Raw genomic sequence first — 72,089 nt, 5'->3', positions numbered from 1 at the left:
TGGCGCACAGATCTCAACACCACATGACCCCTGTGGGGGCAGGACCGGAAGAAGAGGAGGAGGTAGAGGAGGACATTGGTGCTCAGGAATTATTGAGTGAAATGGGTGGTTTTTCCACTCAGTGGACAGGAGTGGAGGAGCAGGAGCATCTGGTAAAGGAGGAGGAGGAGGAGACAGAGGACCCAGACGCACCGTGGCAGTATGCTGTGAAGATGGAGGCAGGGAGTCCCTCGCATTCCTTGGCGCAAATGGCCCATAGCATGCTCGGTTGCTTGCGTAGCGACAGCCGAATAATAACCATCAGACAGAGGGATGACTTTTGGCTGTCCACCTTGTTGGACCCTCGCTACCGTTCCAAAATGGTGACCTTTTTCACACCTGCTGAGAGGGAGGCCAAAATAACGTACTATAAAAACCACCTATGTAGCCAGTTGGTCTCTGCCTTTCTGCGCCAACGTCCATCCTCAGACACTGTGGGCCCTGTGCGCTTTCGTTCCGCTGCCATGGCAGCAGGGGAGGGGTGGGGTGATAGGAGAAGTGGCAGCTCCACCAGCAGCGGCTGCCTCAGTCTGCAGTCGATGATGAGTAGCTTTCTTCACCAGCGCAGTGAGGAAACTACTAACCAGCCGCAGCAGCAGCAGCAGCATCAGGTGGACCTGGAGCAGGAGCTCAAACAACAGGCTTGGGCCTACTTGGACAGCACCCTGCCAACCGAGGTAGACAATCCCCTTGACTACTGGGCAACGAAACTTGACCTTTGGCCCCAACTAGCTGAATTTGCCCTTGAAGGGCTGTCATGCCCGGCCAGTAGCGTGGCATCGGAGCGCGTGTTTAGTGCGGCAGGAGGTATTGTAACTCCGCAGAGGACACGACTGTCCACCCAAAGTGTGGAGAGACTCACGTTTGTGAAAATGAATCAGGCGTGGATTAGTCTGGATTTCAAACCACCAGTTCCTGACACAACTGACTAAATCCGCCATGAATCATGCCCCTGCCATGTGCCACTTTCAGGTCTCCTCACACTGCTTCTGGGTTCCATTTTGTCATAGGTTGCTGGCAGATTACGGGCGTCTCCCATTGCTGCTGCCAGGCCCCTAATCTGCCATGGGCCCCTGTACCGCCTCCTCATGCTGCTGCCAGGTCCACAGTGTCTCATGGGTCCCTGTACCGCCTCCCATTGCTGCTGTCTCCATCGCCACACTCTGCCATGTGCCACTTTCAGGTCTCCTCACACTGCTTCTGGGTTCCATTTTGTCATAGGTTGCTGGCAGATTACGGGCGTCTCCCAATGCTGCTTCCAGGCATGTAATCTGCCATGGGCCCCCGTACCGCCTCCTCATGCTGCTGCCAGGTCCACAGTGTCTCATGGGTCCCTGTACGGCCTCCCATTGCTGCTGTCTCCATCGCCACACTCTGCCATGTGCCACTTTCAGGTCTCCTCACACTCCTACTGGGTTCCATTTTGTCATAGGTTGCTGGCAGATTACGGGCGTCTCCCATAGCTGCTGCCAGGCCCCTAATCTGCCATGGGCCCCTGTACCGCCTCCTCATGCTGCTGCCAGGTCCACAGTGTCTCATGGGTCCCTGTACGGCCTCCCATTGCTGCTGTCTCCATCGCCACACTCTGCCATGTGTTACTTTCAGGTCTCCTCACACTCCTGCTGGGTTCCATTTTGTCATAGGTTGCTGGCAGATTACGGGCATCTCCCATAGCTGCTGCCAGGCCCCTAATCTGCCATGGGCCCCTGTACCGCCTCCTCATGCTGCTGCCAGGTCCACAGTGTCTCATGGGTCCCTGTAAGGCCTCCCATTGCTGCTGTCTCCATCGCCACACTCTGCCATGTGCCACTTTCAGGTCTCCTCACACTCCTGCTGGGTTCCATTTTGTCATAGGTTGCTGGCAGATTACGGGCATCTCCCATTGCTGCTGCCAGGCCTGTAATCTGCCATGGGCCCCCGTACCGCCTCCTCATGCTGCTGCCAGGTCCACAGTGTCTCATGGGTCCCTGTACGGCCTCCCATTGCTGCTGTCTCCATCGCCACACTCTGCCATGTGCCACTTTCAGGTCTCCTCACACTCATGCTGGGTTCCATTTTGTCATAGGATGCTGGCAGATTACGGGCCTCCCATAGCTGCTGCCAGGCCCCTAATCTGCCATGGGCCCCTGTACCGCTTCCTCATGCTGCTGCCAGGTCCACAGTGTCTCATGGGTCCCTGTACCGCCTCCCATTGCTGCTGTCTCCATCGCCACACTCTGCCATGTGCCACTTTCAGGTCTCCTCACACTCCTGCTGGGTTCCATTTTGTCATAGGTTGCTGGCAGATTACGGGCCTCCCATTGCTGCTGCCAGGCCCGTCATCTGCCATGGGCCCCTGTACCGCCTCCTCATGCTGCTGCCAGGTCCACAGTGTCTCATGGGTCCCTGTACCGCCTCCCATTGCTGCTGTCTCCATCGCCACACTCTGCCATGTGCCACTTTCAGGTCTCCTCACACTCCTGCTGGGTTCCATTTTGTCATAGGTTGCTGGCAGATTACGGGCGTCTCCCATTGCTGCTGCCAGGCCTGTAATCTGCCATGGGCCCTCGTACCGCCTCCTCATGCTGCTGCCAGGTCCACAGTGTCTCATGGGTCCCTTTACGGCTTCCCATTGCTGCTGTCTCCATTGCCACACTCTGCCATGTGCCACTTTCAGGTCTCCTCACACTCCTGCTGGGTTCCATTTTGTCATAGGTTGCTGGCAGATTACTGGCGTCTCCCATTGCTGCTGCCAGGCCTGTAATCTGCCATGGGCCCCCGTACCGCCTCCTCATGCTGCTGCCAGGTCCACAGTGTCTCATGGGTCCCTGTACGGCCTCCCATTGCTGCTGTCTCCATCGCCACACTCTGCCATGTGCCACTTTCAGGTCTCCTCACACTCCTGCTGGGTTCCATTTTGTCATAGGTTGCTGGCAGATTACGGGCGTCTCCCATAGCTGCTGCCAGGCCCCTAATCTGCCATGGGCCCCTGTACCGCCTCCTCATGCTGCTGCCAGGTCCACAGTGTCTCATGGGTCCCTGTACCGCCTCCCATTGCTGCTGTCTCCATCGCCACACTCTGCCATGTGCCACTTTCAGGTCTCCTCACACTCCTGCTGGGTTCCATTTTGTCATAGGTTGCTGGCAGATTACGGGCGTCTCCCATAGCTGCTGCCAGGCTCCTAATCTGCCATGGGCCCCTGTACCGCCTCCTCATGCTGCTGCCAGGTCCACAGTGTCTCATGGGTCCCTGTAAGGCCTCCCATTGCTGCTGTCTCCATCGCCACACTCTGCCATGTGCCACTTTCAGGTCTCCTCACACTCCTGCTGGGTTCCATTTTGTCATAGGTTGCTGGCAGAATACGGGCGTCTCCCATTGCTGCTGCCAGGCCTGTAATCTGCCATGGGCCCCCGTACCACCTCCTCATGCTGCTGCCAGGTCCACAGTGTCTCATGGGTCCCTGTACGGCCTCCCATTGCTGCTGTCTCCATCGCCACACTCTGCCATGTGTTACTTTCAGGTCTCCTCACACTGCTTCTGGGTTCCATTTTGTCATAGGTTGCTGGCAGATTACGGGCGTCCCCATTGCTGCTGCCAGGCCTGTAATCTGCCATGGGCCCCCGTACCTCCTCCTCATGCTGCTGCCAGGTCCACAGTGTGTCATGCTATTTGCCACTTTCAGGTCTCCTCACACTGCTGGTGTGTTCCATTTTGTCATAGGATGCTGGCAGATTACGGGCATCTCCCATTGCTGCTGCCAGGCCCCTAATCTGCCATGGGCCCCTGTACCGCCTCCTCATGCTGCTGCCAGGTCCACAGTGTCTCATGGGTCCCTGTACCTCCTCCCATTGCTGCTGTCTCCATCGCCACACTCTGCCATGTGCCACTTTCAGGTCTCCTCACACTGCTGGTGTGTTTCCATTTTGTCATAGGGTGCTGTATGGCCTCCCATTGTTGCTGCCAGGCCCGTAATCTGCCATGGGCCCCCGTACCGACTCCTCATGCTGCTGCCAGGCCCGTAATCTGTCATGGGCCCCTGTTGTCGCTTGTTGGCATATTCCACTCGTTCAGATGCTTCTTCTCCTGCTACTCCTCTTCACGGATTCCGTCAGCAGTCTTTCTTGGAATCCGTTTCCAAGAGACCAGTTTGCGAGCACGCACCCGACGGTGCAGAAGCTGAACGTCCTCCTGTCCAAGTTGCTGCTGCCAGGCCCGTAATCTGTCATGCGCCCCTGTACCGCCTCCTCATGCTGCTGCCAGGTCCAGAGTGTGTCATGGGCCCCCGTACCGACTCCTCATGCTGCTGCCAGGCCCGTAATCTGTCATGGGCCCCTGTACCACCTCCTCATGCTGCTGCCATGTCCAGAGTGTGTCATGGGTCCCTGTACGGCCTCCCATTGCTGCTGCCAGGCCCGTAATCTGCCATGGGCCCACGTACCGACTCCTCATGCTGCTGCCAGGCCCGTAATCTGTCATGGGCCCCTGTACCGCCTCCTCATGCTGCTGCCAGGTCCAGAGTGTGTCATGGGTCCCTGTACGGCCTCCCATTGCTGCTGTCTCCATCACCACACTCTGCCATGTGCCACTTTCAGGTCTCCTCACACTGCTGGTGGGTTCCATTTTGTCATAGGGTGCTGTATGGCCTCCCATTGCTGCTGCCTCCACCGCCACACTGTGGCTCCACACTCTGGTTTTGGACCCGTGACTGCCCAAATGAGTGAAGTGTGCGGTGATTCTAAGATCAACGGCACTCATCTGCATGTCATACTGACTGACAGTATTATTTCTCTTCCCCAGCAGACTCCAAGGGCATTTAAATTAAAGGTACAGTGTTCTGCACTAATATAAAGGCTCTCTGAAGCCTAGAAACACCCTTTTATAAGTTAAATTCGCAGCGAATATATTCGACTCGAATCAAAATTTTTTCACGAATTCGCCGAATCAGTCGAATCGAATTTTTGAATAATTCGCTCATCTCTAATTATAGCTGCCCAACTTCAACATCTTACCAGGTGGGACTTAGTAGACACATTAGATCCCATCCATCGGTTACTACTTCCATCAGATACAGATTTCACATCACTCTCACACTTGTTAATGAGCTTCAGATGACACCAGTGGGAAAGGCATGATCTCTCATCTATTTATTCCCGTCTTTTGACTCTTACCGAAGACTTATAGAAAGAAATGGGAAACAGAGAAAATAAGAGAGAGTGGTGGGAGGTGATTGTGACCTCCATACCTCTCATCTCTCTGTCCTCTTCACAGACACTCAGTCATTTCTTTTGCATAGAGTTTTCAGGCTCCAGCTCAATTGTTCAGCTAGGACAGGAGGGATTTCCCCTTATGACCCCAATTGTAGTGTTGATGTCGGGGATTTGATACACGCTTTGGAAATGTCCAAAATTATTCAAAAAGTGGAACAATATGACGAGTATTGTAATGTTGGTGTTCAATATTCCTCGGGGTCTTCATAGGCTTTTAAAATCTTAGCTCTTTTATCCCATAGAAGGAGAACGGCCAGTTGTATCCTACTGAATGGTAACTACATGGTTGACCCATACTTGGGGTATGATCCTGGAGACACGGGCCTCATTGATCGGTGTCAGCTATCTATGTATGTACTGGGGGGAGTTACTTGCCGTGTACAGCTGAATTGTTCTAGGTTCTTTCTTCTTTTCTCTGTTCATTTGTTTATAAAATGTAAAAGTGACACCATAGACAAAGCAAGTTATTGTTCTGTATGATCTGTAACAGTGCCACAACTGCCTATACGTGAGAATGTATGACTCCATTGTCTGGGCTGAATGTTGGGAATACTGTGCGCACTTAGAAACTTTCTTAATAAAATCTATTTGATGAAAAAAATACTGTAGATAATGCTGTACATATTCTTTCTATTCATAAGATATATTTAGTAATGAACATTAAAAATAGAAAGCAACTTTATGTAGCCCTTTATATAGAATTTTAAATTTAATGTTTTTTTTTGTTTTTTTTGTACAGGTGGATTGATGAGCCAAGTTTTCGGTCATGTTGGTCTTCATGAATACAGCTGAGTCACATGGAAAACAAGACATATGGATGTCTTAATTGACTGAAAGTCTTTACTGCAGCTCACTGGAGGATTCACACGGGACACAAGTCATATCTGTGTTCTAAAAGTCATGGTTTGGATCCTCTTCCACATTGATCCAGCCTCAGAGGACAACAGGAGAAAAGTAATTTCAGTGTTCTGGAAGTGACAATTACTTTACACTAAAGTCCAAACCACATATACATAAGAGGAGTCATTTCATACTACTTCTTGTTTGGAGATTTTACAATGGATAGAAAATATATCAAACACCAGAAGGTTCAAAATGGAGGGAAGTCATATCATTGTTCTGAATGTGACAAAACTTTTACAAGCGAGAGAGACCTTATAGTACACCAAAGAGTTCACACTGGAGAGAAGCCATATCAGTGTTCTGAATGTGATAAAGCTTTTACTCAGAATTCACATCTTATCACACACCAGATTGTTCACACTGGAGAGAAGTCATATCAGTGTTCTGAATGTGATAAAGCTTTTACAGTGAAGTCAAATCTTATCACACACCAGAGGATTCACACTGGAGAGAAGCCATATCAGTGTTCTGAATGTGATAAAGCTTTTACACAGAAGTCACATCTTATCACACACCAGAGGATTCACACTGGAGAGAAGCCATATCAGTGTTCTGAATGTGATAAAGCTTTTACAGAGAAGTCAAATCTTATCAGACACCAGAGGAGTCACACTGGAGAGAAGTCATATCAGTGTTCTGAATGTGATAAAGCTTTTACAGTGAAGTCACATCTTATCGCACACCAGAGGATTCACACTGGAGAGAAGCCATTTTAATGCTCTCAATGTGACAAACCTTTTTCAGTTAATGCCGGTCTAATCTATCACCGGAGGATTCACAAATCTCAGCATAGATTAAATTCTGGAAGAAAAGGAATATTAAAAAAGTTTCAGGTGTCACAAGTTAGTTTCACATCCCCAATGTCATCCCACAAGCTAGAGAAGAATGGAAAAGATAAAATGTTACCTTAAAAGAAACAAACTAAAATCTGAGCAAACTGGAATGTAATGATTGGATGAACTGAGTTTAGTGCTTATCTCCATCAATACACAACTAGAAGGGATTTGAATATTTTATCTTTTGACAATTTTTTAAGATAAGTATCAATAACTGAACAGCTTCCCTCATGATTCTCATCTTTATCTTTTTTCATGGAGCTTTGAATGAACATGTAATGTATTTTCATGATACACCAACTGAGTTGTGTTTCCAAGCATTTTCTTCTTTTCTGGATCCTGAGTTAATACATGACCAACACTGCCTCAGTACCAGAGACTAGGATGGGGTCTATTGTCATCTTACCAAGTCTCTGAAGCCTCAGTGGGAGAGTCCATTCCAGGTTATTCTGATTATTGATACATGATCAGCCAGGCTTGAGGTCTCCAGCTAAGCCCACCTTGTCCACTCCTCCCATTACCTGTTCCATCTCCTCTCCCATTATCAATGACTTCTTTCCACATTTCATCTCCTCTCATTATCATTTTTATACAGGATTTATGGCGCCAACAGTTTGCTCAGCGCTTTACAATATAATGGGAGACAATACAGCAACAATACAGTTCAATACAAGAGGGATAGGAGGGCCCTGCTCCTCAGAGCTTACAATCTAGGAGGGAGGGGCTAGTGGTACAAAAGGTAGTAACTGTGGGGGATGGATTGGTTGGAAGAGTAGAAGATTCCATTATTAGCTGAGGGCAGGATAGGCTTCCCTGAAGAGAGAGGTTTTCAGAGATCGCCTAAAAATGAGCAGAGTAGGCAATAGTCTGATAAATTGGGGTAGAGCATTCCAGAGGATGGGGGAAGCTCTGGAGAAGTCCTGGAGAATAGCATGGGAGGAGGAGACAAGGGAGCTAGAGAGCAGGAGGTTGTGCGAGGAGCCGAGAGTACGGTTTGGGTGATATTTGGAGACAATATTGATGATGTAATTTGGGGCAGAGTTATAAATGACTTTATATGTTATTGTTAATGTTTTGAATTTTATCTGTTGGGCAATGGGAAGCCAGTGGAGGGATTGGCAGAGAGGGGTGGAGGACACTGAGTGGAGGCCACTGGAGGGATTGGCAGAGGGGGGTGGAGGACACTGAATGGAGGCCACTGGAGGGATTGACAGAGGGGGGTGGAGGACACTGAATGGAGACCAGTGAAGGGATTGGCAGAGAGGGGTGGAGGACACTGAATGGAGGCCAGTGGAGGGATTGGCAGAGAGGGGTGGCTGATACAGAATGGTTATTAAGGTGGATGAGTCTGGCAGCAGCATTCATGATAGACTGAAGAGGGGATAGCCTGCAATGTGGTCGGCCAATGAGGAGGGAGTTACAATATGCGACATATAACAAGGGAGTGAATAAGTTGCTTAGTGGTTTCCGAGGTTAAGAACGGGCGTATCTTGGAACTGTTGCGGAGGTGAAGTCTACAAGATTTGGACAGCGATTGGATTTGGGACTGAAAGGACAGATGGGAGTCTAGGATTACACCTAGTACCCTGGCATGAGGGGAGGGACTGATGATTGTGTTATTGATCTTGATGGAGAAGTCAGGGAAGAGGGCACAGGCTGGAGGGAATACTAAGAGCTCAGTTTTGGAAATATTGAGTTTGAGGAAGTGGAGTGACATCCATGCCGATATGTTGCTTAGTAGGTTAGTAATGCGAGAGGAGACTGAAGGGGCGAGGTGAGGAGGAGATTGAAAGGGTGAGGTAAGGGGTAGAAAGATAGATTTGTGTGTCATTAGTATAGAGGTGGTACTTAAAGCCATGGGAGTTTATCAAGTGACAAAGGGAGGAGGTGTAGATGGAAAAGAGTAGGGGTCCAAGGACAGAACCTTGAGGGACCCCTACAGAAAGAGGGAGTGAAGAGGAGGAGGCAGAGTTATAGGTAATGCTGATGGAGCGCTGCAATAGATAGGAGGAGAACCAGGAGAGAGCAGAGTCTTGGAGGCCAAAAGAGTTGAGTTTTTTGAGGAGGAGGGGATGGTCAACTGTATCAAAAGCTGCAGAGAGGTCAAGTAGTAAGAGTACTGAGTAGTGGCCATTGGTTGGGATGAGTACGGAGTAGTGGCCGTTGGTTGGGATGAGTACGGAGTAGTGGCCGTTGGTTGGGATGAGTACGGAGTAGTGGCCATTGGTTGGGATGAGTACGGAGTAGTGGCCGTTGGTTGGGATGAGTACGGAGTAGTGGACGTTGGTTGGAATGAGTACGGAGTAGTGGACGTTGGTTGGAATGAGTACGGAGTAGTGGCCGTTGGTTGGAATGAGTACGGAGTAGTGGCCGTTGGTTGGGATGAGTACGGAGTAGTGGCCGTTGGTTGGGAGGAGTACGGAGTAGTGGCCGTTGGTTGGGAGGAGTACGGAGTAGTGGCCATTGGTTGGGAGGAGTACGGAGTAGTGGCCATTGGTTGGGAGGAGTACGGAATAGTGGCCATTGGTTGGGATGAGTACGGAGTAGTGGCCATTGGTTGGGATGAGTACGGAGTAGTGGCCATTGGTTGGGATGAGTACGGAGTAGTGGCCATTGGTTGGGATGAGTACGGAGTAGTGGCCATTGGTTGGGATGAGTACGGAGTAGTGGCCATTGGTTGGGATGAGTACGGAGTAGTGGCCATTGGTTGGGAGGAGTACGGAGTAGTGGCCATTGGTTGGGAGGAGTACGGAGTAGTGGCCGTTGGTTGGGAGGAGTACGGAGTAGTGGCCGTTGGTTGGGAGGAGTACGGAGTAGTGGCCGTTGGTTGGGAGGAGTACGGAGTAGTGGCCGTTGGTTGGGAGGAGTACGGAGTAGTGGCCGTTGGTTGGGATGAGTACGGAGTAGTGGCCGTTGGTTGGGATGAGTACGGAGTAGTGGCCGTTGGTTGGGATGAGTACGGAGTAGTGTCCATTGGTTGGGATGAGTACGGAGTAGTGTCCATTGGTTGGGATGAGTACGGAATAGTGGCCGTTGGTTGGGATGAGTACGGAGTAGTGGCCATTGGTTGGGATGAGTACGGAGTAGTGGCCATTGGTTTTAGCAGTTCGTAGATCATTAGTGAGTTTTAGTAGGGCAGTGTCAGTGGAGTGTAGTGAGCGAAAGCTAGACTATAAAGGGTCGAGAAGGTTGTTGTCGGTGAGGTGGGAGGAGCTCAGGCGATTGTAGACTAAGCGTTGTAATAGTTTAGAGGTAAATGGCAGCAGGGAGATGGGTCTTAAGTTGTTAAGGTTGGTGGGGTCCAGGGAGGGTTTTTTAAGTATGGGAGTGATGTGCGCATGCTTTAGAGGGGAGGGGAAGGCACCAGTAGAGAGGGAGAGATTGAAGATGTGAGTGAGGAAGCATAGGATGGAAGAAGAGGTGACCGTAGTAGTTGTGAGGGGACAGGATCCAGGGGGCAGGTAGTGAGACGGGCTTCTGAGAGAACCTTAGTGACCTCTTCGGTAGTAGCGAGGTCAGAAGAGGAAAGTGTTGAGGGAGGTTTAGTATAAGGTATGCTAAGTGGGATGGATGTCTGTGCAGTGGAGATGTCCCTACGAATTGCATCAATCTTGTTTTTGAAGTGATTTGCAAACTCGTGAGCAGTGAGTGAGGTACTGGGTGGAGGTGGAGAAAGCTGAGAGTTAGAAGTAGAGAAGAGACAACGAGGACTGGATGACAAGCTATTGATGAGAGTGACAAAGTAGGCTTGTCTGGCAGCATGGAGGGAGGAATTGTATGTGAAGAAAGCAGATTTATATCGGGTGAATGCTTGGTGAGATTTGGTTTTACGCCACATTCGCTCCAGCACACGACTATGTCGTTTAAGATCTCTGGTGTGGTCAGTCTGCCAAGGTTGTAATGGGCGGGGCCTGATGCTTCATGTTAGAGGAGCAAGTGAGTCTAATGTGGATGAAAGTGAACTGTTGTAGACAGCAGTGGCCAGGTCAGGGCAGGACAGGGGAGAGATTCTGTCATAGAGGTGGTCAGTTGCAGAGTGGAAAGGAGAAGGGTTCAAGTTGTGAAGGTTTCTGCAGGTGATTGCTGATTGGAGGGATAGGTGTTTGAAGATGAGGAGACTGAAGGTGATGAGATTGTGATCAGAGAGAGGAAAGGGGGTGTTTGTGAGGTTGTAGGATATCCTCTCATGGGTGACAACCTTTCAGGCAGGTCTGCGGCTGTGACACCAGCTAGAAAGAAGTCTCTGTTCAGTGAGAAAACAACATCCCAAGCTGATGCAGGCCTTCCAATACTGAGTTACTGCTGATTTAGGGGATGTATTCAGCAGTAAAACGTAAGCCCAGCTGGCCACTTGTGTTCCATGTGGTTCTGCCAAATGGGATTCCATCAGGTGAAGATCAGAAATCCTTGTTCCATGTTTTCTCTTTCCAGCTATTACTCCTCTCCATAGACTAATCACACAATACAACTGCCAGAGATCTGAACTTACAAAGTGCTGAGTGTGCGGTCATATTCCTACCACTTCTTCCGGGGGACTGACATTCCTCTGATTGGGGTTCACAATAATCACTCTGAGTGCACGCATCTCTTTTTGGTGGAAAGTTTGTAAAGAAAACTTCTTCTCCCTGGAAATATTACAACGTTGGCACCAAAGTGTAACTATGGGCAAAATCAGTAATGACATTAATAATGAAATCTGTCATTAGCAGAGCAGGCTTTGTTTTTCCGAGTCTCCTATTATTTTATGTTTTGTTGTCCCTCCAAGTAGATATTTTTTGTCTACTTCCTGTAGAAGGCCAAGTCTTTTGGGAAAAATGGCAGTTGGAGGGGTTGGGGCAAATCCTATAACACTGCTGGGGGTGCTCACAACTGTCAGTTGTCATTCATATGGGGGGTTGGACCTTATAGAGAACCTGTTGCTGTAACTGCTGTAGAAGCGTTAGCTGAAGTTGGGCTTTACTTGTTGTGTGTCTTACTTATACAGGCAGTCCCCGAGTTAAGTACATTCGGCTTACGTAATACTCATACTTACGTACACTTCCCTCGGGACCGGAAGTCAAGCTGTCAGCATTCTTGTGCAGCAAGCTGATAAGAGACTAGCTGATAAGAGACATCAGAGAGACATAAGAGACAGAGACATCCATTGCTCGTTACTTGTGGGGCTAGCAGTGTCTGCCCACTATCTCCAAAGTGATTTAAGACTGTCTGTCTGCACCTCCGGGGAGAGGAAAGGAGAGGCTGTCAGGCTGCTCACTGAAGTGATCCTCCGTCTGTGCAGGGGGGAGGGGGCAGCGTGTGCTGTGTAAAGGAGAGCAGAGTTCTCTCATACAGTACATTACAGTACAGTGTATTTTTACCCTGCAATAATGCCTCCAAAGCAAAAAGCTGATGCAAGTGCTGGCACAGCAAAGAAAAGAAAAACAATTTTCTTTAGAAGATAAAGTAGAAATAATAAAGAGATCAGAGAGTGGTGAAAAATCATCATCCATTTGCAAAGCATATGGTTATGCTCCGTCAACAATTTCAACAATTTTAAAAGATAAGAGTAGAATAATGGAGCATGTAAAATGTAAAACATAAAAGTTAAATATGTTAAGGCAAACATGTGTCCAAGCTGCAGTTCTTATGCAAAACACCAGTTTAGAGCCTCTTGAGGTTTTACTGCTTTCTGTAACCTTATTACAAAAACGTAATCTAATATCCTGTCGTTTGGTTAGTAGTTAGTGCTTATAAAAGTGCCTGATTCAACTTATGAACAAATTCGACTTATGAACAAACCTACAGTCCCTATCTTGTACGTAACCCGGGGACTGCCTGTAATCTATCTAAGACTTCCCTGTACAGGGTGACAACGCTGCTGTGTAATGTTCCTGCAGAATGATCAGGGTTGTCACCCTGTTACAGAAGGTGGGAAAATAACAGATGTACAGACAGGACCAACAGCTGATACAACTATGTTGCAGAGGGAACTCTGGGAATGCTAATGACAGATTGCATTACACATTCAGTTAGCAGACTTCCTGCTGTTGGTCTGATGTTTGAATTGTGTTCTGATATTTACTGTCCTGCTGTAAAAGGTGTAAATGATCGCCCGCATGTTTCCTGTAGTAGCAGGGACTACAAACTCATATCAGGAATAGTAGGATGGCTACCTACCCATGGGGGGGTCACCTTTTGGATTTGGGGGAAACATTTCACATGGTTTCTTTCCATTAATGACACCGACAAGGGGAGTCTCACTGCACTAACAATAGGAGAGCCAATCACAGGCCAGTAACATTTCATGGTGTCTCAATGTATTGCAGAATATTTAATCCCCATTGGTCCAATGGATTACTAGTCCTTATAGATGCATTGCTTCTTGTGTGGAAGGAGCGCCCTAAAATGCCTTCCCTTCAATTCCACCCATAGCTGTACTTTAGGTGATGTTGCCCCTCCCCCATATCTGTAAGGGAAAGCCTCAATTTCTCCCAATACTCCCCTGGCCTTCCAGTGAGAAGAAACATTTTCTCTGGAGTGGAGATGTTTTATGCAGTGAGCCCTTCATAGACGGGATGGGGAATCTAAGTAATGTAAGATAAGTAAGATGAACCGGTGTACTGGAGTCATGGATCAGATAACCAATGACACCATTGATGGTATAGCAGAGCCGACAGCAGAAGTGGCTCCATCACCTAAGGTGGTGTCACAGAACTGCATGGCGGCTGACTATCTCTCAGAAGATCAAGGCGGAGCCTACAAACTGGTGTCAGAGAGTGTTGTACATTTATATTAGATCATGAGGATCTCAGAAGGGGATATCTACACAAGGTAAAGGAGTTCCAACAGTCACCTGGGTGGGGGGAAGTGGGATCCATTTTCTTGGATGGGTTTAGCTGGAACTTGGTTGAGTAATATGGTGGCTTTGCTTCTTAGGCCATTAGTTGCTACTATAGATTTGATGATAATTGTATACATTGTTGCTGGTGTGTGTTTTGCTGAGTTGATTTTGCTTGTTTATGCACATGATTACATTCACATTTTAGAACAGAAGATTAAACACACAAACATTTTGTTTTCTGAAGCAGAGACCCTGGAGAATATAATGGTGGTAGTTCCCATTTTCTATGTCACAGGATATTAGCTCAGCTGTTTGTCAAATGTATATTTTCTGTAAAAAGAATCCCACTAAAGATAATTTTAATACACAAAAAACACAATATATGACCCAATTTGTTTGGTGAAATGTAAAATATTGAGTTGGCATCAAGTATATAGATACCAAACATGCCAAAATTGTGCGTATTTGTGAAATGGTGACAAACTTCAGTACCAGAAATTGTCCATAGGTGACGCTTTAAAAGCCTTTACAGGTCATCAGTTTATATAGTGAACCATGAATGATGGCCCTAGAGTTATTCCTCTCCCTCTGGTGTGTGCAGAGATATGTACAATGTGTAGTGTGATTGATGTTTTCCTACATAACCGCACCCAACCCTTGCAATTGCTCATGTATACGGGAACTGGGGGCTTTAAAATGTGTTTTGTGTGTTTTTTCATTTACAGTGTGTTACTTTACACTTTTCTTTCTCTGAACTTTATTATTGCCATATAGGGGGTTAATAGCCTCGCATGTGATAACATATTGCTGGTCACAGATCCTCTTTAAAGAAACACAAGAGGTCTATCTAACCCCTAATGTCACCTCTGGACCCCAAAAAAGATGGTCAAGCACAGATCATGTTTGATCAGCTCCTTGAAGACACGAATGTACATCTGCCAAATCTGTATCTGAGTAGACCATAGAAGCAGCATTAGAAAGAAATGTGAGCATGGCTTCAGTCAGGCGATGGTCCTGGTGGTCATGGTCTTGTTCTCCTTCAGGTCCTCTCACCTTGTAGATGGTGACATGGACTTGTGTGGGAATGAGCAGGAGGGGCTCGGGGTTCTCTTGTACCCAATCAGCTTGTTATGGATAAAAGATGAAAGTGTCTTCTGGGAAGTTACAGGGATTTGGAGGTTTAGAGGGTTACATAAGTGGGAGGGGCTGGTATTAATGAGGGGCGTGTCATATGTTAATCAGTTTCTTAGCATAGATGATATAAATAGATCCTTGAAATGTAAACAATCTATCTCTTTCCTTCTGTTGTTAAAGTGTCACATATATATGATGAATAAAGTTGGATGATATTTTCACCGCACAATACTGTGGTCTGGGTTCTTCTACAACATCCCCCCAAAAATGTCCTCTTCCAGTTCTAGGAGTCTGGTGGAATGGGACACAAGCTGATGGTATCTCTTAGGCCCCTTGTACATGGGGGGTCCGGCCCCTGTGGGTGCAATGCTGGCCTTATAATACACCTGGTAGGCAAAGCATCCAGCTCCGCTGCCTGTAGCCTGTCAAAGTATCAGGGAACGAGAAGATCGCCACAACGCATAAATCTGCACATGCATAGGATTCCAACAAGACATAGAGGCAGGCGGGCACTAGGACCCAGGTGCGCCCGTCACCAATGACAGTGCTGGCAGGCACTAGGACCCAGGCACACCTGTCAGTACCGGGCGGGCTATTTAAACCAGCTCTTGCAATGCTCACATTGCCGGTCTTATTCCTGTGTTCCTGTTCCTAGTACCTGAGATTGCCTTTGTTGCCGAACCTGCCTGACCTGGATTATCGTGACTCTCTCCTGCCCTGATCCCTGGCTTGTCTGACCATTCTTCTGCTTTCTCCTGTTTACCTGACCTCCTGTTGCTGAACCTGGCTTGTGACCCGTTTATCCTTTTGCATGCTGATCTGTACCGTCTGCCTCTGCTGTTACCGACCTGGCCTGTCTGACTACGTTACACACTACCTCTTCACATCTGGCTCTCACTTATTACCTATCACTGGCAAATCCACCTCTACCACAGCTGGTTGAACTCGGGGGTCGCGACCTGGTCTCAGGCTGCTTCAAGTCCATCCCCACCATCAGGGGCTCTGGTGAAACAGCAGACTGAGGCTTAGATTCCACGCCCTGAGGGATTCCGGCCTGTGGGTCGCTAGAGGCTACTGCCAGTCAGTCCTTAACAGAACCATACGGCCATGACTGAGCCGGGAAGAGGTCCCTCACCCTGGGATGAGATATGCCAACACGTGGCGGCACTCACCCAAGCTGTCAAAACACTCCAAGAAAGCTACACCCACCTGGAGGGATGTATTCAGACCCTAACCATGCCAGCAACCACACCATCAGCTCCAGTTGATCCTACTCTGGCCAGGGGCCGCGCAGAACCTTCCGCTGGAGCAGTGTTCACCATGCCTCCGCCAGAACCTCGAGTACCAACACCCGAGCGGTTCAGTGGGGATTGAGGGAAGTTCAGAGCCTTCCAGAATTCCTGTCTGCTGTACTTTGACCTACAGCCACTGACTTTTTCGTCAGAATCTGTAAAGGTGGGATTCATTATATCCTTACTCTAGGGGGAACCCCAAGGCTGGGCCCATCGCCTGCTGGAGAGTCGCCATTCACATCTGGACTCAGTTTCCTAATTTTTCAGAGCAATGGCAGAATTATACGATGACCTGCAACAAGCTGCTTCAGCCGGAGCAGTGCTACATACCTTGCAGCAGGGTCGCCGGGCAGCAGAGGACTATGCCTCAGAATTTAGGCGCTGGAGTGGGGACACCCAGTGGAATGACGCAGCTTTGCATTACCAATTCCGCCTAGGCCTATCTGAACCTCTAAAAGACGAGCTAGCCAGAGTAGGGGTACCTGACTCCTTGGAAGGATTGATAACTCTGGCAATTCAGATTGACCGCGTTCTTCAGGAACGGAGGTCTGAAAGATCCAGTCCAGGGTTAAAACCCACATGGATGCTACCACGGGTTCTGACCATTCCGAACTCCCCTACCAGTACTCGGAATCCGGAACCAGCAGAGGGAGCCGAACCAATGCAACTTGGGTTGATGCGGCCTTCCCTAACGTCTGAAGAGCGCCAGAGATGCCGGGTAAACAACCTTTGCCTATACTGTGGAGCAGCAGGCCATGTGGTACGTTCCTGCCCGGAGAAGTTAAGTAAGTGCTCTTCTCCTACTTTTTCTATGACTCGTGCTTGTGTAGATAAACCCTCTCTCTTAGCCATACCAATCTCATTTCAACTCCCCGGAAGAACCGTACAGGTGACGGCCATTATTGACTCAGGGGCCTGTAGTTGTTTTGTTGACCTCAATTTTGCAGCGCAACAGCAGATTCCCTTACTGACCAAGGAGCATGGCCTGAACATCCTCTTGGCTGATGGGACTCAAGTTAAGTCTGGGTTGGTAGATCAGGAGACCCCTCCTATATGCAGGAAGTCCTCCGCTTGGACACCATTGCGTCCTCACTATTCCCAGTTATTTTGGGGCTGCCTTGGCTACGTGCACACGACCCCCAAATTAACTGGAGAACTGGGTCAATTCAGTTGAATTCACCCTATTGCCAGGAACATTGCTACCCCAGGTCACCACCAGACACCCAGACTTTGCTTTGTATAAACACAGACACTGAGCTAGCACAAACGGTTCCTACAGCATACCACCACTACCTTGCTTGGAGGTCTTGGGGAACATGGTCTTCAGGGAGATGAATCAGAGGGAAGCCAGGACGTAACCTGCAGAGAAGGTGGCTGGTTGGTGAGGTCTTCCTCCGATCAGTGGTTGGAGTGGGATCCCAGGAGTGGGCATGGAGATGTGGTCATCTGCCCGAGCTTGGCTTACACATTGATGAGGCAACAGGAACATCTCACCACGGCATATAAGAGGCAGAGGAAAAAGAGAAGCATCAGGACATACACTCCCACTTCCTTCAACCAAGATCCGATGGAGAACAGGAAATCTCCCAATCCTCCCAAACCCTTGAACGGATTCCAACCCTCACTAGCTATAGCTCTAGCTTTTCCCTGTAGTTCACTAACTTTGTCCATATGGGCCTGGACCTTGTCATCGGTGTCTTCTATCCAAGTACAACAATCCTCTCTGATGAACTCACAGAACCCCCCTTTGGCGGCTAAAAGATAATCAAGGGCCATCTTCTCCTGAAGCACTAAAATTCACATCTGCCGTTGTTCTTGGGCAATTTCTCTGACAGCCTCTACGGTCTCGTTAAACATACTATCCACGATGACAGAAAAATTGTTCAGGCGCTTCATAAGTTCTATTCCCCAACCTGTCCATGAGGGGAACCAAGCCCATGCCTGGTCGCCCTCAGAGAACAGCTCCCTGTGAACTCTCCCTGCCATCCTTACCTTCTTGTGGACCATCAACTCTTCATGATCCATCACTACATAGGATGCGAGGACTAGCTTTATGAGGGCACACAAACCTTTCACGTTCTGGGGAAATGTTCTGCTGAACAAATAGGCTGCCGAACCACACAGAAAATAGTATGGACCTGTCAGAGCAGAGCAGGAGGAGTTCCTTGTTCGGCCTCTGGCACTGAGCAACAGTTGCACAGACTGGGGGATTGTTCCCTCAGTCTGCACATCACATCTGTCCTTCCAACAAACGTGGTCTGGTCGGTCAGTGTGGTTACTCAGAAGGGAAGTCTGGTTAGTCAGATTGACAGTTATACTTCCCTCACAGGTGGTAGTGCCAACAAACTTGTTACCTGTGCCAAAGCTGATGTTAAAGCACACCTGAGGGCTGCTTAGCTGTCCTGTTACTCATAATGGACTGGTGAGGGCCCTACAGGAGCTAGAGCTAATATTGGTGCTAAAACTGATGTTACCTGCTAAAAATGTGTCATTAAGTTCTACCGACAAATGTCTACGTGGGGGCTGACCAGGGGTCCCTTGCTTTTTCATGCCGACGCGGATGTCATATAGGGCATGAACAGCGGCCATTGCGGACATGTGATGACTGGGTGGAGGCTTAGAGCATACCCAACAGTTGGTTTTGTTGGCGGTTCTGGCTAAACGCAGATGCATTTTAAATAAAAGGTTGGGGTATCTGCCGTCTTTTCCTCCGTTCACACACATGTAAGACATACAAACAAAAAGAAAAAGGAAAAATGACACCCCTCATTCTCTGGTGTAGCTGAAAAGCTTCTTGCAGTGGCTTGCGTGCACCCAGTTGTCTCGTCCCTCGAGCTTGAGTGAGGTAGGTGTCATCAGCTGGACTTGGTATGGTCCGGTGAACCGTGGCTCGAGTCCGGTTCTTTGATGTTTCTTTAGGACGACCCAATCACCTGGCTCAATAGAAAGAACACCTGTTATTGCATTTGGATCGGGGAGCGATTCGCAAACCCGATGGTGTATCTTCTGCAGCTCCCGTTGCAGAGATTGCATGTAACCTGTTAGTTGTGAATGCAAAGACGACAACTGTTGAGGAAAGTACAACCCTGTTTTGGGAGGTCCCCCAAACAACACCTCGTAGGGTGACAGCCCATGTGGTTGCCGAGGGGCATTCCGGATGGAATAGAGGGCAATGGGGGGACACTCAGGCTAAGGTTTTTGGATATCGGCCATGATGTTGGAGATCCTGTTTTTAAGGATTCCGTTAAGACGTTCAACCTTACCGTTACTCTCGGGGTGAGATGGGGTGTGTCGCTGCTGACTCCAGTTCCACCAAAGAAATGCAGTCGTGTCCTTTGGAAGAGAGGTTAGTAGTGGACAAAGAAGACATGTTAGCAGAAGAGGTGTTAGTATTGTTAGTCGGGTTGCAAAATTTAGCACTGTCGTTGCTGTCCCCCCCCCCCCCTTTTCATCTTCCAACACAGGAAGAAGAGAAGCTGGGTTAAGAATAGTGCATCGTTTGATGGTGAGGTTAGTAGTGGTTAGGAGGGCTTTCCCCTGAGAGGGGTACCTTGCCTTGGATGTCCTGTTTTTGCAAGACCGTTCTTGCTGCACTGGTGTCGGTGAGGCAAGGGAGGGGATATTTTAATTCCTCTAGAAAAAGATGGATCTGGGCCGACACCGATTTGTCAACTTCCTATGAGGATTCATAGGAGTTACTTACCATGGTGGTCACTGGGGTGGAGGACTCATCAGGAATGAACTGCCACCGACCTTTAGGTAATTGGGGACAGCTCCTCCTCATGTGCCCCGTTTGGTGGCACTGGAAGCACCTGGGTGGGGGCCTATCCTTTCTGTGACCCAGATCCCTTGGTTTTTCGTGTGGGGTCTGGGACATAAGAACTTTGGCCTTGTCCTGTTTTCTTCTATCCATTTCCCTCTCTATTGCCGCAAGAGTGGAAAGGATAGCAGGGATAGACATCTCATTATATTCGGGTCGGGCCAGAACCAGCCTTTCCCGAATTTTAGTATCGATGCCTTCCAAAAATTTGGCCCGCAACAGAATGTGCGTCGCGGTCACCTTTACCCTTTCAGTTGGAGCATCAGGTCCAACTTCCAGATCCGCATCCAGTGCCGTCTGTTTGAGACGGCGCCAGAAGCAGGACCTTTCCTCATTAGGACCCTGGGTGAGCTTCATCATGTCCGTAGTAGAGGTAGCACCATACATTTCTGGAAGCTTTGCCTTTAGCTGTGTACAGAACTCTTTGCCCCCTGAAGTCATCTCCTCATGAGTGGTTATAGAGCACCCTGCAATCACTGCACTGGCCACTTCCATGCCCACCTTCACCCGCATGATCTGCGCACAATCTGACCCGCTCATACCATAGCTGAACTGGTTTTGTCCAAACATTCGAGCAAATCCTCTCGGATTGACTCGATAGTCCGGGAGCTCAGCCAGAATAGTGCGGATCTCTGCCGGGTTGAAGAGGACATGCCAAACTACCCGTTCCCCTAAAGTCCGTTCCCCCTGTGCATTGGGAGGACCTTCAAATTGCTGCACCCTGACTGGATAGGCCTCGGTCCGGGAAGAGTGCAAGGGCTGGCCCAGCTTCATCGGTGGGCTTAGATTAACCACCTCGCTTACTGCACCTTCAGGTTTGAGGTCCCTCAGATCAGGGTATAGCTGGGGGGCAGGGGTCTGATCAGTGGCTCGTAGTGCTTTGATGCAATCCGCCCTGTTTCTTAACCGGGTGTCTATTCCCCTTGATTCACAGATAGTCTGCAAATCGGTTGTTGAGAAGGCTTCATAGTTGGAAACAGAAGAAGCTGGGGTGAAGCAGGGAGGAGGGAGAGGTAGAGGCAGAGGCTGAGGCATAGATACAGAAGACACGGAAGGTACGTCAAGAGTGACGTCACTAACAGAAGAGACAGGTGCAGTTATACTTATCTCAGCCACTGTTGGTTGTTCGGGAACCCCAGCAGACCCTGATCCTGCCTGCCTTAGTAGAGTCAGCCCTGAAAGAGCTTCCTCCACCTCTGACACCGGATCTTCCTGTTTTATTCCCTCTGGAGGCCAGGTATACATCACCTGGTTCTTCCGGACAGACACCAGTTTATGTATGCCCTGCTTCCCTAATCGGATTGACCTGTGAAGCCATAGCTGTGCGATCTCTAGTTCTGACGCCTGCATCCGTGGTTCAAATTCAGAGATGAATTTTTCCCACCTCCATGCGTCAAATGTACCTTCCCGGGGAATTTCCCATCTGGTACCCTTCGACCATTTATTCCACCTTTTGAGGGGTTCTGTAGACTTCCCCCCCAAACTCACCTTCATCAGTTGTGCAGCTGTCCTTACCCTGAAGAGGGCTGGTTCCCCCTCTCTCTTCATGGACTGACTACTGCCCATCGTGACTAGTCACTGGTATATATCCCGCGTCCGGGTACCTGTTTACCCCCTGGAGCACTCGGTGGGATGCTACCGAGAGGCCTGATTCCACCACTTTCCCAGCACAGCGTAATTTATGTGATTCTTATCGATCACCCGAAGCGCATCAAGTGGCGGTCAGGCTGAGAGCACACCTCCCACAGCGCAATTTATGTGATCCTGACCACCCGAAGTGTTTGTGGTAACCAGGCTAAGCGTTACACTTCCCTGGACCGCCCACAGCGCAATTTATGTGATCCTGACCACCCAAAGTGTTTGTGGTAACCAGGCTAAGCGTTACACTTCCCTGGACCGCCCACTCGCACAGCGCAATTTATGTGGTTCTCATCACCCACTGTGTTTGGCAGGCCACACCGCACAAAGATGAAAGTGGCTTTTCTCTCCCTGCACACAGTAGCTAACACAAGTCAAACCAAAAGGAGGGGTTCTTGGATGTTACTTAGGGGTCACTGGTTGGCCGGAAACCTGCTAACTGACCTTTAGGAAAAATTGTGTAAAGAAAAAACGTCTCTAATACACACAGAAAAACCCCTTTTCAACTAGAAAAACCGTAAAAAAAGGACAAAGTGGAACATTATGGAAAACACAGGATGTTTCGCAATAAAACAATTACACAGAGGTGAACTGAAAAACTGTGCCAAAAATAACCCGTTGCAGAAACGAAAATCGCGCCTACCAGTGCCGCTAACCGATCCGCGCTACACACGCGATCTTCGCTGCAACCACCTAAAACTGTTTACAAAAAAGTCTGCTGGGCGCGAAACACGCAACGCAGCAGCTTTAAAACAAACCCGCTTTACAATAAGGAACTACTTTTAACAAGAAAAACACAAGAAAAACAATCACTATACAAGAAATCTATGTGCAAAAACCCAAACTTCACCATGCTCACTAAATGTGGAACACGTGAGGGAAAAACTCGCTTAACACACTTTAAATTGGCCGGCAATACGCAAATTTAAAGCTAAAAGCAAACAAATTAAACTGTAAAAATTTGGATTAAAAACACAAAATGGGTCAAATGCATATAGGAAACTTCATGCACATTGCATAGAGATTACTGCACATGTGGTAGTCAACAAAATGGCCACCAACAGGGAAAGCACATGGCAGTCAACAAAATGGCCACCAACAGGGAAAGCACATGTGGTAGTCAACAAAATGGCCACCGACAGGGAAAGCACATGTGGTAGTCAACAAAATGGCCACCAACAGGGAAAGCACACAGCAGACACTAGCCTCAAAATTGCCTCTAACCTCTTACATAAAACAGACTTTGACAAAACATATACTGGACAATTACACAACAATATACAGCACACATACAACACAATTTGGCACGATCACAGAACAGACATAAAACACCAACATATCACAATAACATGCACATGTAACAGAAAGGACCCCCTGCTGTATGCTTGCTGGGAGCAGTAGTACCACAAAACACGGCACAGACTACATACACACAAAGATCTTACAACAGTTAACAATTAACCTAAACCTTTCAGCACTGTAATAATTACCTCACGTGGAGGGGGGTAAAGCAATCACCACAGTACCTACAACCCGCAAATACTTACCTAAACTATGCAACAACTTTTACCCGCTAAAACATATACCCGTTTAATTTTTGGTTGGAAGATTTTTAAACTTGACCAAATCCAGCCAACCAAACCCACCCCTCTGCTGCTCTCAGCAGAGAAAAACCCTCGTCTTTCACCCACAAATCAAGATTTTAGGACAAAACTAGGTCCTTGTTATGCGGAATTCACGTTAGCTAACAGAGAGCGAAATCAGCCACACGAACACGCAAAAAGCGATCCTCTTAAAGGCAGAGAGACCTGAAATATGCCGGCATACTTTTTGCTAGTTCATGATAGCTCATTCCCCCCTTGTGCTTGGTTAGCTAGCGCAAAATTCGCGTTAGTATCCACTGGCTCGCCAAACTGTCTTGGAAATTCGCTTTTAACGAATTTCTCCTTACCGTGAGTACTCGCAGTTGGATGCGCAGAAATCCCCCATAAAGCTGTGGGAATCTCGCTTACCACGACTGCAGCTAAACTACACGATTCCACCCTTTATGATTACGTCCAATGACGAAACGCGTCAGAGGGAAGTGACGTCGGACGCAAACGAGGAACCGGAAGTGGAGCGGCGGCCATCTTGGAGAGGGGAATAGTGACTGTGAGAAGCGGTTCGGACTCTCGTGGATTGGTGACGGCTAGAGATGAGCGAATCGAACCAGGCGAAGTGGAATTCGTTTCGAATTTCAGGAAAAATTTGATTCGCGGCAAATCCGAATATTAGCCTACTTCGGGTGCGCGAATCGGATCTTCTTCTTCTTCTCATCCTTCTCCTTCTTCTCATCCTTCTTCTTCTTCTCATCCTTCTTCTTCTCATCCTTCTCCTTCTTCTCATCCTTCTTCTCATCCTTCTCCTTCTTCTCATCCTTCTTCTCCTTCTTCTCATCCTTCTCCTTCTTCTCATCCTTCTCCTTCTCCTTCTTCTCATCCTTCTCCTTCTTCTCATCCTTCTCCTTCTTCTCATCCTTCTCCTTCTCCTTCTTCTCATCCTTCTCCTTCTTCTCATCCTTCTCCTTCCTCATCTCCAAGGGCATTTAAATTAAAGGTACAGTGTTCTGCACTAATATAAAGGCTCTCTGAAGCCTAGAAACCCTTTTTATAAGTTAATTTCGCAGCGAATAAATTCGCATCGAATCGAATTTCTTCCTCAAATTCGGCGAATCAGCCGAATCAAATTTTTGAATAATTCGCTCATCTCTAGTGACGGCAAAAAGGTTTTTCCATATATGTCATGCGATAAGAAAGATTTTAACACTGTAAGCAGTACCATTAAAGCTTTTGAATTTGAGTGTGTGGCGGTATTACACTATCATTTGTTTCATACATGGATATCTGGATGGCGGTTATGGTGGAGACTGGTCTGAAACACTAGTGTGGATGGATCCACATGGTACTATGAGGTGGAAGTGAAATGTGAGGATATTGGCCGAAAATAACTCATCCCATCATACAGTCTTCTTGGGGATTGTTACTAAGGCATAAAGTGATTTAAATATTGGTAAGGGTATTCACTCCTTACTTTAGTAGAAGTGGACTTTGTGGCGTGTGTTTATAAGCACAAAAAAAGAGTGATTCACTTGCACGGTTTTTCACTAGTATTGGCACATGTTTTTGCTGTTTACACTTTTTCCACTTGGGTGAATTATCACTGGATGATTTTTATATAATTTGTATTTATTAAGGATAATGCACTATGTGGCTTTTATTTTTGTTTTGTTTGAGGTAAATCAAGTTGCTGCAAGAGGCTGAGGAGATTATCACATTTTTGGACACTTTTGATTTATCTATTTTTTGAAGGGATATTTGATTTTTTTAAATAATTTCTGCTATTTGATTATGGTTTTTTGATTTATCTTTGGGACTTTATTATACTCACAGACTGGGAGGAAAGGTTCATTATTATCACTGAGCATATTATTTGTATATTTTGTACACCTCTAAGGGTAGGGGTGAAGTGTGCTTATACGGGAATTTGGGATTTAGGGTGATTATTTATTATTATTAGCTTCTGTTGAAATGTGGGGAATTGGAGCTCCGTTACCCTAGAATGATCAGGTGACACTCTCAGGATGATGTTTGAATTCACATAAGGGCCGGCTTCAGACTCAGCCCCCGGTTTTATTACAAGCAGACACACGCCCCCCACATGAATAAAGTCAATCCCCTCCCACCGAACAATGCAATGGGGAGTGCCTATACACAGGATATACATTCCGATTGGAGCATAGCCTTTCCTATTATCTATCACTGGTCCTCCCCCATGAGCCCTCTGAGGTCAGCAGACTTCCTCCCCTTCCCCCATGAGCCCTCTATGGAGGGCATACTTCCTGTCCTACTAGCTCCTATTGGTATGCAAATTCCTTGTACAAGCATCCCCTAGAAACACCAGTCTGTACCTGGATGGGCCCGATACGATCTTTATTAAAACACATCCATCCGGATACAGTTCAGGTCGGTAATGGGTTGTAAGATATGCATGAGCCTACACGCGGAGTTCGTACCGCTTGGCGCCTAGCGTTATGAAGTCCATGTGGTACTATGCTGCTGATATGTGGATACAGGTCCGCGGCCTGCCGCCGGCGGCATTCGCATCGAATGCCGTGGTGGCATACACGCCAGTCTATAAGCGCAGATCTGCTATCTCATCCATTACCGAGCTGAGTACTGTAATACATACATTGTACATGCGCATGGCCCAATTGCAGCCTTCAGAGCTTTAATTAAGCCACACGAGAGACATATGAATAACACTCATATATGACACATTTAAAGTTCAACCAACAATACAAAATTTCCATGACACTATGACATTACGATTTTCGGAGAAACATTCCCGTTCTAAGATATGGCATTTGGATGCCTCTCTTCTTTCTGACTTGGCCAATGAAGCAGAGGTTCGCTCCCAATTAATGGACTACTTTTCGAACAATCAAACTCCAGATACCTCTTCGTTAACTCAAGGGGAGGCACATAAATGCGTCATTCGAGGAGTCCTAATAGCTATGGCCACAAAACATAAAAAAGAGAGACAGACTCGCTTACAACAACTCTTAGATTGCATTAAATTCCTGGAAAAGGCACACAAACATAATCAGGCCGCCTCGACTTTATCTGATCTTACGAACACCCGCACGCAGCTCTTAAACGAACTAGGCAAGGCAGCTAAGCGCAGATTCATTTTGTCGCAAAATCTTTTTTATGATTTTGCTAACAAAAGTGGGAGATTCTTAACCAGATCCCTCCAGACAAAAAAGTCAAGTTTAACGGTTCACAAGATTAGGGGCTCGGATGGCTCTTTGGCCACCTCAAATGCGGATATAGCATCTCACTTTGAGCAATACTACAAAACATTATACGATCTCCCTCCAGAACGTCGCCCTTCTGAGGCCAATACGCCTAGAGACACCCTAATCTCTGACTTTCTTCACCTCTATAGTCCTTCCACTGTACCTGATGATACTATTCAGGATTTGGAACATCATATCACGGCGGAGGAACTCTCCTGAGCCGTCCAGCAAATGAAACCTGGTAAAAGCCCGGGCCCTGATGGTCTTTCTGTGGCATATTACAAGGAGTTTCTAGATATTTTGAGTGGACCCTTCCTCTCCGCCTTCAACACTTTCTCTTCACCCTCCACGCAACATCATCGCCTCCTGGAAGCTCATATCACTGTCATCCCCAAAGAAGGTAAAGATGTCACTTTGGTTACCAATTAGAGGCCCATCTCTCTTTTGAACATAGACATCAAAATCTACGCAAAGATCCTAGCCAACCGTCTCCTTCCCTTGTTACCCTCCCTGATTGACCTTGACCAAGTGGGCTTCATCCCGGGAAGGGAAGCAAGGGATAACACCATCAAGGCTCTTAACCTTCTCCACAGACTTCACGATTCTCGCAGTCCAGGATTTATTCTTTCCCTAGATGCCAAGAGGGCTTTTGATAGGGTGTCCTGGGATTACTTAAAGGCATCCCTACAGGCGATTGGTTTAGGGGACACCATGCTCAATTTCATTATGGCACTGTATTCTGGTCCAATGGCTCAGTTCCGTGTGAATGGGCATCTATCTCATCCGTTCCCTCTTGGGAATGGTACGCGCCAAGGTTGCCCCCTATCCCCGCTTCTTTTTGTGATATCACTAGAACCATTGTTACGCAAACTCCGCTTAAACCCAGATATCAGGGGTATTTCCGTGGTGAACAAGGAATACAAACTTGCTGCCTACGCAGATGACATTCTTTTGTTTCTGACGGAGCCCCGGATTCCCTTGCCCAACCTACTTAAGGATTTTTCCTTCTTTCAATATATCTCGAACCTCAAAATTAATCATTCCAAATCCTATACCTTAAACATTACTCTTCCTCCAGACCTGGTTTCCTTTTGTCAGTCACAGTTCCCGTTTCAATGGGAAAGGGACTCCCTTACCTATCTGGGAATACAGCTTACGAGTAACCTCTCTGATCTTGATGTCAAAAACTTTCTTCCAACCCTTGGTGCCATCCGAGCAGACCTAACTAGGTGGCATTGCCAATGCTTCTCCTGGTTTGGTAGGGCTGCTATACTAAAAATGAATATCCTCCTGCACCTCCTCTATCTATTTCAAACCTTACCTATCCATTTACCACCCGCCTTTTTCGTTTCATGCAGAAGAATGTGCTCTCTTTTTCTCTGGAATCATAAACGGCCACGTATTTCTTTCTCCCAACTTGTGCTCCCCAAATCCAAAGGGGGATTGGACTACCTGACCTGCAACTTTACCATCGGGCCTGCCATCTTACTAGGATAATTGATTGGAATATTCACTTTACCACCAAAGCGTGGGTCCAGCTGGAAGACTCTTGCTCCACTTCCCCCTTGGCATCGATCCCGTGGCTTCTGACCAAACACATTCCTCAAGACCTCCTCCTACATACAATAATCGGTCCTTCCCTTAAAACCTTTCGCTTAGCCTGTAAATCGGCCTCCATTTCCGATGCCCCCAACCCACTAACTTCTCTTCGCCTCAATCCGGATTTCCCTCCCGGTATGCATAAGTCCTTTCATTCAGCACATTGGCCACACAGTCAAGTATTGGCGCACCACTTTTTCCACAAAGGTCAGCTGAAGTCTTGTTCTTCCCTGGCAAGTACTATGGGTGATCTCACCTTTCCCTTTTGGGCCTATCTTCAAATCAGACATTTTCTTCTGTCTCCTGCATATCGCCATAAATGGGTCCGCCCTCTCACCTCCTTTGAGTCACTCTGTTCAAAGGCTGAACCACGGAGGCATTTAGTATCATTTACCTATCTGCTTCTTCTTGGTGACAGAACCTCTGACTCACTTCCCACCTGCAAAGCTTGGAAAAGAGACTTAAACATTGACTTTTCTTCCTCTGATTTGGACCAAATCTTTACCTTTTCTCATAAGTGCTCCTTGAATGTTTCGGCACAAGAAAACGGATACAAGTTGGCGACACGTTGGTACAATACACCTTCTAGAATCCATCATTTTGATCCATCCAGACCTAGTAATTGTTGGAGATGTGGGGCTCCTGTTGGATCTCTTCTTCATATCTGGTGGGACTGCCCTATGGTTCAGCCCTTTTGGCAGGAGGTACATCGGATTACTTCTTCGGTGTCTACTCTTGATATTGAGTTCTCTCCAGCCCAACTCCTCCTCCACCACACTCCGCTTCCCAAACATCTATATTTCAAATCTCTGGCTATGCATATGCTTAATGCGGCTAAACTCTGCTTACCGGTTCTCTGGGGGTCTGTTCACCCCCCCCCCCCGCAGTGCGAGATTGGTTCATACGTTTGAACAGAATTGCTGAAATGGAAGAGCTGATTGCTTCTTCTCTGGATAACCCTACTAAATGTTCTCATACGTGGTCCTGTTGGATTGGCTTCCAAATGACCCCTGAATATCGTTCTTTCATGGGCCTTGCTGATTGATTCTGAACCTCTCTGATACCCCGTAGTGTTTCTTGCGATATATCGGCTGTTTTTTTTAAGGTTGTGATTGAAGTCCTTTGTCTCGATGTCCTGTACTGCTTGGAGCAAGTTACGCTTGGCACCCTGATACGCCTGCAACTGTCCCCAGCTCGATTCTCTGCCAGGGTTGTGCGTATCTCTCATGTCCTGGGAGTCTTGCGTAAAGGTGACTCACCTACCCTCCTACTCCTCCACACCTCCTCCCCGTCCCCAACCCCCCATCTCCCTCCCCTCCACTTTTTTTTTTTTCTTCTTCCCCTCTCTTCCCTTCTTTTTCATGCTTATTCTTAAATTCTTAATCCCCATTTCCTGCTTTCCTACTCAGAGTTTAGCTTTCATTCTCCCCTTTCCATTTTGGTACACTTCTGTACGCATAGGAGCCCTACTCCCTACCTGCAATCCAGCTGCACATATGTTTTACTTTTACATATCTCCTTTCCCGAACCCTTTACCCGCGTGCTGGCAACCTGTAGTGGGTTACCTCAGTTTCATCAAAAGTAAAAGGCCATATCCTACAAGCCCTTGCACCCCCCTCCACACCCACTGTATACATTTCCAATGCATACCTTTGACTCACTGCCCCCGCTCTCTGCTGCTCGGTAACTGAGGTTATATATCATCGACCTGCCAGTGCTGTGATTCCAATATGCTGAATAAGGGCTTGAGACCAGATATGCCTTTACTGTTCCTGCGCTCGCATGTCCTCATTCTTCCCGTTTTCTTTTCCCTGGGATGACTTACGTCTGATTCTTTGCCTATGTATTGCTATGTATCTTTTTGTTTGCTGTATGTGTATTACCTCCTATTGTATTTCTGAGTGATACCTTGTATTACCTGGACCTATTGTATGCTCTGAGTTTATTAATAAACTTTATGGAAAAAAAAAGAAGAAAATATCATCCAACTTTATTTATCATATATATGTGACACTTTAACAACAGAAGGAAAGAGATAGATTATTTACATTTCAAGGATCTATTTATACCATTTATATCATCAATGCTAAGAAACTGATTAACATATGACACGCCCCTCATTAATACCAGCCCCGCCCACTTATGTAACCATTAATCACACTACACATTGTACATATCTCTGCACACACCAGAGGGAGAGGAATAACTCTAGGGCCATCATTCATGGTTCACTATATAAACTGATGACCTGTAAAGGCTTTTAAAGCATTACCTATGGACAATTTTTGGTACTGAAGTTTGTGACCATTTCACAAGCACATGCCATTTTAAAAGCTTGACATGTTTGGTATCTATATACTTGATGCCAACCTCATCTTTCATTTTTCATCAAATTGGGTCATATATTGTGTTTTTCTGCACTGGAATTATTGTTAGTGTTTTTTTACTGAAAATATTTCCTTTTCAAAGACAGCTGTGCTAATATTGTGTGACAAAAAATTGTAACCACCACCATTTTATTCTCCAGGGTCTCTGCTTTCAGAAAATAAAAAAAAATATTTAGGGGGCTTTAAATAATCTTCTGGCCTAACAATGTGAATGTAATCATGTGCATAAACAAGCAAAATCAACTGGCAGCGAAAGACACAACAGCAACAATGTAAAAAATTATCACCAAATCTATAGTAGGAACTAATGGCCTAAGAAGCAAAGCCACCATATTACTCAACAAAGTTCCAACTAAACCCATCCAAGAAAATGGATCCCACTTCCCCCCACCCAGGTGACTGTTGGAACTCCTTTACCTTGTGTACATATCCCCTTCTGAGATCCTCATGATCTAATATAAATGTACAACACTCTCTGACACCAGTTTGAAGACTCCACCTTGATCTTCCGAGAGATAATCAGCCGCCATGCAGTTTTGTGACACCACCTTAGGTGATGGAGCAACTTCTGGTGTCAGCTCTGCTATACCATCAATGGTGTCATTGGTTATCTGATCCATGACTCCAGTACACCGGTTCATCTTACTTAGCCTAGATTACTTAGATTCCCCATCCCGTCTATGAAGGGCTCACTGCATAAAACATCTCCACTCCAGAGAAAATGTTTCTTCTCACTGGAAGGCCAGGGGAGTATTGGGAGAAATTGAGGCTTTCCCTTACAGATATGGGGGAGGGGCAACATAACTTAAAGTACAGCTATGGGTGGAATTGAAGGGAAGCCATTTTAGGGTGCTCCTTCCACACAAAAAGCAATGTATCTGGGAGGACTAGGAATCCATTGGACCAATGGGGATTAAACATTCTGCAATACATTGAGACACCATGAAATGTTACTGGCCTGTGATTGGCTCTCCTATTGTTAGTGAAGTGAGACTCCCCTTGTCGGTGTCATTAATGGAAAGAAACCATGTGAAATGCTTCCCCCACATCCAAAAAGGTGACCCCCTTGGGTTGGTACCCATCCTACTATTCCTGATATGAGTTTGTAGTCCCTGCTACCACAGGAAACATGCGGGCGATCATTTACACCTTTTACAGCAGGACAGTAAATATCATCCACTCTAGACTCGCTTGTTCCTCTAACAACACGAAGCATCAGGTCCCGACCATTACAACCTTGGCAGACTGACAACACCAGAGATCTTAAACGACATAGTCGTGCGCTGGAGCGAATGTGGCGTAAAACCAAATCTCACCAAGCATTCGCCCGATATAAATCTGCTTTCTTCACATACAATTCCTCCCTCCATGCTGCCAGACAAGCCTACTTTTTCATTCTCATCAATACCTTGTCTTCCAGTCCTCGTCGTCTCTTCTCTACTTCTTACTCTCAGCTTTCTCCACCTCCACCCAGTACCTCACTCACTGCTCACGAGATTGCAAATCATTTCAAAAACAAGATTGACACAATTAGTAGGGACATCTCCACTGCACAGACATCCATCCCACTTAGCATACCTTATACTAAACCTCCCTCAACACTTTCCTCTTTTGACCTCGCTACTACCAAAGAGGTCACTAAGGTTTCTCAGAAGCCCGTCTCACTACCTGCCCCCTGGATCCTGTCCCCTCACAACTACTACAGTCACCCTCTTCTTCCATCCTATGCTCCCTCACTCACATCTTCAATCTTTCCCTCTCTACTGGTGCCTTCCACTCCCCTCTAAAGCATGTGTACATCACTCCCATACTTAAAAAACCCTCCCTGGACCCCACCAACCTGAACAACTTAAGACCCATCTCCCTGCTCTTGTTTACCTTTAAACTCTTAGAACGCTTAGTCTACAATCGCCTGAGCTCCTAACTCACCGACAACAACCTTCTTCACCCTTTAAAATCTGGCTTTCGCTCACTACACTCCACTGAAACTATCCTACTAAACCTCACTAATGATCTACTAACTGCTAAAACCAATGGCCACTACTCCGTACTCGTCCCATCCAATGGCCACTACTCCGTACTCATCTCAACCAATGGCCACTACTCCGTACTCATCCCAACCAATGGCCACTATTCCGTACTCATCCCAACCAATGGCCACTATTCCGTACTCATCCCAACCAATGGTCACTACTCCATACTCCTCCCAACCAATGGCCACTACTCCGTACTCATCCCAACCAATGGCCACTACTCCATACTCTTACTACTTGACCTCTCTGCAGCTTTTGATATGGGTGACCAACCCCTCCTCCTCAAAAAACTCCACTCAGTTGGCCTCCAAGACTCTGCTCTCTCCTAGTTCTCCTCCTACCTATCACAGAGCTCGTTCAGCGTTATCTACACCTCTGCCTCCTCCTCTCCACTCTCTATTTCCGTAGGGGTCCCTCAAGGTTCCGTCCTTGGACCCCTACTCTTCTACATCTACACCTCCTCCCCCTACTCCCATGGTTTTAAGTACCATCTCTATGCTGATGACACACAAATCTTTCTACTCCTCACCTCACCCCTTCAGTCTCCTCTGGCATTACTAACCTACTAAGCGACAAATCGGCATGGATGTCACTCCACTTCCTCAAACTCAATCTTAGCAAAACTGAGCTCTTAGTATTCCCTCCAGCCTATGCCCTCTTCCCTGACTTATCCATCAAGATCAATAACATAATCATCAGTCCCTCCCCTCATGCCAGGGTACTAGGTGTAATCCTAGACTCCCATCTGTCCTTTCAGCCCCTAATCCACTGTCCAAATCTTGTAGACTTCACCTTCACAACATCTCCAAGATACGGCCGTTCTAAGCAACTTATTCAATCCCTTGTTATATCTCGTCTTGACTATTGTAACTCCCTCCTCATTGGCCGACCTCATTGCAGGCTATCCCCTCTTCAGTCTATCATGAATGCTATTGCCAGACTCATCCACCTTACTAACCGTTCTGTATCAGCCACCCCTATCTGCCAATCCCTCCACTGGCTTTCTATTGCCCAACGGATAAAATTCAAAACATTAATAACATATAAAGCCAGTTATAACTCTGCCTCAAATTACATCACCAATCTTGTCTCCAAAATATCACCCAAACTGTCCTCTCCGCTCCTCGCATGACCTCCTGCTCTCTAGCTCCCTTGTCTCTTCCCATGCTTGTCTCCAGAGCTTCCCCCATCCTCTGGAACTCTCTACCCCAATTTATAAGACTATTACAGCGCTGAGCGAACTATTGGCGCTTTAAAAATACTGTATAATAATAATAATATTGCCTGCTCTGCTCACTTTTAGGCGAACTGTGAAAACCTCTCCGTTTAGGGAAGCCTATCCTGCCCTCAGCTAATAATGGAATATTCTACTCTTCCTACCAGTCCATCCCCCACAGTTACTACCTTTTGTACCACTAGCCCCTCCCTCCTGGATTGTAAGCTCTGAGGATACAGGGCCCTCCTATCCCTCTTGTATTGAACTGTATTGTCTCCCGTTATATTGTAAAGCGCTGAGCAAACTGTTGGCACTATAAATCCTGTATAATAATAATATTAATGAGAGATGAAATGTGGAAAGGAGGCATTGATAATGGGAGAGGAGATGGAACATGTAATGGGAGGAGTGGACAAGGTGGGCTTAGCTGGAGACCTCAAGCCTGGCTGATCATGTATCAATAGTCAGAAGAACCTGGAATGGACTCTCCCACTGAGGCTTCAGAGGCTTGGTAAGATGACAATAGACCCCATCCTAGTCTCTGGTACGTAATCAATGCAGAAATTTGTGAATCCTCCGGTGATAGATTAGACCGGCATTAACTGTAAAAGTTTTGTCATATTGAGAGCATTAAAATGGCTTCTCTCCACTGTGACTCCTCTGGTGTCTGATAAGACTTGACTTCTGAGTAAAAGCTTTATCACATTCAGAACACTGATATGGCTTCTCTTCAGTGTGAACCCTCTGGTGTGTGATAAGATTTAACTTCACTGTAAAAGCATTATAACATTCAGAACAATGATATGGCTTCCCTCCATTGTGAACCTTCTGGTGTGTGATATATTTTCTCTCCATTGTAAAATCTCCAAACAAGTAGTATGAAATGACTCCTCTTATGTATACTTGGGTTGGACTTTATTGTAAAGCCATTGTCACTTCCAGAACACTGAAATTACTTTTCTCCTGCTGGATCAATGTGGAAGAGGGTCCAAACCATGACTTTTAGAACACAGATATGACTTGTATCCCGTGTGAATCCTCCAGTGAACTGCAGTAAAGATTTTCAGTCAATTAAGACACCCATATGTCTTGTTTTCCCTGTGACTCATGAAGACCAACATGACCGAAAACTAGATTCATCAATCTGCCTGTAGAGAAAGAAAAAAGATAGAATTCTATATAAAGGGCTACATAAAGTTGCTTTCTATTTTTAATGTTCATTACTAAATATATCTTATGAATAGAAAGAATATGTACAGCATTATCTACAGTATTTTTTAATCAAATAGATTTTATTAAGAAAGTTTATAAGTGCGCACAGTATTCCCAACATTCAGCCCAGACAATGGAGTCATACATTCTCACGTATAGGCAGTTGTGGCACTGTTACAGATCATACAGAACAATAACTTGCTTTGTCTATGGTGTCACTTTTACCTTTTATAAACAAATGAACAGAGAAAAGAAGAAACAACCTAGAACAATTCAGCTGTACATGGCAAGTAACTCCCCCCAGTACATACATAGATAGCTGACACCGATCAATGAGGCCCGTGTCTACAGGATCATACCCCAAGTATGGGTCTCCAATGTAGTCACCATTCAGTAGGATACAACTGGCCGTTCTCCTTCTATGGGGCTAAAACAGCTAATATTTTAAAAGCCTATGAAGAACTAACTAGGAGTGAGCAAGGAGTATCCAGCCATTTCTGCCAGACATACATCTCCTGGGGACATTACAATGTTGGTAAGTTCGTTTTTCACATGTTAATGTGGAGATCACCTGCTCAATCCACTGTTGTCTGCTGGGAGTTTGAGATGATAGCCAAGATCGGAATATTTTTTATGGTCACACAGCCTCACTATTGCTATATGACTTGTAATAGGAGGAGGTGTAAATAATTCCTCCTCTATTGAGACCAAGAGGCACACCCGAGGAATATTGAATACCAATGTATGCTGGTCATATCGTTCCACTTTTTGAATAATTTTGGACATCTCCAGAACATGTGTATCAAATTCTCGACATTACCGATACAATTGGGGTCATAAGGGGAAATCCCTCCTGTCCTAGCTGAACAATTGAGCTGGAGTCCTGAAAGCTCTATGCAAAAGAAATGACTGAGTTTCTGTGAAGAGGACAGAGAGATGAGAGGTATGGAGGTCACAATCACCTCCCACCACTCTCTCTTAGTTTCTCTGTTTCCCATTTCTTTCTATAAGTCTTCGGTAAGAGTCAAAAGATTGGAATAAATAGATGAGAGATCATGCCTTTCCCACTGGTGCCATCTGAAGCCCATTAACAAGTGTAAGAGACTACTGCAACTCCCTCCTCACCGGCCTACCCCAGTGCAGGCTCTCCCCGCTTCAGACCATCCTCAACTCAGCGGCTAGACTCATCCACCTCACCACCCGCTCCACCTCTGCCACCCCCCTCTGCCTCTCCCTCCACTGGCTCCCTATCGCCCAACGCATCAAATTCAAACTACTCACTCTGACCTACAAAGCCATTCACAACACTGCCCCTAACTACCTCACCGACCTGATTCCCAGGTACCACCCTACCCGTACCCTTCGCTCTTCACAGGACCTCCTTCTATCTTGCTCCCTGGTCTCCTCCTCACACGCACATCTGCAAGACTTCTCCAGGTCCTCCCCCATCCTCTGGAGCTCACTACCCCAATCCATCAGACTGTCACCTTCCCTCCTCACCTTCAGGCGCTCCCTGAAAACCCACCTCTTCAGGGAAGCCTACCCCACCCTCACCTAACTGCTGCTCTCCTTCATTCCTCCTACCACTCCATCCCCCACAGCCACTTCCTCCTGTACCACTACCCCCTCCCTCCCAGACTGTAAGCTCGAAAGAGTAGGGCCCTCTTACCCCTCGTGTGCTGTTCGTAGTTGCTGTAATGTTTCATGTATTGTCCCCCCCTCTATTGTACAGCGCTGAGCAAACCCTTTGGCGCTATATAAACTCAATGTAATGTAATGTAATGTAAGAGTGATGTGAAATCTGTATCTGATGGAAGTAGCAATCGATGGATGGGATCTAATGTGTCTACTAAGTCCCACCTGGTAAGATGTTGAAGTTGGGCAGATATAATATAAAGTCTAGCATTTGGTATTGCTAGGCCTCCTTGGTCTTCACCATACTGTAGAGTAGTGAGTTTGATTCTAGCTGATGGCTTCTTCTATATGAGTTCCCCAAACTGGGAGTCTATACTGGAGAACCACTTACAAGGTGTCCACATGGGAGCATTGTGGAGTATACAGAGGAATTGTGGGGTCCATATCTTCTCTTGTTCATAGATTTTATTGGAAAGAGATAATAGTTTTACAAGGAGCTGATAACAATGTGATTGCAGGACTCACCAACAGTAAGTCAGAAGGGGTACAACCCTTAGAGGTAACGTACAGGTTGTAATTTGTACACTACAAATAATATCTTCACACATTAAAGTGGAGTTCCAGTGAAAATAAAAAGTCAGCAGCTGCAAAAACAGCAGCTGATGACTTTTAAAAAATGGACACTTACCTGTCCCGCAATCTCGTGGTGTCCTCCCCGCAGCCCGTTTCACTGGCCGCCCTGTGTTCTCGGCGCCGGTATCTTCACTGTGGGCACCCAGCTGTGACAGCTTGCGGCTTCATGAGCGCGTATCCCTGTGCTTTGTGAATGGTCCTGTCCCAGAATACTACAGGGAGGGAGGGGGGAGGACAACTGATCACCTAGGTCAGGGGTGGGATAACTGCGGCTCTCCAGCTGTTGCAGGACTACAAGTTCCATCATGCCTCTGCAAGTCATAGGAGTCATGCTTGTAACTTCTGGTATTTGCAATGCCTCATGGGAAATGTAGTTCCACAACAGCTGGAGAGCCGCAGTTTGCCCACCCCTGACCTAGGTGATTGCAGCAGAAGTGGGAACGAGTACTTGTCAACTTCAGGTACTCCACCACCCCAAAAGGTGCCAGTTCTTATTGGAGAGTGGGGTCCTTAAGGCAGGACTTCCCCTTTTGGGTGGAGCTCTGCTTTAACTTCAGCAAGAGATAAGAGTGCTATAGTATCAAGGGAGGAGTGAATGTAGAGACTGAAACATGTTATATACTCTATAATATCATTTCTGGTACTCTCACAGTGGGAGTATAGATTTAGTACTTCAACCTGTATGCAGATATCAGTGGCAGACGAGTGGGTGACCTGTCCGCCTCACTGAAAATTCAAACTGATAGTGTAGGTTCCCCCAATTGGGAAAACCCCATAAGGGATAAAGAGCTAATGAGAGGAAAGGTGAAAAGGAAGAGAGCAATGGAGAGATAAGAGCAAGAGTAGTGAAGAAAGGGGTACAGATAAGGGGGGAGGAGAGGAGGTCCCCAGGGGGGAGGGTGTGTGCCTGTATAGAGTAGCAACTGAGTAGTGGGTTACCTAATGGACTCAGGACTACAAAGAGAGTAAGGTTTCATCAGAGTTTGAGGGTAGGAAATGGTCAACCCATGGTTGCCATAGTTGTTCATTTTTATGCACTCTGTCTAATAGGACGGCTTCTACTTTGACATGTATCGTGGCTCGAGTGGCACTATTCTTAGTTTCAGTGGTATTGAGGTGGGGGGATTTCCAGGCCTTCGCTATGGTTTGCTAAGCCGTGGTGGTGACCTACAGGAGTAGTTTGAATTGCCAGTGTGTCACTTCTTGGGCCTTATGCAAGTAAAGGAATGGACACTGGTCAACCGACCCCAGTCCAGTGTTGAGGAATGGCCTCAGCTGCCATTCTAGCCACGCCCTCTGATGCCTCTCACCCCGCCCACTAGGGCTTGGTCACACTGCATCCATCCCTTTACTTGTATTGGCTGACACTGGAATCGCTCTGACTCATGCTCCCTTCTTCTCACTTGCCGGTGGGGTGATCCCTTTCCTTCCATCCATAGCTTGGAGACACGCCATAAGGTATACTTCTTGGGGCTTGTTATTAACCATTAGCCGCCCGGCCAATGGCCGTTTGGCGGACGCAAAAACGCTGCAGCATTCCGGGTGCATGCTAATCACATGCACATGTCATGTGATTAGCTGTGGCCAAATCACAGCTAAGCACAAAAAAAAACCCTGAATGAATCGATGTCATTCAGGTAAATGCTTGCTTGTAGGAAAGTAATTCTTTGCTATAAGCAAATTGTGTAAAAAAAAAAAAAATACTGATCACTTCCCCAAAGTAGTACAATGTTACTATGGTAACATTGTACTACTTTGGTCATAGTAAAATATGGGGAAAAAAATCTTTAAAAAAATAAAAAAAAATGTAATAAAAAATTAAAAATAATAAACAAATTTAAAAAAAATAAAAAAAATATATATATATATTTTTCATACTGTCACCAGTCAGTGTCGCTGTTCACCGCCATGCCAGTTATATGATGACGCTGTACTGCACTGGTGACAGTATGTAAAAAAAAAAAAAAATGGTGAAAATAATTTTTTTAATTTTTTCATTTTCCGAAAAATTATGACAAAAAAAATACAACTTCAAAAAACTCGCCATTCCTCTTATGAAGTACGTCGGACTGTCTACTCTGCAAAAAGGGGTCATTTGGGGGATATCTGTACTGTCCTGACATTTGGGGGGATATCTGTACTGTCCTGACATTTGGGGGGATATCTGTACTGTCCTGACACTTGGGGGTTATCTGTACCGTCCTGACATTTGGGGGATCTCTGTCCTGTCCTGACATTTGGGGGATATCTGTACCGTCCTGACATTTGGGGGGATATCTGTACCGTCCTGACATTTGGGGGGATATCTGTACCGTCCTGACATTTGGGGGATATCTGTACCGTCCTGACACTTGAGGGATATCTGCACCATCCTGACATTTGGGGAATATCTGTACCTTCCTGATATTTGGGGGATATCTGCACTGTCCTGACATTTGGGGGATATCTGCACCATCCTGACATTTGGGGAATATCTGTACCGTCCTGACATTTGGGGGATATCTGTACCGTCCTGACATTTGGGGGATATCTGTACCTTCCTGACATTTGGGGGATATCTGCACCTTCCTGACATTTGGGGGATATCTGCACCGTCCTGACATTTGGGGGATATCTGTACCGTCCTGACATTTGGGGGATATCTGTACCGTCCTGACATTTGGGGGATATCTTTACTGTCCTGACATTTGGGGGATATCTGTACTGTCCTGACATTTGGGGGGATATCTGTCCTGTCCTGACATTTGGGGGATATCTGTACCTTCCTGACATTTGGGGGATATCTGTACTGTCCTGACATTTGGGGGATATCTGTACTGTCCTGACATTTGGGGGATATCTGTACTGTCCTGACATTTGGGGGATATCTGTACTGTCCTGACATTTGGGGGATATCTGTACCTTCCTGACATTTGGGGGATATCTGTACTGTCCTGACATTTGGGGGATATCTGTACCGTCCTGACATTTGGGGGATATCTGTACTATTCTGACATTCTTGGACCTCAAGAAATTAGATTGGCTGTCAGTACTTCAGGATTGATCAATATTCAGATCTATACCATAGTTTGTGAACTCTATAACTTTCCTACAAACTAAATAATACATCCTAATTTGGGTTATTTTCACCAAAGACATGTAGCAGAATACATCTCGGCCTAAATTTATGAAGAACAATTATTTATTTGTAAACTTTTATAACAGAAACAAAGAAAACTTGTTTTTTTTTCCAAATTTTTGGTCTTTTTTGTTAATTTAGCAAAAAATAAAAACCCCAGCGGTGATTAAATACCACCAAAAGAAAGCTCTAGTTGTGTGAAGAAAATGATAAAATTCTAGTTTGGGTACAATGTTGTATGACCGCGCAATTGTCATTCAAAGTGTGAGAGCGCTGAAACCTGAAAAATGGTCTGGGGGCAGGAAGGTGCAAAAGTGCCCGGTATTGAAATGGTTAAATGAGGCAGTGGCCGGATGGATATATATACTGTAACTTCTTCATAAAGAGCTGTAGGCATATGGAATATTTTGCACCAATACGTTTGAACAACCGGGCAGGTCCACCACATGTGAAGGTGGGTAACTGCTTCATAGCAGCCATGGAAACAAGTCAGGGATTAGTATGGAATGAATGCAGTAATCTGGGCAGGGACCAGGTACCTGAGGGGAGAGGTCTTTGCTATAGGCAGCACTGGTCACACATATATATATTAGGGCATCAACTCTTGTCGGCTTCAGCTCTGAGGAAAGGGACACGTCCCCGAAATGCATCAGCAGGCTGACTGCACCACCAGTCGGACTCTCTGACATCAGTTTGGGCCATCACTGTGGCTTTTTACGCTTTTTCATGTACATATTCTGAGTATGTTTTTTGTCTTTTTAATTTTTTTAAAAATAAAGCTTGGATAATGTGCTAGGTGTTTGCACCGCCTGTGTGATTTTTTTCTTTTTTACCAGGACATGAGAGTTTTGTGGTTAGTCTCCATGGCTGATATATTTTGGGAGGAGGATTTCCAAATGTAGATTTAAATCCCATTCCCACTTGGATGTATATGGTATGAAGTGTAAGGTGGTGGAGCTGGTAGCTGTGTATATAAGGTGGAAATCAAACCTCTGACATGGGGGTCACATTTACATATGTGTTCAAACCTAGTCATGTCTGGGAGGGAGGGGGTTGGTGTGTAAGTGGGAGGAACAAAAGTGATTGATCTGAAGATATCTAAAACTTTCAGGTCTAGATATTTTGTGGGAGTCACATAGGGTTTGGAAGGGTATAAAGGAGTCTGGTGCTGGGAAATTGTAAGTTTGAACTAGACTAGCTCTAGGACAAGCATGAAAAGAAGATGGAGGCATCCATGCTGGATAAAAGCCTGGATTGAGGAGGTATGCCATGAGTGGGTTATGGGGTGACTGTAAGGTGTATCAGAACTCTAGACTGTCCCAGATAGACAGGTAGTGTTTAGTAATTGGGTTTTGGAGTGAGCGATGGTCTCTGGAGTGTAGCCATAGCAAATTGACAACTGATGGAGTGTGCATGCACGGGATCTCTGGCGAACACATGTCCCCCTGAGGCTCCGCACCACAGCGGGAGAAACAGCCTCTTCGCCACCACTCCCAGCTCGCCCCATCCTCGCTACCGCCTCCGCACCATAAGCGGCACCCCGGGAACTGGCCACAATGGTCCGGGGAGCCGCAAAACATCAGCGCGGCCCATAAAGGAAGCCCTTGGTCCGTGCCTCCTCCAAAACGGCCACCAGCTTCAGTTCCACAAAGTTCCTCCTTCTCAGCTCTGCAGCCTGATCCAGACCATAGCATCATGGAGTCTGACAATGACCAGCGGACACCTAACGCTACACCTACTGCTGACCCCATTAATCCTGTACCTTATGACTTTCTTAAACAATTTGAGGAAATGCTGCACCAAACCCTAAAGCAGACCTCCGAACATATCACAGACAAACTATCTAAAGAAATACGTGATCTAGTGGTCCGCGCATCTAAGCTAGAACACAGGGTGGACAACCTGGACGCAGCTGTTCACACATACTCAGATGAACTTGAGGCATTGCATGATGAAAACCTAACGCTCCACTCCCGCCTTGAGGATTTCGAAAACAGGGCCCGCTGCTGAAACATTCGCATCCGCGGACTTCCTGAAACCATCACCGACGTCCTCTCCACGACTACTGCCCTACTCTAAGAACTCTCTCCTGCTATCCCGATTGAACGCTTAGAAATAGATAGGGTGCACTGAGCTTTGGCCCCATGCAGACCGAACAGCCCTCCCCACAACATCATAGCTAAATTCCATTATTTCCGCACCAAGGAAAAGATCGTTCAAGTGGCTCGAAATGCAGGCACCCTAACCTTCCAGGGACATACCTACCAACTATTCCATGATCTATGCCCCGCCACCATTGCCAGACACCGGGCTATGAAACCCCACCTGCAAATCCTTCATCAACATGGAATTACGTATTGTTGGAACTTTCCATTTGCTGTTCGATTCTCCCACCAATCCCGCGATTATATTTGTAGATCTACCGAGGAACTACTGGATGCCCTCCGTCACCTCCAACTCTTGCGGACACCCCTGAGGGATCACGCAGAAGGTCTGCTTCCTGTTCGCCCCAGAAAGCCCACCACTCCGCTTCAGCAACGGGTCCACCTAATATCCACAAACGCGGATGTTACATCTCTCCGGCACCTGCCCCGCAGGTTTCCATGGACTGAACCCCATTCCAGTCGCCTACATCCTTCTCCAGCCTCGCCTGGCTCATTGTTGACTTTCGGGACTTGATCACATCGGCCTTCCTCTCTACATTCCACATGAACCCCTACCTCCTCTGTGTATTCTGTATGAGGTCCCTCCCTCCTCCTTATGGGGGCCACCTCTACGACCACCTTCCTGCTGTTCGGCCCACCAGGCCCTCTCTCCTTCTAATACCTCTTTACTCAGTTGGTCTCCCGGTCCAACCCACCTCTCCCTGTTGGAGCCCACGCTTGAGCCTGTGCCTTTAATTTTGTAATTGTTGTTGTTAAGATCATTTTGTCCTTCAACCCATAGTTACCCTTACCATGTTAGCACCTCCTAGCTGACTGGCGGTCTCGAGGCTGATCACATTTGTTTTATCTTTTCCTTGCACCACTTTTGTTCACCTGGTGTCTTCTCCTTTGGTTCGATTGAGTCTCCAGACCCCCTCTTGGCTATCATGGGAGCACTGGACACCAGTTTTTTTTCATGATTGGTGTCCACTGGTTTGTTTTTATTCTCACCTGTGTGGTTTCTCCCCTGTGCTTGCCACTACGCACTCCACTTTGGCCCATGTGGTACAGTTTTTTTGTACCGCTCAGGCTGTTCCTGACCCCCTGGACTGTTCGTATTATTTTAGTCCCGGGGGCCAGACAGTTGTTTTCGGTTGCTTTTTGTTCCTTCCATCTACTGTTCCTGGTTCCACCTTTTTTTTTCCTTCCCCGGTGTGACGTCCCTCCTTTTCCTACCTCCCTTTCTTCTTCCCCCCCCTTCCCAGGATCGTCCTCTTAATACCCTTTTTACCCTCACTTATTTATTTCTGGTACTTCTACGCCCAAATTTTTCAGTCCCCTCTACCCGCAAGTTTTCACTGCCTCCGTGACCACCAAGCGTAGGGGAGTCCTCATTGCATTTCATCACACAGTCCCTTTTCTGCTCCAAGCCCAACTTGGAGACCCGGAAGGCCGCTACCTCATTCTATTGGGATCACTCCTTGATACTCCAGTCACAATCGTCCCATATTATGCTCCCAATCAGGGTCCTCTTCCATTCCTATCCCACTTGCTGACAATTATTGACCACCATATACACGGCACCTTGCTAATTTACGGAGACTCCAATCTCACTATCTATCCCTTTCTAGACAAATCTCCCCAACCGCCCCTCCTCCTGCCACTTCATACTCCTTCCAACAACTTCTCAATCTCCACTCCTTAGTAGACTCCTGGAGAGAACTCCACCCAGTAAAGCGTAGATACACCTTCTATTCCCACCCCCACAAATCATTTTCTCACATTGACCATATACTCACGACAGTCGGCACCTCCTCTAGACTCCTTACCTCCGATATTCTCCCTTTTCCATGGTCCGATCATTGTGCAGTCCTCATGTCTCTTTCATCCTTGGCCCCCCTAGCTTCAGATAGTTCCTGGGTAATTAATGACAACCTACTCTCTCATTCTACACATAGCCTCGACCTCGAGAACCACCTTAAAGAATACCTGGAGTTAAACTCCACCCCAGATATCTCCCCTCTCTTGCTATGGGAAGCAAATAAACCTGTCCTTGAGGGTTCTGTATCAGTAAGTCGTCCTTCCTCTGTAAAGAGAGACAGCACACTCGCCTCCACCTTGAGGCGGCTTACAACCAGTCCCATTTACTGTTTCAGACCAACCCTTCCCCTCCCCATCGCAAGGCATTGAAGCAAGTGCGTTTGGAACTTGACCTCTTTCTGACTAACCAGACTGAGCTTTCCCTTCGCTGATCTCACCACAAATACTACACTAAAGCGAAAAAATCTGACACCTTCCTAGCTCTCTCTCCGAAGATTAGATCACATCGCCAAGCCTATTCGCCTCAAACTCACCCGCAGCGTTTACACCAGTAACCCAGCCTGGGTACGTACTCTGTGTTTTCCACAAACACTTAGCACAGCTATACTGCGACGGAGCCCTTCGACCAATCCCATGCTGAGAATCTTCTCGCCCACCTTTCCTTTCCTACTCTATCTGCCCAACATCTGGAAGCTTTAGAGAAGCTGATTACACAAACTGAAACTTTGTCCGCTATCAAAGACCTTAAACCTAGAAAGCGCCCCGGCCCAGATGGCTTCTCTGCTTCCTACTATAAGAAGTTCGCTCACATACTCTCCCCCATCCTTACCAAAGCTTTCAACGCCATCCTCTCAGGCCATCCTTTTAATTCAGACACAGTCTCGGCCATTATCACAATGATACCAAAACCCCATTCCGACAACTCAGCCTGGTCTAACTATAGACCGATCTCCCTTCTAAATATTGACGTCAAGCACCTTGCTAAAATCCTCTCTACCCGCTTGAACCCAATTATAGGTTCCTTAATCCATAATGATCAGACTAGCTTTATCCTCTCTAGGCAAGATAATATACGTCACGCGGCCCTTCTTTCCCACCTTGTCATGCCCGTAATAGCCCTACTTGCTTTTTGTCTCTAGACATTAGAAAAGCCTTTGACACTGTCTCCTGGTCCTTTCTTCATTTTATTCTATGGCGTTGGGGCTTCGGTCCCCACTTCCTAACATGGATCTCATCCCTATAGCGTAATCCCTCAGCTCAGGTTCGCTACTTGGGACATTCATCAGCCCCATTAACGATAGCCCGTGGTACCCGCCAGGGAGGCCCACTCTCCCCAATTCTTTTTGCCTTAGTCGTTGAACCCCTCGCCCTTCTGATCAGAGTCAACCCTGATATCTGAGGCTTGGAGGTAGGAGGGTCTCATCATAAACCTTGCCTTTTTGCAGATGATGTACTTCTTTTTTTGACCTCGCCATTTACCTCCACCCTGCCTCTACTTCGGCTCCTACACGACTTCGGCACCATCTTGGGTCTCCAAGTCAACACCCAAAAATCTACAGTCCTGAATATTTCTCTCTCCCCTCAAGAGACTCTCCATCTACAACAAGTTCTCCCTTTTCGTGTCACCACCACGCTATCCCATACCTAGGCATTAAACTGATGGCCTCCCTATCTGATCTGTACTCTGCTAACTACCTGCCAATGCTCGCCCACCTTGCTAGTCTAATGCGCAATTGGTCATCTCTTCCATTGGCGTGGTTGGGTAGAATTGCAGTAGTGAAAATGTCCATCTTACCTAAAATCCTCTATCATTTCAGGGTTCTCCCCATACCTGTCCCGACTCATTATCTCCAAGTGCTCCAGCGCCGGGTCCACACATATATCTGGGGTCCTGTTCATCCTTGAGTCCCCCGTACTACCATCCACATGCCAAAGTTAAAAGGGAGCTCTGGGTCTCCCGGATTTTGCAAAATATTACCTAGCAGCCCACTTAGTGCAACTTCTAAAGTATCATGCATCCCATGAGATTCCGCAATGGGTGATCTTGGACCCCCTCTCCCTAGCTAACATACTCTGGCTCTGTCCTTCTGACCATCACACAATCCAGAACCCAGTCTCCTCCCACTTTGTAGCACTTTGGGGTATACTCAAATCCCGATATCCCCTTCAATACCCCCACAATTCTCTTCTCTCTCACCTTCGCAACCCGGCTTTCCCCCCTGCCTGGCTCTCTACGCGCTCTTTTGCACTTTGGTCTTCAGCTAACCTCCTTAGAGCCCATCACTTTTTGACTAACTCTGGTGTCAAATCCTTCCCATCTCTTCGAGAATCTCACTCCCTTCCCGCTTCAGAAATCTTCCGTTACCTTCAACTAAAATACTTCTATTCCCCCCTCTCCGCTACTTCATGTTCCGTTAGGTCTCTGACCTCCTTTGAAAGTGCCTGCAAGAATTATCCGCACAGACATGGGCTTATCTCTATCTTCTACACCCTACTCTCGATATCTGAGTCCTCCCCTGGCCCTTCATATGTCTCCAAGTGAGAGAGGGATCTTGGTCCCAGCTGAGCCCAGGAGGATTGGGACCTCATATGGCAAGCTACTAAATCCTCCTCACAGAATGTAGTAGCAGTTGAGACAAATTACAAGGTCCTCTCCCGGTGGTACCTGATTTCCGGCTAGGATTGCTAAATATACTCCGGGGTATTCCTCGGACTTTTTTCGAGGCTGTGCGATGAGGGGCACTTACCTTCACACTTGGTGGTCCTGCCGAGTAGCTCATACCTTCTGGATTGGTATCTTCCACATGCTATCTACCCTTCTCAAAAAACCGCTAGCGCCAACTCTGGACATCGCCTTACTCAATTTACGACCCCCCTCAATTCCTAAACACCGATTAAAGCACCTTCTGCAGGTCACAACCTCTGCCAAGCAAAATATAGCAAAATCTTGGAAAACTCATTCTCTTAGCATATTGGTGGTCCGGAATTAGGAGACACAGGCTATGATACACGCCAAGGTGGAAGCTACCATCACAGATACAGTCCCCAAATTTGTCTATCTGGTCTCCCTGGGTCGATCACTTCCTCCCTCACGGTTTCGATGAATCACTGCTTCTTCCCCAATACCTTCCCCCTTGGAAGTTGCTCAGGAGCACTGGTCCAGTCCCGCACCCTCCTCCCTGCCCTGGAAGTCTCACACCTTACCTACCTCCTCCTCCCCCCCCCCCCTTTTTTTTTCTCTCTCTTTCTCTCCTCTTTCTTCCTCCCCCCTCTCTTTACACTGATTGTTTTATTAAGCTTTCAATAATCATATTGTTACTATAAGGCCTTGGGCCATATGTTCTCATCTTCCTCGTATACTGTAAATGATTATTGCTTCCTGCTGTATGTCTATACCCTTATAACCCAATAAAATGTTGACAAGTAAATTGACAACCGATAAGGGGTCACAATCTACTGACTCTATAGCGACCCATGGGAGGGGGTCACTTTTACTGCGTGATATTTAGGGAGTTGAGCAAGATGTGCAGCTTGGAAATATTTTGCAAAGTTCGGAAGCCCCAGACCACTCTAAGTTTCGGTAAGGTACGGATGGACCTGGGTAGATGCAGTTTAACAGTGCCCCATACATAAGTGGTGGCATGACACTGTAATATGCAGAGGAAACAGGAATATATATATATATGTAGGACCCAAAAAAGGTATAACATTTTGGGCAGAATTGTCTTTTTGTTTTTACAACCATGATACAACCATCCATGAGAGGGGTAGTCTGGACCAGGATGTCATAAGATTAGTAAGGTGTGTTAACATAGGAGGGTAGTTAGCAGAATATAGAATATTGAGGTCTGCCATCAGCTTGGGTCCTAAATCAGGAATATATTGACTGGACCAAGAGAAGGGTAGAGAATGTTTGTGGAAGACCTGTAATATTTTATTAGGATGGCTGATGTGTGAAGTTTTTGTAATCTTTAAATGGACAAGTCTGTGTGTGTGGTCTGAGGTTCACAGTCCCAGGGCTAGAAAAGTGTCAGGTTTGTTTGCGTTCATATAATGTTTATGCCTGGATTGGCGTAGAACATTTTCATCTGATTCTGTCAAGAAAACATCTATTTCTAGCCTGGTCTTGTCCAGGACAATCTATGAGAAGGTGAGGGGTCTGATTGGAAGGCTTTGTTGGCCTGGTGAAATGAGGTTTCTAAGCGGTGATGGATTGTTCGCTGTCCTTTCTTGAGATGTGAGGCTTGGCTGATACAGGCTCCTCTAATTACAGACTTATGGGCTTCCCAAAAGGTCAGGAGAGAGATGTCATCAGTTGTGTTATGTGTCAGGTATTCTTTGATGGCTAGTTCAATGTCCAGTCTGTGGGATGGGTGGGCCATTTAGACTCCATGTAGTGCTAGTTTGTTGGGGTACTAAGGAGGAGAGGGTCAAGAGGACAGCTTTGTGACCAGTCCAGGGGTAAGGTATGATGGTTCAGGATAGGAGGGCTGGGGACATACCTCTAGCCAGAAATATATGGTCAATGTGGGAGAAAGTTTTATGTGGATATGAGTAGTATGTATAGTGTCTTCTAGCTGGGTTAGCTTCTTGCCATGTGTCTATGAGAGAGCGTTGTTGGAGTTGTTGCTGGAAGGAGGATGTGGATGGATAAGAGGTTATGGGGGATTTGTCTAAAAAGGGATAAACTAGCTGGCTGGAATTGCCACATAGTAAAATTGTACCTAATTTTTGGGAATCTATTACTTGTAGCAAATGGGAGTTAGGATTGGGATTGGGGCATAGTATGAAGCTATAGTGACCTCTGAGTCTAGGAGGTGACCAACTAGAAAATATAACGGCTCTCTGGGTCCCAGATCCCTGCCTTGGGTGTAAAGGGAGTAGAGCAGTGGAAAGCTTTGAGTACACCTGTGCGTTTAGTTGCGGCAGAAGCCATATAAACCTGTGGGTAGGAAGAGCTGAGATATTTCTGCATATGGCTGGCAGTAAAATGAATCTCCTGCAGGCCCACCACGTGTGCTTTGGCAGAGGCAAAGGATTTGAAGGCCTTAACTTTTTTTATTCCCCGAACATTCAGGGTAAGTATATTTATTGGAGCCATGATAAAGGACAGATGCAAAGCTGATTGTAGGTGTCGCATCATGGCGACATCATCACCCCTGGGACAGGAATAAGAAAGAAAGGAGAAAAGTGGGGGAAGCAAGGTTAGTAAAGAGAGAGAAATGTCTGACAAAACAGGTCAGGAGGCCAAAAGGCCATGATGTGAAAACAGGTAGGTTGTCCATCTGTCTATGTCACTGGGATATAAATGGATGGAAAAAGACAGTCCTGGGCAGGCCCAACTCAGGGCTACCAAGGAAAATGTGGGGGAGCAGTGAACATCTTCAGAAGCCACAGAGGCCAAAAACAGGATATTAAACATCTGTTGTATAGAGGAGTCAGGCCAAGGATAGACTATTGGGAATAAGATGTCAGCCTGCAGATATAAGCAGTTGGTAAGTGTATGCATTGTTCAAAGAGGCTATGCTTGGCTGGGTATCATGGGCATTAAACAGCATTAGACCACAGCTGGATGAAAGGGTGATCCGTTTGTTATTTTGTTGTTCAGCTATTAGTAGAAGGTTTAGCTAACATGAACTAGGCCACGACAGGGTTGTGCCTGTAATATTCAGGTATGCTGATCCAGTGCTGGAAATATGGAGACATCTGGCCTCCTACCATAGTGTCTTGAGGTAAGAATCTGTAGAAGGGAGAGGAGTAAATACGATACCTAGGTAAGAGTCAATACTATAGATTGCAATGATGGAGTTGTCCAAACGCAAATGTCGGAGTAAATTGTTGTGAGGACTGCTAATGAAGTAAGGGAGATGATGCCGACAGCGTACTCAGTATTCTACTAGAGGGATTGTCCGAAACGTGTGTGAGCATACGAGAGGAGGAGAAGAGAGAAGGCGAGAAAGAAGGAAGGAAAATAAAATAAAAATAAAAAAAAAAAGAGGGGGGGGGAAGCACATGGGGAGGGTAAAGTAAGGGAGGGGATGACCGCCAAAAATATCTTATCCTCAATACAAACAGTAGCGGGAGTGGGTGGAATCTAAGTTATCATCTGCGTCAAGTGAATGTGGGTGGAACGCAGGAAGGAATATGATGACACCCATCAGGGCAATTGCCAACTGAATAACACCATCAGGAAGGCAAAGTCAGGTTCAGTCAGATTGGTCCAAGAGGGATCGATACTCCGGGGTAGTCCGAAAGTGGGTCCAGCAGGCCCATATATGGGAGAATTCTGTAGGAGTGTCGAGTCCAGTTCTTCCATGTCCGCCGTTTTACCCACTCGGGTGATCCAATCATGTATAGAGGGAGAGCATGTGGAGCCCCACAGAACCGGAATACAGAGTCTGGCTGCGTTGACCATGTGCATGACTAATGATTTAAAGTACTGAGCCCTGGGAAGGGAAGAGTGATGGAGGAGGAATTGAGCCAGAGAGAAAGCTAAGGGCAAGGTAGTTATAGACACTACTAACCTATGGACCTCCTGCCAAAATGGTTGAAGAATCGGGCAAGACCACCATATGCGAAGAAAGGACCCGTCAGAGGTCCCGCATCTCCAGCAACTGTTGGGAAAGGTGGGGTTAAAATGATGAATTTTCGAAGGGAGTTCGGTACCATCTAGAGGCTATTTTGTAGCGGTTTTCTTGTGTCGAGACATTGAGGGAACATTTATGAGAGTATTGGAATATCAGGTCCCAGTCTGAGTCCGATAGGTCAACCTTAAGATCTTTCTTCCAGGCCTGACATGAGGGAAAGGAGTTGTAAGACCGACTCTCCACTAGGAGTGGGTAGATCTCCGAGATCAGATGTTTTCGCGGTTCAGCCTTCGCGTATACAGATTCAAATGGGGTAAGAGAGCGGTACCAATTATGGGGGGGTTTATGAGAGAGCAAATAATGTCTAATCTGGAAATATGCCCAGGAAGGGAATTTGCGAATACCCATGCTTTCAAGCAATTCTCAGAGTGTTTTCACCTTGCCCTTGTGGAGAAAATGTTTCACTAGGATCTGTTTGTGTGGCCAGTGTTTCTTTAAAAAGTCTTTATGCATTCCAGGGGGGAAGTCAGGGTTGAGGCGAATGGAGGTCAGAGGGTTGGATGTTTCGGAGATGGATGCAGATCTACAAGCTGAATGAAAATTTTTTAAAGTAGGCCCCACCAAAGGGTGAGTGAGAAGAGCCTGGGGCGTGTGTTTCGGTGAAAGCCAAGGGATCGATGCCAGGGGGAAGGGTGAGCAAGCATTTTCTATAGATATCCAGTCTTTAGAGGCAGTGTGGACGTGCCAATCGACTATCCGGGAAAGATGACAAGCCCAATAGTAGCGGTGAAGATCAGGAAATCCAATTCCCCCTCTGAGCTTAGGGAGGGTTAATTGGGAGTAGGCAATACGCGGACGTTTGTGGCTCTATAGGAACAGCGAGCACAATCTTTTGCAAGAAGCAAAGAAAGCAAGAGGTAAGTGAATTGGTAATGTTTGGAAGAGATACAGGAGACGGGGAAGTACATTCATTTTAATAATCGCTGCCCTTCCAAACCACAAGAAACAAGGACGGTGCCATTTATTGAGGTCTTCTTACATAGAGCGAAGAGCAGGAAGAAAGTTTTTCACATATAGGTCGTCAAGGTTGCTAGTGAGCTGGATACCGAGATAAGTTAGGGAGTCCCTTTCCCAGTGAAATGGGAATTGGGCCTCACAAGCAGAGACTAGCTCAGCAGACAAGGTAATATTAAGGGCGGCTGATTTGGAAATATTAATTTTAAAATTCGACAAGTATCTGAAAAAGGCAAAGTCTTTGTCAGGAATGGACTGGCCAGCAATGGTGGGACTCACCTGCCTTTTGATCTGCAGTACCAGGGCTGGCCAGCGGATGCTCCCAGCAATCAGAGACTCAACCTTTCAGCCAGCTAACACCTGGAACTGATGATACTGGTGTATTTAAGGGATGGCCAGACTTGCAGACTCTGCCTTGGTGTTGTGTTTGTCCTGGGCCCTGTATCTGTCCTGCATCCTGTTTCTGTTCCTTTGCTACCTGTTCTGATCCCTGGCTTGTGACCCTGACCATCCCTCTGCCTGACCCTCTGTACTACGCTGCTTGCTACCTGTTCTGATCCCTGGCTTGTGACCCTGACCATCCCTCTGCCTGACCCTCTGTACTACGCTGCTTGCTACCTGCTGAACCTGGCCTGTGACCCCGACCCATCTCCGCTTGCTCCCCCTGTACCTACCTGCCCAATTGATATTGACCCGGCCTGCCTGACGACGCTTGCTTGTATGTACTGTTATCTGTGGGTGGTTGGTTGGGTTCGTTTGCACTGTATTATGTTTTAGTATTGCACTGCGTTTATGTTTGTATTGTTCGTGTTAATAAATTACATTGTTAATCACATATCTGAAGTCTGCGTTTCCCTGCTTCAGTCACACACCTCTGGTCATACCTGGGAGCCCTGACATTACACCAAGGTCAATCCTGACCAGAAGTGGCTGCACAGGAAAGCCATCTTGGCTTGTTGCTGGGAAGGATGGATCTGGATGAGGTTATGTATTTATATCTGCTAGTGTTTGATGACAGGGAGTATGCTTATCAGACTCTGAAGGAGTATCCCCGGGATGAACTGCTAGAATGTATACGGCTCGCTCATGTTCTAGTAGATCAGGGCACAGTGTTCTCTGAGGTGCAGCCATTGATTGAGGTTTGTGCGGAGTTGGTTTCATCTGGTACCCCCGAATGCAGGGATGAATTTTTGCCACCATTTAGTGCAGACCAGGTAGAGTCCCTGGTGTGGTTATTAGAGGATGATGTGGGTTACTTTCTGGAGCGTTATTCCACATGTTCACCACAGACACTAAGAGATTGTATAAACGCAGTGCAGTCATTGACCAGACAGGCTTTGTGCAAGCTCAGCTTTGTTTAACCCATACTGCAGACATGGACAGACTTGTTGCACCCAGCCTCAGTCAGCTTACAAAGACCCCGTCCTGCTTCTAACTCTACTCCTGTATTCCCACCAGCTCCTCCAGTTACAGCCCAGTATACTTGGCTATCTACCGCATGTCAGTACCCTGTTCCCACTCGCTGCACCTATCCTGCCTTTAACCCTGTAAAAAAGCCCTATGTAGCAACTGCTCCCTCTCCTGTTCCATCCTCCAGTTCTTTTCTGTCTCCAGCTGCTCCATTCGTTTACAGACCTGCGTTTACTTGCAGTGCTCCAGTAGTTAAAACCAGAAAAAAGCGAAAATTCTTTCCAACCAATACCATCCTGCCAGTATCCAAACCGGTGAGCCTGCCGTCTGAGAACCTGCCTTCCGTGGTTCAGCCTGAAGCCTCTACTCAGCCTGAATCCTCTACTCAGCCTGATGCCTGTACGCAGCCTGATGCCTGTACGCAGCCTGATGCCTGTACGCAGCCTGATGCCTGTACTCGGCCTGGAGCCTCTACTCGGCCTGAATCCTCTACTCAGCCTGATGCCTCTCTTCAGCCTGATGCCGGTACGCAGCCTGATGCCTCTCTTCAGCCTGATGCCTGTATGCAGCCTGATGCCTCTCTTCAGCCTGAAGCCTCTACTCGGCCTGAAGCCTCTACTCGGCCTGAAGCCTCTACTCGGCCTGATGCCTCTACTCGGCCTGATGCCTCTACTCGGCCTGATGCCTCTACTCGGCCTGAAGCCTCTACTCGGCCTGAAGCCTCTACTCAGCCGGACGCCGGCATTCAGCCTGATGCCTCTACCCAGCATGATGAACTGATCCAGCCTGACGATCCTATTAGGCCAGTTGACTCGATGCCCGCTGTTGATCCAGATGATCCGGTACCTGATCCGGTGCCCGCTGTCGTGCCAATTGACTCAGAGCCCGCTGTCGTACCTGGTGACTCGGTGCCCACTGCCTTGCCAGATGACGCGGTGCCCGCTGGCGAGCCAAATGGCCTGGTGACCCAGTGCCCGCTGTCATACCTGGTGACCCGATGCCCGCTGTCGAGCCAGACGATCCAATGCCTGGTGACCCGGTGCCCACTGCCTTGCCAGATGACGCGGTGCCCGCTGGCAAGCCAAATGACCTGATGCCTGGTGACCCAGTGCCCGCTGTCATACCTGGTGACCCGATGCCTGCTGTCGAGCCAGACAATCCGGTACCTGATGACCCGGTGCCCACTGTCGTGCCTGTTGACTCGGAGCCCACTGCCTTGCCAGATGACGCGGTGCCCGCTGTCGAGCCAAATGACCTGATGCCTGGTGACCCGATGCCCGCTGTCCAGCCAGACGATTCAATGTCTGCCCCAGTGCCCGCGGTCATGCCAGGTGACTCGGAACCCACTGCCTTGCCAGATGACGCGGTGCTCGCTGTCAAGCCAAATGACTTGATGCCTGGTGACCCGATGCCCGCTGTCCAGTTAGACGATCCAATGTCTGACCCAGTGCCCGCGGTCATACCAGTTGACTCGGAGCCCACTGCCTTGCCAGATGACGCGGTGCCCGCTGTCGAGCCAAATGACCTGATGCCTGGTGACCCGATGCCCGCTGTCCAGCCAGACGATCCAATGTCTGACCTAGTGCCAGCGGTCATGCCAGTTGACTCGGAGCCCACTGTCGTGCCTGGTGACTCGGTGCCCGCCGCTCCGCCTGGGGGCCCGAGACCTGTCGCTCCGCCTGGGGGTCCAGCGCCCGCCGCTCCACCTGGGGGTCCGGCGCCCGCCGCCCCGCCTGGGGGCCTGAGACCTGTCGCTCCGCCTGAGGGCCCGAGACCTGTCGCTCCACCCGGGAGTCCGGCGCCCGCCGCTCCGCCTGAGGGCCCGAGACCTGTAGTTCCGCCTGGGGGTCCGGCACCTGTCGCCCCGCCTGGGGGCCCGATGCCTGTCGCCCCGCCTGGGGGCCCGATGCCTGTCACCCCGCCTGGGGGTCCGATGCCTGTCGCCCCGCCTGGGGGCCCGAGGCCTGTCGCTCCATCTGGGGGTCCGGCACCCGCCGCTCCGCCTGAGGGCCCGAGACCTGTAGTTCCGCCTGGGGGCCCGATGCCTGTCGCCCCGCCTGGGGGCCCGATGCCTGTCGCCCCGCCCGGGGGCCCGAGGCCTGTCGCCCCGCCCGGGGGCCCGAGGCCTGACGCCCCGCCCGGGGGCCCGGTGCCTGCCGCTCCGCCCGGGGGCCCGGTGCCTGCCGCTCCGCCTGGTGGCCCGCTGCCTGCTGCTTCGCCTGGTAGCCCGATGTGCCTCTGCCCGGAGTCTAGCCCGATGTGCCTCTGCCCGGAGTCCTGCCCGATGTGCCTCTGCCCGGAGTCCTGCCCGATGTGCCTCTGCCCGGAGTCCTGCCCGATGTGCCTCTGCCCGGAGTCCAGCCCGATGTGCCTCTGCCCGGAGTCCAGCCCGATGTGCCTCTGCCCGGAGTCCAGCCCGATGTGCCTCTGCCCGGTGTGGCTCTGCCCGGTGTGCCTCTGCCCGGAGTCCAGCCCGATGTGCCTCTGCCCGGAGTCCAGCCCGATGTGCCTCTGCCCGGTGTACCGCTGCCCGGAGTCCTGCCCGGTGTACCGCTGCCCGGAGTCCTGCCCGGTGTGCCAGTCTTTGATATCCCGCCAGTTACCAGACCCGGGCGGTGGAACATTTTTCCCAGCTAGGACTGTTTGGAGCGTCCTGAGGCCGCTCCTTGAGGGGGGGGTACTGTCAGGAATGGACTGGCCAGCAATGGTGGGACTCACCTGCCTTTTGATCTGCAGTACCAGGGCTGGCCAGCGGATGCTCCCAGCAATCAGAGACTCAACCTTTCAGCCAGCTAACACCTGGAACTGATGATACTGGTGTATTTAAGGGATGGCCAGACTTGCAGACTCTGCCTTGGTGTTGTGTTTGTCCTGGGCCCTGTATCTGTCCTGCTTCCTTTTTCTGTTCCTTTGCTACCTGTTCTGATCCCTGGCTTGTGACCCTGACCATCCCTCTGCCTGACCCTCTGTACTACGCTGCTTGCTACCTGTTCTGATCCCTGGCTTGTGACCTTGACCATCCCTCTGCCTGACCCTCTGTACTACGCTGCTTGCTACCTGCTGAACCTGGCCTGTGACCCCGACCCATCTCCGCTTGCTCCCCCTGTACCTACCTGCCCAATTGATATTGACCCGGCCTGCCTGACGACGCTTGCTTGTATGTACTGTTATCTGTGGGTGGTTTGGTTGGGTTTGTTTGCACTGTATTATGTTTAGTATTGCACTGCGTTTATGTTTGTATTGTTAGTGTTAATAAATTACATTGTTAATCACATATCTGAAGTCTGCGTTTCCCTGCTTCAGTCACACACCTCTGGTCATACCTGGGAGCCCTGACAGTCTTTCAGTAGATTCGGAAGGGTGGTGTGAGGGTCCGCCAGGAACAAGAGAATATCATCCGCGTAGGCTGCGAGCTTATATTCCTTGTCTGCTACCGTGATTCCTTTAATGTCGGGGTTTAAACAAATTTTCCGTAGCAGGGGCTCAAGGGATAGGACAAACAAGAGCGGGGAGAGGGGGCATCCCTAACGTGTGCCGTTCCGTAAATGAAAGGAGTTTGACAGATGGCCGTTCACCCGGACCCGGGCAGTAGGGGCAAAATAGAGGGCCATTATAAAGTTAAGCATCTTCTCACCCATACCCAGTGCTACTAAAGACGCATTCAAGTAATCCCAGGCAATCCTGTCAAAGGCCTTTTCTGCATCCAAGGAGAGGAAAAAACCCAGAGAGTTAGACCTACGGAGCCACTGGTTGAGATTAAGGGCCTTGATAGTGTTGTCCCTTGCCTCTCTACCAGGGATAAATCCCGCTTGGTCCAAGTCGACCAGGGAGGGAAGCAAGGGGAGAAGACCATTAGCAATGATCTTCGCCAAAAGCTTGACGTCCACGTTCAGCAAGGAAATGGGTCTGTAATTAGAGACCTGGGTGTTGTCCTTCCCGTCTTTGGGGATAACTGTAATGTGAGCCTCCAACAGGTGGTTAGGCGGCCTTGAAGGTTGAGCGAGAGTGTTAAAAGCAGAAAGAAATGGAGTACCCAATATGTCTAGAAAAGATTTGTAATAGGCTACTGTAAAACCATCAGGGCCCGGGCTCTTCCCCGGTTTCATCTGCTTCACCGCGGACTGCAGTTCAGTTAAGGTGAGATCTTTTTCCAAAGCGTGAACCAGATCCTCGGAGAGGGCGGGTGAGCCATAGAGATGGAGAAATTCAGAGATCAAAGCAGCTCTAGATTTGTCTGAATGTATAGGGGGACGTTCCGGAGGGAGGTTGTATAGAGATTTATAGTAGCGTTCGAAATGGGCAGCAATATCGGGATTGGATGTAGCCTCAATGCCATCAGGGCCTCTGATTTTATGTACCGTCATGCTGGCCCGTTTCTCACGAAGAGCTCTGGCTAGAAACCTCCCGCTCTTATTTGCGAACTCATAATACAGCTTATGTGAAAGGATGTATCTTTTTATAACCACCTTACCCAGTTCCGTGAGAAGTTGTGTGCGTGTATTCGTTAGTTCCGAAAGGGTCGACGCAGCCAGAGTCTGTTTGTGAACTTTCTCCAAGGAGCGGATCCTATCTGAGAGGAGCTTCAGACGCTCCTGTTTGGCTTTCTTACGTCTCGACGCATTGGCTATGAGGATGTCCCGGATGACACACTTGTGGGCCTCCCATCGTGTGATGGGAGAGGTGTCCGAAGAGCTATTCAAAGAAAAATATTCAGTCATATTAGAGCGGAGCTCTTGAATAATAGCGGCATCCACAAGGAGGGAAGTGTCCAGATGCCAGTATTTGGAGCGCGGGTGCGAGATTGGGGAACCGTAAAGTCATGGTGATGGGATGATAATCAGAAAGGACCATCGGTTCTATGGTAGCAGCATGGAGGAGGGGAAGATCTGGTTGCGACAAAAAAAAGTAGTCGATCCTAGAATACTTGTTGTGTGGCGGGGAGAAAAAAGTATAATCTTTAACAGTGGGGTAAAGTGTACGCCAGGTGTCATGTAATTGTAGAAGCTGTAATTGTATATGTATTTGCCCGAGAGCCTTGTAGGGTAAAGAAGAACATCCCGAGGAGGAGTCTAGCAGAGGGCTCAAAGGGACATTCAGATCGCCTCCAAGTATCAGTAACCCTTCCTGGAAAGCAGCTAGAGCAGAGACGAGTGAGCGCGTGAAGGAGACCTGTTTAATATTGGGGGCATATACATTGGCGAATGTGATAGGTCTGTTAGCGAATACTCCCTTTATAAACAGGTATCTACCCTCAGGGTCCACCAAGGAATCTGTTACTTGGAGCGGAAGGTGTCTGGCGAACAAAATCGCAACCTCCTTAGACTTAGCCAGGGGGTTGGTAGCATGGAAGACCGTGGGGAAGTGGAAATTGAAATGGCTTTGGAATGGAGTCTTGGCGAAAGTGCGTTTCTTGTAGAAAGACCACATCCGCTTTCTGTTTGTGTAAGAGAGGAGCATGGAGTGCTTTTCGGGTGTGTTCAGGCCTTTGACATTAAGTGAAAGGAGTTTCAGAGACAAATGTCCCGTCTGTGAGGTGGAAGAAAGCATGGCTGCTGGATGGCGGAGCCTAAGTCCGATGCCTCAGTATGCCGAGGATCTGAAGGGTAGGAAAGAGGAGAGGGGGAGAAAGAGAAAAAAAAAAAAGAGGGGGGGGAAAGGAAGGAGGAAAGAGGAGGGAAGGGAGGGAGGAGGGGGGAACAGGAATCAAGAATATGAAAAAAGAAAGGGAGGGATATAGATATTATATGGCTTGAGGAACAGACCCGCTATTCCACGTGAGAGAAAGAGAAACAGGAAGAGAGGAAAAGGTTGGAGAAAAGGGAGAGGAGCGCAAAGGTGATGGAAAAGAAGTTCAGGAAAGTGATTAGGATAGTAGCCGGAAAAAAGGGGTCAGTGGAAGCTCACCGAGCTCACTGTGTGGGGAACGAGGTCGGCGTAGAACCAGGAAATGCGCGTCCGCCGGCCGGTGGCCCCCTATGAGAAGTTATGTAAAAAAAGGACAGGAACAAGGGGGCGGGGTTCGAGAGACGCAAGTGGTGTCAGGAGTCCGCAGGGGTGGAGTATATAGGAGGTTGGGTTACCGATCATCCGTGGAGGATGAAGTGTTGTGCGACATGCATAAGACGAAGACCTGGGTGATGGTAATAGGTGTAACATAAGCGAAATGCTGCCAAGCAAGGGGTCTAGCTGCATGTAGCATATAAGAAGTGTCAAGGCACATACAGAGTGAGCGTAAAGGGAAGGACGGCCTAGGCGAGCGCGAGACAGTAAAGGGTCTCCTCGCTAAACTGAGAATAGCGAAGGACCCCCACAAATATTACAGGCAAACCACATCACAAGCAAGAACATAACGAGTCAACAATAGCAAAACCATGAGTGATCATGACAAAAACAGGTAAAATGACAATAAGCCCCGATCAGCAATCAGTTACCAACTAAACCCCTTAAGATCAAAACCCGTCATCAATCCCAAAAATATACAGGTATCCAAGGGGCTAAATAATAAACAGGAACCCCCCTCCCCCCACACACAAATATAGTATCTGGTGCCCCCAGGGAAACAAAGGGGACAAGCATCACCTCTCTCGGAATGGCTTAAAGGTGGGGAGGAGGAGAATGCGTGAGGGGATGGTCAAAGGCACGCAGGCTCTCCAGGTATACCTCTTCGGCCAAGTTAAAGGGAAAGCTGGGCTGGAGAGACTGATATGGTTCCATTCTGGAATGTCTAACAGGTGGCGGGGAGAGGTGATGCTCATCCAAACAGTCAGATTCCGCTGATTGCACTGACAATTACCTTCCCCTAAAACGCAGTTATCCTTCCCTGCATACAATATCCACCTCCCCTCAACCCACCCCCAGTGGAAATTTAGAGTCACTGACATAGTCCCACATAAAAGTATACATTACGAATTGAGCAGGAATCTCTTCTGAAGAATTGAGAAGGCCGAGCATTCCAATGCCTGTGGAGGGGGCGAGCAACGCACCACCGAACAGCCCCAAACGAGCAGCAGGACATCCGCAAAGACGTGAAGGCGAAGTTCAGGGCTTGCCATGAAGACGAGGCTGGAGGACATTGATCGAACAGGATGCATCCGGATGGTGATATGACATAGAAGGCTGGGGGAAGGCACAAAGTGATAACCAACTGGAGGTGGAGGACTCGATGTGGGATGTGGAGAACTAGGTGACAATTAGCAAGGCGGAGCCCAGAGACTGTACCCCTTCATGGGAGGATGAGTCGGCTAGAGTGTGGCCAACGCCCGACCCCTTGTCAGGCAGGGAGGAACTGCGGAGGCCCAATAGTTACGCACAGGGCAGGGACAGAGTCCCATGAAGCACAGGCTGCAATCTTGACAGATAAGTAGTAAGGGCAGTAAAGTATGAGTCTGACGGGCATTGATCAATGAGCAAGTGAGTAACTGGAACTTTCGGGGCAAGTGGATGAGAGAAAGAGTGAAATAGTAATAGAACGTAAACACTTAGTAAGTAATGCACCGAAGTAGCAGTATTGAGGGAGGATCCCGGACCATTAGGTTTCGCGCCGTGGCTTCCTGTGCACCGGAGAGGCCGTCGGGCTGAAGGTGACTGTGGCGTCCCCCATGGGGGGTCTCGGAGGAGTCGATGGGGGCATCCGCCCTCTACGATGAGACTGGCCGTGCCATTCCATAGCACTGTCCTCAGATCCTGGGTTAGCGGTAGTCTCATGGAGCTGAACCAATCAGGCAGGTCAATCAGTGGGATGTCTATGGAGGCACAGAAAGAGGGCAATTCTTCAGGGGTTCGCAGGTTGTGAGAACGACCGCTAGCTTGTACAGAGAGGCAGAAGGGGAACCTCCATCTGTAAGGAATGTTACGTGATCGGAGCGTATCCAGAAGAGGGCGTAAAGCGCGCCGTTGGCGCAGGGTGGTGCTGGATAAGTCCTGAAACAGTTGTATTTCTGTTCCCCCGTGTAGAAGGCGCCTTCGGTCTCTAGCACACCGGAGGATATCTTCTTTGAGCAGAAAACTTACTAGGCAGCAAACGATATCCCTGGGTGGGTCTACATCCCCCCTCCTGGGACGGATCGCTCTGTGCACACGTTCGATGTCAATCGGGGTTGCTGGCGGGCGATCAAGGAGGTCATTGAATATGGCCCTCACCACCCTGGGAATATCTGTATTTTCTACTGATTCTGGGAGACCGCGGATCCTGATGTTACGCCTGCGGCCACGGTTGTCTAAGTCCTCAATATTCCTGTGGAGTTCTCTGATAGTTGAAGCGTGTATCGCTGACTTATGCTGTATTTCAACAATGGCGGAACCGTTTTGCCTGGATGCGGATTCCACCCGGTCCAATCGCGAACCCATGGCCCTTAAATCATCATGTAGATCTCCCAAAGCTGCAGTAAGCGTGGCAGTCATGGTGGCCTTGATGTCAGCGGCCACAGCCTGAAGATCCCTTAGGGACAGAGATTGTGATGCAGAGGGGACATCATGCTGAGGCATGGTGTCAGGAGCAGCCTGCATGTCAGAGCAGGGAGGATTAGGCATATCAGCAGCTGAAGAGAGGGGTAAAAACAGGAGAAGGAGATGGCTGCAGCCCCTCTCTCTGGTGCTGGGAGCGGAAGAGCTCCTGTATGTGTCTCCCCTGACCTCCCTGGCTCCGTGGGGAGCGCGAACGGGCACCGGATGATCTCCGGTCCGACTTCCCCATAATGTGACAGCTCCCTCTCACCCCGCTCCGTCGTACGGCGATGCAGAGGGATCCGGCCGGCGGGAGCTCTCTCTCTATGCGGCCATCTTCCAGCCGCGGCAGACCATGCCTCTATACTAAATATATTTTAACACGGTTCTCAAGGTAAGGTAACAAGGAGGAACCAAAGATTAGTAACTAGTAGTAGATCTGAGGAACTTCAAAGCAATATTTTAACACAATCTGCTTATGGAACTCATGGTGTTTTGGAGATATGCAAGAAATGTTTCATAGAAAAAGAACAGCATCCAGCTGCCATACGATGGGAAGGCTGGATTGCCTAAATATAGAGGTTTGGTGGGATTCTCTGAATGACCATGAGGCAAGGTAGTTCAATAAACGTTGCCAGGAGATATTTTGGGGAGGGGGTGGGAAGGTTGGATAAAAGGGGATGGATATGTGGTAGGGAAGGGGAGAGGGTCATCAAGGTAGGGGATTAGTGGTGGACGTAGGAAGGAAGGGAAATGTGGGGAATAAGAAAAATAGGGGTTTGTGGGAAGGACTGCAGATCACACCACTTAAGCAGAACAGGGTCACTGGGTACCTGACCATGCCCCAATGGTTGGAGGATCAAAAATGAAAATCAAAATAGACCCAAGTTTTAGCATACTGCTAGAAATAAAAGTAAGAAGGGGGGTGAAGTAGGTAATGTGGGCTATTGGATGTCCATCAGTTCTCTGAGTCGACAGGATCCATAGCAGGAGATATAAAGCAACCTCTCTTATGGGTTCCCTGTGATTGCCATCTTGATTGGAATTGGATGTCTTCCGGGAGGAACAGAAAGCAGAGCGACACAGTTGGTCTGGTGTGTGATGGTGATGAAGAGGAGGTCAGGTGTAGCTCTTGTAAGACTGCTAGAAGGTTTTCTGAGGTTCTGCAGGCATGCTTCGAACCCTGGTATGTGAAGTGAAGAAAAAATGGAAACTCCCATGTGTAGGTGATATGGTGGCATTGCCGGACCTGGAGATGAGGCTTCAGAGCTAGACATTTGGAGAGTATTAGTTTCGAAATGTCAGCAAATAGTTGGTAGGTATGTACATGGAAGATCAAAGTTTCACTCTGTCGTGCAGTATGTAGTAGTTGCTCTTTGGTACTATAGAAATGTAATTTTGTGACCAAGTCACATGGAGGGCCTTCAGATTTGCGTGGTACCAGGGCTCTGTGGACATGATCCATCTCAAGGCATTCTGTGGCAATTGACAGTGCCAATTCTTGGAAGGGGGATTTCACAGTGGATTGTAGGTCTTTGACTGACTCATGTATACCCCATATGTGTAAAATGGCGTGCCCTGTTTTTAAAGTCTTCTAGGCAGGTCTGGAGGGACAAGTTCTCCCCACGGAGGGCTTCCAGTTTCTCAGTATGATTGCCAAGACAGGCTTCTAAGTCATCTGTTCTCTGCTCAAGGTTTGCTGTGCGCTGACCTAGCTTGCGGATCTCTGGACCAGTGGTCAATTATCTGGTCAGAAGTCTGTTTAAGTGCTTGGTGTAACATCTTCTCCAACTGCTTATGAATATCTGTTGGAGCCGTGAGTGGAGATAACAAGGTGGATTAGAAGTCTACATCTGACTCTCCCTCTTCCTCCTGTAGCTTCTGATTCTGTTTGGGAGAGTGTGGTGCATGGGCCTAGGAAGATGACGGATCCACCATCTTAGAGGATGCCCAGGATAGCACTTCACGGATAGACTTTGCTTTTGTTTTCCGGTGGACACCTCCATAGACCATGGTGTCAATGCTCAGGTCTCTCCAACTCCAGGGCAGGCTTGTAGGAGTGCGGGTTGTGGCAGGGCTCGTTGTTTAAACAAAGGCGTTGGCTTCCTAGGTGTGGAACACCAGACTGGCATTTAGGACCAGGCAGGCTTAACGCAGGCCTCCCAAGATGTATGATTTTATCAAGAGATCAATGTTGATGTAGAAATTATTAATCTTGATACAGATATGAGGCCTTCACTCATCAATGTCCTTACAGTGGTAGACTATGCCATCACAGATATGAACCCTTCACTTGTCAATGTCCTTACAGAGGTAGACTATGCCATCACAGATATGAGCCCATCACTCATCAATGTCCTTACAGAGGTAGACTATGCCAACAGAGATATGAACCCATCACTCATCAATGTCCTTACAGTGGTAGACTATGCCATCACAGATATGAACCCATCACTCATCAATGTCCTTACAGTGGTAGACTATGCCATCACAGATATGAGCCCATCACTCATCAATGTCCTTACAGTGGCAGACTATGCCATCACAGATATGAGGCCTTCACTCATCAATGTCCTTACAGTGGTAGACTATGCCATCACAGATATGAACCCTTTACTCATCAATGTCCTTACAGTGGCAGACTATGCCATCAGAGATATGAACCCATCACTCATCAATGTCCTTACAGTGGTAGACTATGCCATCACAGATACGAGGCCTTCACTCATCAATGTCCTTACAGTGGTAGACTATGCCATCACAGATATGAACCCTTTACTCATCAATGTCCTTACAGTGGCAGACTATGCCATCAGAGATATGAACCCATCACTCATCAATGTCCTTACAGTGGTAGACTATGCCATCACAGATGTGAGGCCTTCACTCGTCAATGTCCTTACAGTGGTAGACTATGCCATCACAGATATGAACCCTTCACTCATCAATGTCCTTACAGTGGTAGACTATGCCATCACAGATATGAGGCCTTCACTCATCAATGTCCTTACAGTGGTAGACTATGCCATCACAGATATGAACCCTTCACTAGTCAATGTCCTTACAGTGGTAGACTATGCCATCACAGATGTGAACCCTTCACTAGTCAATGTACTTACAGTGGTAAACTATGCCATCACAGATATAAGGCCTTCACTTGTCAATGTCCTTACAGATGTAGACTATGCCATCAAAGATATGAGGCCTTCACTCATCAATGTCCTTACAGTGGTAGACTATGCCATCACAGATATGAGGCCTTCACTCGTCAATGTCCTTACAGAGGTAGACTATGCCATCACAGATATGAGGCCTTCACTCATCAATGTCCTTACAGTGGTAGACTATGCCATCACAGATGTGAGCCCTTCACTCATCAATGTCCTTAAAGTGGTAGACTATGCCATCACAGATATGAACCCTTCACTCATCAATGTCCTTACAGTGGTAGACTATGCCATCACAGATATGAGGCCTACACTCGTCAATGTCCTTACAGTGGTAGACTATGCCATCACAGATACGAGGCCATCACTCATCAATGTCCTTACAGTGGTAGACTATGCCATCACAGATACGAGGCCTTCACTCGTCAATGTCCTTACAGTGGTAGACTATGCCATCACAGATACGAACCCTTCACTCATCAATGTCCTTACAGTGGTAGACTATGCCATCACAGATACGAACCCATCACTCATCAATGTCCTTTTCAGTGGTAGACTATGCCATCACAGATACGAGGCCTTCACTCATCAATGTCCTTACAGTGGTAGACTATGCCATCACAGATATGAACCCTTCACTCGTCAATGTCCTTACAGAGGTAGACTATGCCATCACAGATATGAACCCTTCACTCGTCAATGTCTTTACAGTGGTAGACTATGCCATCACAGATATGAGGCCTTCACTCGTCAATGTCCTTACAGTGGTAGACTATGCCATCACAGATATGAACCCTTCACTCATCAATGTCCTTACAGTGGCAGACTATGCCATCACAGATATGAGGCCTTCACTCATCAATGTCCTTACAGTGGTAGACTATGCCATCACAGATATGAACCCTTCACTCATCAATGTCCTTACAGTGGCAGACTATGCCATCACAGATATGAGGCCTTCACTCATCAATGTCCTTACAGTGGCAGACTATGCCATCACAGATATGAACCCTTTACTCATCAATGTCCTTACAGTGGCAGACTATGCCATCACAGATATGAACCCTTCACTCATCAATGTCCTTACAGAGGTAGACTATGCCATCAGAGATATGAACCCATCACTCATCAATGTCCTTACAGTGGTAGACTATGCCATCACAGATATGAACCCTTCACTCATCAATGTCCTTACAGTGGCAGACTATGCCATCAGAGATATGAACCCATCACTCATCAATGTCCTTACAGTGGTAGACTATGCCATCACAGATGTGAGGCCTTCACTCATCAATGTCCTTACAGTGGTAGACTATGCCATCACAGATATGAACCCTTCACTCATCAATGTCCTTACAGTGGTAGACTATGCCATCACAGATATGAGGCCTTCACTCATCAATGTCCTTACAGAGGTAGACTATGCCATCACAGATATGAACCCTTCACTAGTCAATGTCCTTACAGTGGTAGACTATGCCATCACAGATATGAACCCTTCACTAGTCAATGTACTTACAGTGGTAGACTATGCCATCACAGATGTGAGGCCTTCACTCATCAATGTCCTTAGAGTGGTAGACTATGCCATCACAGATATAAGGCCTTCACTTGTCAATGTCCTTACAGATGTAGACTATGCCATCAAAGATATGAGGCCTACACTCGTCAATGTCCTTACAGTGGTAGACTATGCCATCACAGATATGAGGCCTTCACTCATCAATGTCCTTACAGTGGTAGACTATGCCATCACAGATATGAGGCCTTCACTCATCAATGTCCTTACAGTGGTAGACTATGCCATCACAGATATGAGGCCTTCACTCATCAATGTCCTTACAGTGGTAGACTATGCCATCACAGATATGAACCCTTCACTAGTCAATGTCCTTACAGTGGTAGACTATGCCATCACAGATGTGAACCCTTCACTAGTCAATGTACTTACAGTGGTAGACTATGCCATCACAGATATAAGGCCTTCACTTGTCAATGTCCTTACAGATGTAGACTATGCCATCAAAGATATGAGGCCTTCACTCATCAATGTCCTTACAGTGGTAGACTATGCCATCACAGATATGAGGCCTTCACTCGTCAATGTCCTTACAGAGGTAGACTATGCCATCACAGATATGAGGCCTTCACTCATCAATGTCCTTACAGTGGTAGACTATGCCATCACAGATGTGAGCCCTTCACTCATCAATGTCCTTAAAGTGGTAGACTATGCCATCACAGATATGAACCCTTCACTCATCAATGTCCTTACAGTGGTAGACTATGCCATCACAGATATGAGGCCTACACTCGTCAATGTCCTTACAGTGGTAGACTATGCCATCACAGATACGAGGCCATCACTCATCAATGTCCTTACAGTGGTAGACTATGCCATCACAGATACGAGGCCTTCACTCGTCAATGTCCTTACAGTGGTAGACTATGCCATCACAGATATGAACCCTTCACTCGTCAATGTCCTTACAGAGGTAGACTATGCCATCACAGATATGAACCCTTCACTCATCAATGTCCTTACAGTGGTAGACTATGCCATCACAGATATGAGGCCTTCACTCATCAATGTCCTTACAGAGGTAGACTATGCCATCACAGATATGAACCCTTCACTAGTCAATGTCCTTACAGTGGTAGACTATGCCATCACAGATATGAACCCTTCACTAGTCAATGTACTTACAGTGGTAGACTATGCCATCACAGATGTGAGGCCTTCACTCATCAATGTCCTTAGAGTGGTAGACTATGCCATCACAGATATAAGGCCTTCACTTGTCAATGTCCTTACAGATGTAGACTATGCCATCAAAGATATGAGGCCTACACTCGTCAATGTCCTTACAGTGGTAGACTATGCCATCACAGATATGAGGCCTTCACTCATCAATGTCCTTACAGTGGTAGACTATGCCATCACAGATATGAGGCCTTCACTCGTCAATGTCCTTACAGAGGTAGACTATGCCATCACAGATATGAGGCCTTCACTCATCAATGTCCTTACAGTGGTAGACTATGCCATCACAGATATGAACCCTTCACTCATCAATGTCCTTACAGTGGTAGACTATGCCATCACAGATATGAGGCCTTCACTCATCAATGTCCTTACAGAGGTAGACTATGCCATCACAGATATGAACCCTTCACTAGTCAATGTCCTTACAGTGGTAGACTATGCCATCACAGATATGAACCCTTCACTAGTCAATGTACTTACAGTGGTAGACTATGCCATCACAGATGTGAGGCCTTCACTCATCAATGTCCTTAGAGTGGTAGACTATGCCATCACAGATATAAGGCGTTCACTTGTCAATGTCCTTACAGATGTAGACTATGCCATCAAAGATATGAGGCCTACACTCGTCAATGTCCTTACAGTGGTAGACTATGCCATCACAGATATGAGGCCTTCACTCATCAATGTCCTTACAGTGGTAGACTATGCCATCACAGATATGAGGCCTTCACTCGTCAATGTCCTTACAGAGGTAGACTATGCCATCACAGATATGAGGCCTTCACTCATCAATGTCCTTACAGTGGTAGACTATGCCATCACAGATGTGAGGCCTTCACTCATCAATGTCCTTACAGTGGTAGACTATGCCATCACAGATATGAACCCTTCACTCATCAATGTCCTTACAGTGGTAGACTATGCCATCACAGATATGAACCCTTCACTAGTCAATGTCCTTACAGTGGTAGACTATGCCATCACAGATATGAGGCCTACACTCGTCAATGTCCTTACAGTGGTAGACTATGCCATCACAGATATGAGGCCTTCACTCGTCAATGTCCTTACAGTGGTAGACTATGCCATCACAGATATGAGGCCTTCACTCGTCAATGTCCTTGCAGTGGTAGACTATGCCATCACAGATACGAGGCCATCACTCATCAATGTCCTTACAGTGGTAGACTATGCCATCACAGATACGAACCCATCACTCATCAATGTCCTTTTCAGTGGTAGACTATGCCATCACAGATACGAGGCCTTCACTCATCAATGTCCTTACAGTGGTAGACTATGCCATCACAGATATGAACCCTTCACTCATCAATGTCCTTACAGAGGTAGACTATGCCATCACAGATGTGAACCCTTCACTCGTCAATGTCTTTACAGTGGTAGACTATGCCATCACAGATATGAACCCTTCACTCGTCAATGTCCTTACAGTGGTAGACTATGCCATCACAGATACGAGGCCTTCACTCGTCAATGTCCTTACAGTGGTAGACTATGCCATCACAGATACGAATACGAGTGTGGGGGTATGACAGTGATGGGTATGTACAGGAGAGGAGTGTGGAGGTATGACAGTGATGGGTATGTACAGGAGAGGAGTACGGAGGTATGACAGTGATGGGTATGTACAGGAGAGGAGTACAGAGGTATGACAGTGATGGGTATGTACAGAAGAGGAGTACAGAGGTATGACAGTGATGGGTATGTACAGAAGAGGAGTACGGAGGTATGACAGTGATGGGTACGTACAGGAGAGGAGTGTGGAGGTGTGACAGTGATCGGTATGTACAGGAGAGGAGTACGGAGGTATGACAGTGATCGGTATGTACAGGAGAGGAGTGTGGAGGTATGACAGTGGAGTGTGGAGGTATGACAGTGATAGGTATGTACAGGAGAGGAGTACGGAGGTATGACAGTGATGGGTATGTACAGGAGAGGAGTACGGAGGTATGAGAGTGATGGGTATGTACAGGAGAGGAGTACGGAGGTATGAGAGTGATGGGTATGTACAGGAGAGGAGTACAGAGGTATGACAGTGATGGGTATGTACAGAAGAGGAGTACGGAGGTATGACAGTGATGGGTATGTACAGGAGAGGAGTGTGGAGGTGTGACAGTGATGGGTATGTACAGGAGAGGAGTGTGGAGGTATGACAGTGATGGGTATGTACAGGAGAGGAGTACGGAGGTATGACAGTGATCGGTATGTACAGGAGAGGAGTACGGAGGTATGACAGTGATCGGTATGTACAGGAGAGGAGTACGGAGGTATGACAGTGATCGGTATGTACAGGAGAGGAGTGTGGAGGTATGACAGTGGAGTGTGGAGGTATGACAGTGATAGGTATGTACAGGAGAGGAGTACGGAGGTATGAGAGTGATGGGTATGTACAGGAGAGGAGTACGGAGGTATGAGAGTGATGGGTATGTACAGGAGAGGAGTACGGAGGTATGAGAGTGATGGGTATGTACAGGAGAGGAGTGTGGAGGTATGAGAGTGATGGGTAGGTACAGGAGAGGAGTACGGAGGTATGACAGTGATGGGTAGGTACAGGAGAGGGGTACGGAGGTATGACAGTGATGGGTATGTACAGGAGAGGGGTACGGAGGTATGACAGTGATGGGTATGTACAGGAGAGGAGTACGGAGGTATGACAGTGATGGGTATGTACAGGAGAGGAGTACGGAGGTATGACAGTGATGGGTACGTACATGAGAGGGGTACGGAGGTATGACAGTGATGGGTACGTACAGGAGAGGGGTACGGAGGTATGACAGTGATGGGTATGTACAGGAGAGGAGTACGGAGGTATGACAGTGATGGGTATGTACAGGAGAGGAGTACGGAGGTATGACAGTGATGGGTACGTACAGGAGAGGAGTACGGAGGTATGAGAGTGATGGGTACGTACAGGAGAGGAGTACGGAGGTATGAGAGTGATGGGTACGTACAGGAGAGGAGTACGGAGGTATGACAGTGATGGGTACGTACAGGAGAGGAGTACGGAGGTATGACAGTGATGGGTACGTACAGGAGAGGAGTACGGAGGTATGACAGTGATGGGTACGTACAGGAGAGGAGTACGGAGGTATGACAGTGATGGGTATGTACAGGAGAGGAGTACGGAGGTATGAGAGTGATGGGTACGTACAGGAGAGGAGTACGGAGGTATGACAGTGATGTGTATGTACAGGAGAGGAGTACGGAGGTATGACAGTGATGGGTATGTACAGGAGAGGAGTACGGAGCTATGACCGTTCCCAGGGAGGAGTATCTCAGGAAGGGTCTATACTCCACCATAACTCTGGTTCTCGGAGTGTCAGGTCCCAGCGGGTTCTACTGGTGTCTCTCCTGTTATTCTGTCTCGGACACATCAGAGGAACATGGTGGGAGATCGGCCTGAATGTCCTTCCTAGGAGGGAATACCGGAGCCATTCTGAGGCCCATTTAATGGCCGGCAATGAGGAGGAAACCAACACTGAGAAGTAGATGCTGAGATATATACAGCACGGGGCAGCACAGTGGCTGAGTGGTTAGCACTTCCACCTGGCAGTACTCGGGTTGTTGGTTCAAATCCCAACCATGGCACCACCTGCCTGGAGTTTGCATGTTCTCCCTGTGCCTGCGCGGGTGTCCTCCCACACTACAAAGACATGCTGGGAGGTGAATTGTCTCCTAAGTTGTCCCTAGTATGTGTATGTATGAATGTGAGTTAGGGCCCTTAGATTGTACGCTCCTCGGGGGCGGGGACTGATGGGAATGTACAATATAGATGTAAACTGACGGCGCTATATAAGTACCTGGAATAAATAATAATAATACACCCAGATCATCGATGACGAGGAGGAAGGTTCGGTCACAGATGATTGGTCCGTCTATAGCAGGGACAGGAGCTGGGACCAGGAATAGGAGATCCACCTGACTTACCCGTGTGCTCTGACATGGAGAAGATCCCATGCTGGCCCTATGGTGGCCGTGTGTTCAGGATGGAGACCGACAATCACAGGACCCTCTGGAAGCCGATCTAAATTGGCTAAGAGGAAGAAAGTGTTCCCGGGACAGGAAGTGACACTGGACAGGAAGTGACTCCAGACAGGAAGTGACTCCAGACAGATTTATACAGAGGCTGCAGCATGGAGAGCAGACACTAGATGGTGCTGTTCCAAAAATAGCTGTATAGCATAAAACAGGGAAAAAAATGAAAAACAAAAGACGATGGCGGCTCGTAAACTTCTATTGTCCATGTATGCACAGTTATCACATTACAGTGGATTAGATATCCCTCCATTTTGTTGTAGCCCACCTGTCCTTCCT

The 72,089-nt window shown here is 47.8% G+C and overlaps 1 long non-coding RNA gene across 1 annotated transcript; it reads right to left on the bottom strand.

Annotated features, from left to right (window-relative positions):
• Positions 1-30,132: 30,132 nt before the first annotated feature.
• Positions 30,133-71,834, bottom strand: LOC149434750 (uncharacterized). The gene is made up of 2 exons (XR_016308628.1): positions 71,703-71,834; positions 30,133-34,949 (listed from the first exon to the last, which is right to left on the bottom strand). It is a non-coding gene; the product is annotated as an uncharacterized LOC149434750 (long non-coding RNA).
• Between the last annotated feature and the right edge of the window lie 255 nt (positions 71,835-72,089).

This window comes from Staurois parvus, unplaced genomic scaffold (assembly GCF_062004578.1).
Source record: "Staurois parvus isolate SC_StPar_1 unplaced genomic scaffold, SC_StPar_1.0 ptg001688l, whole genome shotgun sequence".
NCBI classification, from domain to species: domain Eukaryota; kingdom Metazoa; phylum Chordata; class Amphibia; order Anura; family Ranidae; genus Staurois; species Staurois parvus.
Note: the sequence above shows the minus strand (reverse complement) of the source record. Positions and strands in the feature narration are given on the sequence as shown.